Here is a 72089-nt window from a genome sequence, read left to right as displayed (position 1 = left end):
CTAGATCAATCGGAACACAAATCCATCCTTTGTACTTCAACAAACCCATCTCAGAAATAGAGAAGTCCTTAGCTGCTCCAGTTAGGACATTCTCTCTACGTTCAACTAACTGGGGGTCCCTTCCCTGTGCTTCCTTAATCCTCTCGAGGAGCGTTGACTGAAGAGTAATGTTGGCTAACCTACCAACCACTAGCTCTATACCTGCTCTGGTCATCTCTCCAGCTAATCTGTCAGATATCTGCCTCGAACCATACAGCTGTCCTGGGCCCCTCCGGCTCAATGCATCAGCCACTACATTAGCCTTCCCAGGATGGTACAGGATATCACAATCGTAATCCTTTACCAGTTCTAGCCACCGTCTCTGGCGCATGTTCAAGTCTTTCTGGGTAAAGAAATACTTTAAACTTTTGTGATCAGTGTATATCTCGCACCTTTCTCCATACAAATAGTGTCTCCAAACCTTAAGTGCGAATACCACCGCAGCTAACTCCAGGTCATGCGTGGGATATCTCTGCTCGTACTCCTTTAATTGCCTTGATGCGTACGCTATCACTTTCCCAGCCTGCATCAACACGCATCCCAGACCCTGTCTAGAAGCGTCACAGTAGACCACAAACTTCTCATTATCTGTTGGCAGGCTCAGCACTGGTGCAGTAATCAACTGCCGCTTCAACTCTTTAAAGTTGTTCTCACATCGATCTGTCCACACATACATGGTCTTCTTCCTTGTCAATTCCGTCAATGGAGTAGCAATCCTGGAGAACCCCTCTACAAATCGCCTGTAGTAACCTGCTAGTCCAAGGAAACTTCTAACTTCAGGAACATTGCTGGGTCTAGGCCAATCTCTTACTGCTTCCGTCTTGCTTGGGTCGACCAGTAACCCATCCTTACTGATAATATGGCCTAGAAATGAAACTTGCGATAACCAGAACTCGCATTTGCTAAACTTAGCATATAACTTATGCTCTCTTAACCGCTGCAACACCAGGCGCAGATGATGCTCATGCTCTGACTCTGACTGGGAGTATACTAGGATATCATCAATAAACACAATCACGAACTTATCCAGGTAATCCTTAAAAATTCTGTTCATCAAATCCATAAATGCCGCCGGGGCATTGGTTAACCCAAAGGACATAACCAAAAATTCATAATGCCCATACCGTGTCCGAAATGCAGTCTTTGGTATGTCCTCATCTCTGATCCTCAACTGATAGTAGCCTGATCGGAGATCAATCTTTGAAAACACTGTACTCCCTTGAAGCTGATCAAATAAATCGTCGATCCTAGGCAATGGATACTTGTTCTTGATGGTCAACTTATTCAACTCTCTGTAATCGATGCACATCCTGAGCGATCCATCCTTTTTCTTAACAAATAAAACTGGAGCACCCCATGGCGAGAAACTCGGTCTGACAAACCCCAAATCAAGTAGTTCCTGCAGCTGAATCTTCAATTCCTTTAATTCTACTGGAGCCATTCTGTAAGGTGCCTTGGATACTGGCTCTGCTCCCGGAGCCAATTCTATGACGAACTCAATCTCCCGCTGCGGCGGCAACCCCGGTAGATCTGCTGGAAACAAGTCTGGAAACTCACAGACCACTCTGGTTTCATTCGGTCCCGCTGCCGCCACCTTGGAGGAATCTACTATACTCGCTAGGAATCCTATGCAACCCTCCTGCATTAGGTCTCTAGCCTTTAGTACCGAGATCAGAGGTACCCGCGGTCCATCCACCGTTCCCACGAACACAAAGGGTGCCTCGCCCTCCCGTTCAAAGGTCACCATTCGTCGCCTACAATCAATGGTTACTCCATACCGCGTCAACCAATCCATCCCTAGTATTATATCAAAATCATCCATCTCTAGTTCAATCAGGTCAACAAACAATTCTCTACCGTCTACTACTACTGGTAAGGCTCTAACCCACCTCCTAGAGACTACCAGCTCTCCTGTAGGCAATATAGTCTGAAAACCCCTAGCATACAAAATACTAGGTCTACAAAGCTGATCAATCACCCTAGCAACAACAAATGAGTGCGTAGCACCAGAATCAATCAATGCAGTAAATAAGGATCCAGCGCTAAAAATCTGACCTGTGACCACTGATGGACTGGCCTCAGCCTCAGTCTGAGTCAAGGTGAAAACCCTAGTAGGGGCGAGGCTGTCACCCTGCCTTGGTTCCTCCTTCCTGGCCTGCGGGCAATCTTTCTTCAAGTGACTGGTGCTTCCACAAACAAAACATGCCCTGATGTCGGCACTCGCTCCAGAGACGGACCGGCACTCGCCCTGATGTCGTCGCCTGCATCGAGGACACAATGGATAACCCCTCCAGTTGCCATTACCGCCCTGGCGGCCACCCACAGAACCGTGAACCCTCCTGTCAGAACCATAGGGAGTAAATGAGTCTGGTACTCTCCTCTTCTGCTCACTGGGGCCGCTGCCCCGACTAGGCCCAGAAGAATAAGGCACTACCCTCCTGGTATCACGCCTAGCAGCGTTATCCTTCCAGATCTGATCCTCAGCCCTCTCAGCAGTGAGGGCCTTGTCTACCACTTGCGCATAGGTAGTCTCTGGAGCCATTGTAATACTCACGTCACGGGCGATCATTACACCTAATCCCCGTACAAACCTGTCCCTTCTGGCCGTATCAGTCGGCACTAGCTCTGGCGCGAACTTCGCCAATCTATCAAATACCAGGGCGTACTCGGTGACAGATAACCTGCCCTGAGTTAGGCTGTTGAACTCATCCGCCTTCGCCGCTCGAACGGCTACGCTGTAGTATTTCTCGTTGAAAATGCTCTTGAATTCTTCCCAAGTCATAGTTGCAGTATCCCTTCGCTGCCCTACTACTTCCCACCATATTCGTGCATCATGTCTAAGCATATAACTGGCACAATCAACCCTATCCCTTCCTTCAACCCTCATGAAGTCCAGGATTACTGACATTGTACTCATCCACTGCTTAGCCTGCAGTGGGTCTGCTCCGCCCTCAAAGGTAGGAGGTTGTTGTTTTCTGAATCTTTCATATAGAGGTTCCAACCTGTTCCCAGTCATAGGTTGAACCGGAGCTGGTACCACACTAGGCGGTGGTGGTATCACAGTGGCTGGTGAAGGAGCTGGTTGCCTCAACTGACTAAGCTCTTCCTCTGTTTTCTTCAACCTAGCCTCCATCTCTGCTAAAATCTGTTGCCAGTTCTGAGGAGCAGGTGGAGGGTCCTGCCCCTGGTTATCATCCTCGGCCTGAATGCCGCGGAGTCTCGATGATTGGCGAGACATTGCAGCTAAATGCCTGCAATCAGTGACACCGCTCATTAGGCATGATAACAAGGTCCAATTTCCACCTCTCAATCTCAACAACAACCAAGATCAATCGACCAAAATGACATACAAATATCATGCAGCATACAACGGGCCTTGCCCTGGCATCATGCATATGTTATTTCAATCATCATGCTCATAATAATTTAGGCAGGCACACAAAGCATTAAACACACATTCATGAATATATCAATCGACCATACCAAACCACCCTGAGTCGAGCTTTTCAATGGCAGCGTGCGTACATGTTCGGTCAATCTCCAGAACCAATAAACCTTGGCTCGCTCTGATACCAAGTTGTAACGCCCTACTACCTTAGAGCCGTTACTTAGTGAGTTTAAAATAGAATTCGTGCTTTTCAATGACTCTAAGTGGTTTCTGTACGCCCTGGTTTTCCCACGGGCTGTTTAGCAGGGCGAGCCTCGGACTAAATCAGGTTTAGTCCGAGGCTCCCACAGGCCGGAGGCTCTATTTCCAGGACGGGCCCTTGTCAGCTCGAGGGGGTCCTGTTTCCAGCTCGCATTTGTTGCCCCAGGAGTTGAGAATGACATCCGAAGGCCACGGACGGAGCAGCTCGGGTTATGAACTGCTCCGGTCGCGAGCTTCTCAGGAAGCTCCGACCCTATGGGAAGTCAACACGCAAGATAAATGTGCATATTCCTGCCATCACGTGTTCGATATCCCCCTGACTTCTCGGACACGCAGCAGGAACGTGCGTATTCAGACACCCGCGGACGGGTTGGGCCGTGCGGCCCATTATCTCCTTCCATACTGATTAGACCACACTTGTGTGTCAGGTTTAGGAATTAATCATGAATGTCACAGATTTGATATGACAAATGGTAAGGTCACGGGATGACCTCCCTACCAACTTCCAGGTGCCCTCTCCTATAAATAAGGAGACCCTGGGAGTTGATAGGGGTTGGAAAAAATAGTCTTTGAAGAACTATATACTTTGTAAACCAAATACCCAGAGAATATCAATAATATTGACTAGTGGAGTAGAGGGATTTTAACCTTCGAACCACTTAAAAACGTGTCTTGAGTCACCTAGTTCTTTCCCAAAGATTTCATATCTGTGACGGTTCTACTTTTAGTACTAATCTCTTTCTCTTCTTCTCTTAATTATCTGTTGCCGAAGAACCGCGTCAACAGTTTGGTGCTTTCATTGAGAGCAAGTCCGATTAGTACTACCACAAACATACAACTATGTTGACCACTCGATCCAAACATGGCAACGAGACAGAACAGCATGATGGGCAGGAGGCCCACCATGTTGCCCTCCCTGATGAGCAAATTCCTGAAGTCCAGCAGAGGCCAGGGAAGCAGCCGGCGGGCCAAGACGACACTGGTAGTTCAGCGCCCCAGCCGCCTAATCCGAATCCATGTTATTACACTGCGGTGGAGATGGAGAATGCTCAGCTGAGGAGCCAGTTAGCAGCAGCTGGTCAGCAAATCCAGGATATTATGAGCCGACTACCCCCTCTCACAACCAACGGTAACGTTGGAGAGAGGCAAGGCGAGGCTCCTAAGTCTCGCCGGAGTAATCGATCCAGGCATAGCCGTTCGGGTAGACTTCCTGCAGCCAACTCCACCCCTTCATCACACCATCAAGAGGCGAACTTCAGGGAAATGCCTCGGACCGAACAGCAGCAGTACAGCCGTTCGGTTAGGACGTCAACCCCTAGCTCTCAGCCTTCCTCTAGGACGCCCAGAAGAGATCGAGGAAATTCCCAAAGAAGGGCCGAGGAGATCCGGAGACGTCAGCCCGTCCCCGAAAAACGTCCAGTTCCTCGTCCAGCTCGCCCAGCGCGAAACCAGCAAGCTGGCAGGGCCGAGAGGCCCCCACCAAATTTAGTCCGACCAGACGGTACCAGGATCGCCTCTCCGGTCAGGCATCCTCCTTCTCCCATCAGATATCCGTCTCCTCAGCCCGTCCGAGACATCCCGACCTACGGGAATAGCAGGAGGGGCCCGCCGTCAGCCGGACCCTCCTGGCGCGGCAGGGTGCCGAAGGAAGGATCAGGTCATGGCCGCCAAAGACGCACTCCGAGTCTGTCCAGCAGGAGTCACTAGACCGGAAGTGCACGGAGTGATCTTTCGGGAGGAGACCTGCGCCAGCGACTAAGTTCAGCACAAAGTCACCATACTACCCAGGGAGGCGACCTTCGAGATCGCCTCAACTCTCACAGAGAGGATCGAGTTAGGGATGGTAGCCAGGCCCGCTCAGTTGGGGTCCGATCCGAAGTACGTAACGGCGGGAATGCCCCAAATGACCTATCTCAAGATAGGAGGGGCAACAACCCGCCTAATATGTACAACGGGTCCGGAGCTGTTGAACAACCTCGGAATAACCCAGGATCTCAGGACAAAACCCTAGAGCGCTTAACTCAGATGGAGGAGCTGATGAAGAAACTCCTATCGGAAAAGGAAAAAGACGAATATGATTCAGGGGATGTGATGGAACTCTTCGCCCCCAATATAGCAGCAACGGCATACCCTTCTGGCTTTCGTATGCCCCACTTGTCAAAGTTCAACGGGGATGGAGACCCGTCTGACCACTTAGGGATGTTCAACACCCTAATGATGGCCCATAACATCGGACCGGAGCTTCGTTGCTTGATCTTTCCTTCCACCCTAACTGGGCCCGCCAGGCAGTGGTTCAAGCAGAGTAAAAGGCAGTCAATCAGCTCCTGGAAGACATTTTCGGCTGACTTCAAAAGGGCATTCCGAGCCTCCCAGGCCGCCCGAGTCCAGGCCGACTCCCTAGCTAATGTGAGACAGCAACCTGGTGAGACACTGAAAGCCTACTTGAGCAGATTTGCAAATGTCGCTGCTCGAGCTAGGGACGCTAACGACAGCTCCAAACTCATGGCCATGAGGACCGGGATCCTAGTCGGCGGAGACCTGTGGAAGGATATTCAAAGGAGGGGGGTCAGCTCGGTTAGTGAATTCCTTAACAGAGCCCAAGAGTGGATAAACTTGGAAGAAGCTGAAGCTTCAGCCGCGGGGACCAGCCAGGTCCTCGAGAAGCCCGCTGGGACGGGAACAGAGATCATAGCTGCGATTCCCGACGTTGCGCAAAATAACCAGCCCGGTGGTAGCAAAAGAAAAGGAAATGGTGAAAACAGCCAGCACGGTCAAAAGAAGAATAAGTCTGTGGATAAATTCAAGCCCGTGTTCACAACGTATACCGAGCTCACTCAGACCAGAGAGAATATTTTCCTGGCCAACGCTACGCGAGTCCCCTGGAAGAGGCCGGAGCCATTAAAACACCCTAAGGGAAAGAGAGACGCTTCCAAATTCTGCCGTTTTCATAACGACGTCGGGCACAATACCGACGACTGCAGGCACCTCAAAGATGAAATCGAAACTCTAATCCGAGCAGGTCCATTGGCGCAATACTCGCGAAACAGGGTCCCGAAAAGTCGACCCGCTCCGGAGGTCCCAACCAATCAGCCCGGACCTCGGGTAGATCAGGATGTCCTTCCCCCCGCGGTCGAGGGGGAGATCTCCACCATCTCTGGAGGACCACACATGGCTGGCACGAGTAGAGGCGCCCAGAAGAGGTATGTGAATGAGTTGAAGGCCCACAATGGAGCGGAGTTCGTCCCGAAACAGCGTCAATCAAAACAACAAAGATTAGAGAAACAACCGATTATCTTCGCGGAGGAAGACGCAAGCCATGTCCAATTCCCTCATAACGATCCCTTGGTCGTAGCAGTCCAGCTCGCCAATTGGAGAGTAAGGAGAGTGTTAGTGGACAATGGGAGCTCGGTGAACCTCCTATTCCGGTCCACCTTAGAAAAAATGGGTCTGACCGTCTCCGAGCTGAAGGCAACCTTGATGATGCTGTATGGTTTTTCAGGAGAAGGATCAGCAGCGATAGGGACGATTGAGCTGGTGATCACCCTAGGAGACGAGTCCCGAATGGTGTCCAAACTACTCGAATTCGTAGTCATTGACTGCTCCGCTGCTTACAACGCCATTTTGGGCCGACCTACGCTCATTGCTTTCGAGGCTATCACTTCCGTCCGGCACCTCGCCATGAAATTTCCTACTTCGACAGTTATCTGCACTATCAAGGGCGATCAGCTCGCTGCCAGGGAATGCTACAGCATTTCCATGAAGGGAAAATCTAAACCTGGGCAGGTGACGATGGCCGTTCAGGACGAAGAGGAATCTCGAGGACCCAAGGCGGCTCCCGAGATTGAAAAACCTCAGATTTCCGAAGGCGAAAAGCTCACCCTAAGCGAGGACATTGACCCCCGAGTAGGCGAGGACAGGTCCGAGCTCCAAGCTATTGAAGAGCTCGAGGAGGTAAGCATCGATGAGCAAAACCCGTCACAGACGGTTAAGCTCGGAAAGAACCTCTGCGGTAGAAGAAAGGCGGAGCTAACTACGTTTCTGAAGAAGAATCTGGACGTATTCGCATGGTCGCACGAGAACATGATAGGGATCAGTCCGAGCGTAATCATGCACACGCTCCACCTAGACAAAAGCGTCCCTGCCAAGTCTCAAAAGCAGAGGCGTTTAGGGACAACCCGAGCCGAAGCCCTTGAAGAAGAAGTGGCCCGGCTCAAAAGATGTGGCTTTATCCGCGAAGCCAAATTTCCCATTTTGGTTGCCAATCCCGTGTTAGTTCCAAAGCTCAATGGGAAGTGGCGGACCTGTATCGACTTTTCCGACCTGAATAAAGCCTGCCCCAAGGATTGCTTTCCATTACCGAGGATCGATCAACTGGTGGATGCCACGGCGGGGCACGAGCTCATGTCCTTCATGGACGCGTACTCAGGCTACAATCAGATCGCGATGAATCCAGCAGACCAGGAACATACCAGCTTCATGACCCCGACTAATGTCTATTGCTATAAGGTCATGCCGTTCGGTCTTAAGAATGCCGGGGCTACCTACCAAAGGCTGGTAAATAGAATGTTCGCGGACCAGATCGGGAAAAACATGGAAGTATACGTTGATGATATGCTTGTCAAGTCAAAGATTGCCAGCAACCACGTCGCCGATCTGGAAGAATGCTTTAACATACTGCGAGAATATGGCATGAGGCTCAATCCTCAGAAGTGCACTTTCGGTGTCGCATCGGGGAGATTCTTGGGTTTCATAGTCAATACCCGAGGAATCGAGGCAAACCCCGACAAGATCAAGTCCCTGCTCGAGCTTCCTTCCCCCCGGTCGCGGAAAGATGTCCAAGGCCTCACAGGAAGAGTGGCAGCACTGAACCGGTTCATTTCCAAATCGACTGATAAGTGCTTGCCCTTCTACAACCTGCTCCGGGGAAACAAGAAGTTCGAATGGACAGTAGAATGCGAAAGCGCATTCCTCGACCTAAAAGCGCACCTGGCTGAACCACCTGTGCTATCAAAGCCCAAGGTAGGAGAACCTCTTTTCCTCTACATGGCCGTAACTGAGGACGCAGCTAGTGCCGTTCTGGTGCGAGAAGAGGACCAGGCTCAGAAACCGGTTTATTACATCAGCAAGAGACTCCTCGGAGCTGAGTCAAGGTACCCATTGATGGAAAAACTGGCGTTCTGCCTAATCACGGCCTCGCGAAAACTCAGGCCATACTTCCAGTCCCACTCTGTACACGTCATGACCGATCAGCCTCTAAGGCAGGTTTTGCAAAAGCCTGAAGCCTCGGGACGCTTGCTAAAGTGGGCGGTCGAACTCAGTCAGTTCGAGATTTTCTATACTCCCCGAACTACCATAAAAAGTCAAGCCTTGGCCGACTTCGTGGCAGAATGCGCGGGATTTCATGAGATCCCATCAGAAGACTCACCTCAGGTCGCCTCCTCAAGTTCATCGTGGAAGATCTTCGTTGATGGCTCATCTAACGAGAACGGCTCCGGGGCCGGAATCATTCTGATATCCCCATAGGGGCATAGATTCCACTCGGCGCTAAGGTTTGGGTTCAAGGCATCTAACAACGAGGCAGAGTACGAGGCCTTGTTAGCTGGACTTAGGATAGCTAGCGAGCTAAAGGCGAGCTCTGTCCAATGCTTCAGCGACTCCCAGCTCGTGGTGAATCAGGTTCTAGGCGAGTATCAGGCGCGGGGTCCCAAGATGGCCGCCTATTTGGCAAAGGTAAAGTCCGAATTGTCTGCGTTTGGGCGAGGGATGATCGAACAGATACCTCGGGAGCAGAACGCCAACGCAGATGCTCTCGCCAAGCTCGCCACCTCGGGAGAGACAGAAACCCTGGGGTTGGTGCCAGTTGAGTTCTTGAAGAAACCTAGCATAGACGGAGGTCAGGCAGATATTGAAATGATTGACATCAGGCCGACCTGGATGACTCCCATTATTGAGTACCTCGTCGAGGGCAAGTTACCCGAAGGACGCAACGACGCACGGCGAGTCCTTTATCAAGCTCCGAGGTATACGCTAGTCGAGGGGGTGCTGTACCGACGTGGGCATTCATTACCTCTCCTCCGGTGCGTTCTTCCAAGCGAAGCGAAGGCCATCCTGCAAGAAGTTCATGACGGATTCTGCGGAGATCACACTGGGGGGCAAAGCCTGGCCTTGAAGATCCTCCGGCAAGGTTATTACTGGCCGACTCTGTCCAAAGACTCGATCTCATATGTAAAAAAGTGCGACAAGTGTCAGCGGTTTGCTGCGGTTGCCCGAGCTCCTCCGACCGAGCTAAAAATGATTTCATCTCCCTGGCCATTTGCCGTTTGGGGGATAGATCTAATAGGCGCTCTGCCCACCGGAAAGGGCGGGGTCCGTTACGCCGTGGTAGCCATTGACTACTTCACCAAGTGGGCCGAAGCAGAACCGTTGGCGACAATAACATCGAAAAAGGTGCTAGACTTCGTGGTTAAAAGCATCATATGTCGATTTGGCCTACCTAAAAAGATCGTCTCCGACAATGGTACTCAATTTGACAGCGATCTGTTCACCGAATTTTGCGAAAGGCACGGAATTGTGAAAAGCTTCTCGTCCGTGGCCTATCCCCAGGCGAACGGCCAGGTCGAGGCTGTCAATAAAACTCTGAAGGCGAGCCTCAAGAAGAGGCTAGATGAGGCAAAGGGGATCTGGCCAGAACAGCTCCCCCAAGTTCTGTGGGCCTATAGGACCTCACATCGGACTCCCACGGGTCACACTCCTTTCTCCCTAACCTTTGGAAGTGAAGCAGTCCTCCCCGTGGAGGTGAAGGTCCTGTCACACAGGGTCCAGTCCTACGACCAAGACGGGAACCACGAGCTCCTATGCCATTCCTTAGACTTAGTGGATGAAAGGCGAGAGGATTCACAACTCAAGCTCGCCCATTATCAACAGAAGATCACTCGCTACTTCAACACTAGGGTCAAAAGACGTGCCTTTGGCGTCGGTGATTTGGTCTTGAGGAGAGTTTTCCTGGCCGGGAAGGATCCCAAAGATGGGGTTTTGGGACCAAGCTGGGAAGGACCATACCAGGTCATCGAAGTCATCAAAGAGGGAACTTATAAGTTAGCTCGACTTGGTGGAGGGGCGGTCTCGCGGACTTGGAATGCTATCCACCTAAAGAAATACTATCAATGATCCATTTGTAAGGCCTAGAAGGTCACCTTCCGTGTATAAATAAAAATCAAATGTTTCTCTTTATTTGCAAGTGTAATTTTAAAGTAACCACGAAAGACCCTTTCCCAATCACTTGGGGGGCATATGGTACCTGGATATAACCAGGTCTCCTTAACGACTTAGGTGTTAATTTTTATCTATGGATAAGAGTTATCACAAACTAAGTCCTATCCTGGTCTTAACCAGGTCAGAAAACTTAGAAGTTAACTAAAATTTGTTGACCGTGGTTCTTCTTTAAAGAGCCCGGGATATGGATAAAAGTTGACGCGAACTAAGTTTTTTAAAAATAAGTTCCTGGTTTTAACCAGGTCAGAAAACTTAGAAGTTAACTAAAATTTGTTGACCGTGGTTCTTCTTTAAAGAGCCCGGGATATGGATAAAAGTTGACGCGAACTAAGTTTTTTAAAAATAAGTTCCTGGTTTTAACCAGGTCAGAAAACTTAGAAGTTAACTAAAATTTGTTGACCGTGGTTCTTCTTTAAAGAGCCCGGGATATGGATAAAAGTTGACGCGAACTAAGTTTTTTAAAAAATAAGTTTCTGGTTTTAACCAGGTCAGAAAACTTAGAAGTTAACTAAAATTTGTTGACCGTGGTTCTTCTTTAAAGAGCCCGGGATATGGATAAAAGTTGACGCGAACTAAGTTTTTTAAAAATAAGTTCCTGGTTTTAACCAGGTCAGAAAACTTAGAAGTTAACTAAAATTTGTTGACCGTGGTTCTTCGTTAAAGAGCCCGGGATATGGATAAAAGTTGACGCGAACTAAGTTTTTTAAAAATAAGTTCCTAGTTTTAACCAGGTCAGAAAACTTAGAAGTTAACTAAAATTTGTTGACCGTGGTTCTTCGTTAAAGAGCCCGGGATATGGATAAAAGTTGACGCGAACTAAGTTTTTTAAAAATAAGTTCCTGGTTTTAACCAGGTCAGAAAACTTAGAAGTTAACTAAAATTTATAGATCGTGGCCTTTCTCTAAAAAGCCCGGGATATAGATAACGGTTAACCCGAACTAAGTTCATAAAAATAAAGAGATGAATTGTAACCAAATGCATAAAAATATATATATGTTAAACTGGTTGAACAAATTGTCTCGAGGTGGAAGCACCTCATAAAAAATCTTATTACAATGTAAAGTAAGAGTTCAAAATGCCCAAAGAGAAGTATCCTAAGCCCCCTCAGTTGGCCTTTTGGAGGTCGCGGTATCGTCCTGCCCCGCCGCGGCAAAGGCCTCTCCAGTCTCCGAGGGAGGAGCCTCCTTATTTAGGCGGGCTTGGAGCTTCGGCAACAAAAACGCCCAGAGGTCCGGGGGCATGAAAGAAAAGTCCGCGTCCGGATTATGGGACCAGCAGTGATAGAACAGGTCTTGTAAGGACTGCTCCGAAATGACCCGCTCGGCTTCCAGGGCGGCCTGTGCGGCCTGGGCCTCGGTCTTCGCTGCCTCGAGATCCGTCCGCGACGCAGTCAGGGAGTTTTTAAGCTCTTGGTTCTCGGAACGAATCTTCTTCAGTTCGGCTTTGGAGGCCGCCAGCGCGTCTTTTGCCTCCTGGGCCTCCTGAAGCGCGGTCTGGCGCTCAGCCTCCATACCCTCGAGCTGGGCCTTGGTCCTGGCAATGCCCTTGTACGCGGCAGCAATGCCCTGCAAGAAGGGAAGGACAAATTAACTAACTATAAAAAAAAAAAGGGCGGCGTGTGAATGTTAAAAGCTTTAAAGGAATGGAACAGTTTACCATTAGGGTCATGTCCATCGAAGATTCCATAACTCGGATCGGGCTCGTTGATTCAATTGCCCAGAGTTCCTTCTCCTTTAGCTTGTAGAAATGGCTGACGGCATAGCTCGCCGACTCATATACCGTTCCCCGGAATGCTTCTGGCATCCTCTCCAGGTCCTGGTGATCGACCGGGATGCGCACATCCGGGACTGTCGTGGCCAAATTCTCGATCTCCATTACCCCGTCCTGGACGGCTAGTGGAGATCGTTGGGGTGGCGGGAGCATGGGTCCTGTCCTCGCGACAGGAAGGATCGCCCCCGCGCCCTGGGATGGAGGGGCTTTCTCCTTCTCCTTAGCCGGGGATTTGGTGGAGGCCCCAGCCGAGCTCTTGGACTCTCGGAGCCTTTTTAGCCTCGGCCCCGCGGGGTGGTTCCCTCCGAACACCACGCCCCGTAGACTACCTCCGGGCTGAGACATCTCTTCTGCTAAGAACAAAAAAAACATGGTTATTACAAGGTAGCAATCATGCAGAAGGAGACAAAAGGTTTAAAGGCAACAAGTAAGCGAATACTAAGGGAGCCCTACCCCCCGAGCTGGAGGAGCCTAAGACGATTATCTCGCGAACTGTCGCAGGTTCTAGGTCCGGCTCTGACTCGGGGCTGGACTCTCCTACGTACTGCCTAATCCCCGGAGCATAGATGCCCCCCTGGAGCGCTGGCCACGTGCGTAAGTTGGTCCCGTACTCCTCAAAGAGGACCGACCTAAAAGCTAGGGTGTTATCTACTACTACGGTACCCTTAGGCCGGCTCTCTTGGTTGTCCAGCACGAGCTGTTCAACGCAATGGAGTAAGAGCGTATCCAGGTCCGGATTCCTCTGATGACGATGGAAGATCTGCCTAGGATTGAACCTAACCAGCCGGGGGTCTGCAGTGGCCCTATCTACGTTCTTAAATAAGTAAGGGTTACCTTGGCCGGAAGGACCCGCGGCTGCTCCGGATTGGACCCTCTCCTCGCCCATACCCTGGGCGACCTCCAAGGTCCTCTTCTTGTTCATCACGAGAGGAACTTCTTCACCTTCCTCCTCGCCTTCGTCGTCTGCGACCTCCTCCGCGACGATCGGTCTGTTGTCGCGAGCTGGGGGAGGCCCCCGGGGCCTTTTCAAATTCAAAGTCTGATTTGGGAAAATCAGCTTGCAGAATACCATCGTCTCGTCCGTCACGAGCACGCGGTAGTCTTTCTCACTGGGGGGCAAGTTCGCCAATGTATCGTATTGACCCCCGAGGGTCACAGACTTTTCGGTCCTCGCGTAGATGGCTGCAAGGTTGGTTGAAGTCAGAAGTGGAATAAGGGAGGAGCTAAAACAAGATAACCTTTAAAAGGTGAACTAAATCAAGGATCACTTACGAGGACGGTTGAAGTAGTGATGGTCGCAATTACGGAACCCAGTTGACATGAAAAACTGGTCTTTGAAGTCGTTTGGATGGCTCGGCAGCTCGATGACTGCTGCTGTGTTAGGGAAGCGGGTTAAATAATAGAACCCGTCGCCTCGCCCCCGCTGGTCCGGGCTGGCTTTGAGGCAAAAGAAGTATAGAATATCAGCAGGAGTGGGGACCTCCCACTCATGCTTTTGAAACAAATACCTCAATCCCGCCAGCAGACGGTATGAGTTGGGGGGGAGCTGAAATGGGGCCAACCCCACATAGTTCAAGAAATCAGCAAAATATTGATCCAGGGGGAGGAAGGCCCCTGCCTTGAAGTGTTCACCGCTCCAGGCCGCGAACAACTCGTCGAGCGGCGTGCAGCCCCGCTCCCCATCTGCAGCAGGTCGGGCGATCACGGAGGCCATCCCCAGGGGAATGTTGTGGTTGAGGAAGATTTTGGTGACCTTTGCCTGGTCGGTTATCTTCGAGACGATTCACTCCGCCTCGAAAAACGCGTCAGGGGACACCTCGGCCTGCTTCTCCACCGCCGGCCCAAAGTGAGGAATTGGCGAGCTGGCAACCACCGCCTTTCCTTTATCCTGCTGGGAAGACGAACTTCCCACGTTCTTCTGTGGCAGATTTCTCTTTGGAGCCATCTGGTCGCCTATCGAACAAAAGAAAACACTTTAGAAGAGGCGACCCAAGCAGGAGAGTGAAGCAAGTATTAAGTACACGAGCTGGGGTAAGCCCAGCCCGTGGAGAGTGGTGCCACGCGTTCCGAGGAACACGCGCCTATGCCCTCAACAGATCCCAGATTACTTGGAATTCGTGTGTCAGAGGGCTCAGAGTAAAAATTTGCCTTGGGGGGAAAGTTTCAACAGGCAAAGTGTGGCAAAACTGCTTTTGAGGCGTATTCCCTAAGCTACCCGGTTTTTGCACCCAAAATTCCTAAAGGTCCTACCCAGAAATTGTTCCTGAAGAAACACCATGAAGCCCATACTCTAAAACGGTGTCCCATGGCAGGCGTGCCCTAACCTAAGAAGGGTTGTCACCCTCTGTATTCACGCAACTCAGAAAACCCCTACATGTGGCTACAGTAATATTTTTTTTACCTAAGCTACAGTGGCATGCTTTCAAAGTGAACAGGATCAGAAGAACTTACAGTGTGTGGCTGGATGGTGAGTGAAGTTGCTGCGCTGGTAAGAACTTCGTTGGTACAGTAACCTCCCAGGGCTTTGAAGAAACTCGCACGCTTAAGCTTCGTGAACGGAGAAGATGGGAACAGCAGAGATGAGGGTTTCGTTCTTTGGGAGGTCAAAGAAAGAAGAAGGAAATTTGGGAATTTTTTTTGAATGATAAGGTGGCCCGTGCGTGGGATGACCACCCCCTTTTATACAAGGGAAGGATCACGTGTAAAAGGCTCTTGGGAGACCCTCCACTTGAAATGTGAAACGACGGCTGGACAGTAGGCTAGGCCATTTAATGCGGTTCTCGTAGAGTGTACCGTCGCCACCCACGGCGTTCCACGTATCAGACGCCTGCGAAAAGAATGGAATGCGAAAGGTTGTGGGGGAAGTCTAGAAGCCCCTACTGTGGTCTCCTGTATCTGACGTCATAGACCACGAGCAGGAGCTTGGGGGCAGATGTACGCCCTGGTTTTCCCACGGGCTGTTTAGCAGGGCGAGCCTCGGACTAAATCAGGTTTAGTCCGAGGCTCCCACAAGCTGGAGGCTCTATTTCCAGGACGGGCCCTTGTCAGCTCGAGGGGGTCCTGTTTCCAGCTCGCATTTGTTGCCCCAGGAGTTGAGAATGACATCCGAAGGCCACGAACGGGGCAGCTCGGGTTATGAACTGCTCCGGTCGCGAGCTTCTCAGGAAGCTCCGACCCTATGGGAAGTCAACACGCAAGATAAACGTGCATATTCCTGCCATCACGTGTTCGATATCCCCCTGACTTCTCGGACACGCAGCAGGAACGTGCGTATTCAGACACCCGCGGACGGGTTGGGCCATGCGGCCCATTATCTCCTTCCATACTGATTAGACCACACTTGTGTGTCAAGTTTAGGAATTAATCATGAATGTCACAGATTTGATATGACAAATGGTAAGGTCACGAGATGACCTCCCTACCAACTTCCAGGTGCCCTCTCCTATAAATAAGGAGACCCTGGGAGTTGATAGGGGTTGGAAAAAATAGTCTTTGAAGAACTATATACTTTGTAAACCAAATACCCAGAGAATATCAATAATATTGACTAGTGGAGTAGAGGGATTTTAACCTTCGAACCACTTAAAAACGTGTCTTGAGTCACCTAGTTCTTTCCCAAAGATTTCATATCTGTGACGGTTCTACTTTTAGTACTAATCTCTTTCTCTTCTTCTCTTAATTATCTGTTGCCGAAGAACCGCGTCAACAGTTTCTAAAACCAAAAGTGTGGATAAATTAGAATTTGAGGCTGTACTCTTTTAAAATGTTTAACTTCATTGAAAACGTTAAGTATAAACATCTGGGATCCCAAAATAAGGTTTACAAAATATTTACAACTCAAAAATAGATTTACACTTGATCAGTTATCAAAAGAATGATCTAATACAGCCATATACAAAATGCCCCCAACCAAAGCAGTCGGGCAGGCTGAACATGTATGCGCCGCCCCCACGCTCTCCATACTCATGGCCGGTTGACTGACTCCTTGCTTTTACCTGCCACACGGAGCACCCGTGAGCCGAAGCCCAGCAAGAAAACCCAAATAGTACATAACATATGCAAATCATAAAGCTGGCATAATTCACTGATAATAGGAAAACTATCATAATAAACAAGTACGGCCATGCCGCCCCAGAGGCCTTACCAAAGCCCGGGGTTTCGGTTCTCACCGCGAGGATAACTCATGTATCCCTTGGGTCCCACCCTGACTATAAGCATCCCATGTGCTGAGTGTTACTTTCGACCCCACGGCCGTACCCGGCCTATGCCGCTCTCGGCCCATGCCGTTCATTACATTGTAATCACACATATAGCACATTCGAAATAATCATTCACACACATCATGATTCATTTAAGATTTAACATTTGCACATAATACAATCTCGGGCCATGCCCTGCAATCACACAGTGGGGGCCATGCCCTATTCTCGAGTGTTATGGTTTTCTTACCTGTATCCCGAGCTTTCCGATGCACCACGGTCACGAGCACGGTCCACTAGCACGAGCCTCTCCCAAATCCTAGTCACAACACACACATCAAACACTTTAAATACTAACCAAGCCAAAACCACTTCCCGGGCCCAATCCCGCACTCCCGGGACCTCTAAAACCTTAAAACAACACCCCGGAGACATCCCCCGAACCCCCGGAGCTAAGAACTAAAATTGCCAAAAATGCTGTCCTGAAAATTGGCCTTGTGCCGCGGCACAACTTTCTTGTGCCGCGGCACCCAGCAGTCAGAAGCTCCCCGCCGCGGCACGCAAAATCTGTGCCGGGGCACGCCTTCGCAACCCAGAAATTCTGGGTTTTTCCTTCATGTTTTCCCGAGCTTCAACCTCTCCAAACCGCCCCAAACCAGTACCTAAGCCCCAAAACTCAAATCCAAACCTCATATGAACAATCTAACACCCTACAAACACTATGATCAAGGTCAAAACATCAACACACCCAAGACCCACACCTTTGATCTCAAATTCAGCAACTCAAACCAAAACCCATGAAAATCTTAACTCAAGCATTAAATTCCTCAATCAACACAGAAAACAAACTTAAATAAGCATAAGATCCATACCTCAAGAGTAGAATCCACCCTAAAAGTTCCTTGATCTCCTCCTAAGCTTCCCACTTCAGCCCCCTTCTTCTTTCTTCTTCTTGCCCTAGCCTTTCTCTCCTCTTCTTTTCCTTCTCTTCTAATTTTGTCAAAACCACAAGTGAACCCAAATGCCCAAACCGTATCCCCCTAAATCCCAGCTGCAAAATGTCTATTACCCTAGCCAAAAGACCATTTTACCCCTTCTTCATAACCCTTCCTAACTAAACCTTCAAGGGCACCTAAGTCCTTTCACTTTTATTTCATTTCTACCATTTTCTATCTAAAACTTGTTACTCACAGCAGTTACAATTGGTTACCCCGGTTACCCAATTACCAATAACTAACCACTCATTCTCAACTCACTTATAAGATTCTCGAAGTACCCCTAGGCTCCTCCCGAGCCGGGTACAACATCCCGTTGTGACTTTTGGACTAAATGGCTCACTAGGACCGTCTCGATGCGTGCATCCTGATAAAAACACCACCTCACATGGCACCATTCACATAGTACAATTATCACAGTTATGCCCTATCATGGCCAGATTACAATCATGCTCATTCTAAGACAATCAGGTCTACATGCATACTAATTCACATAGTCATGCATCTCAAATAATCAATTAGTCATATAACGTGCATTAAATGATAATCATGCATAAAACTCAATAAAAACACACACCAAATCCCATCATGCCCTCCAGGCACACTACTCCAGGCCCTTAAGCCTTAACACTGAATTTGGGTCGTTACAGTGCCTGGATGAAGAACTTCTTCAATCTGGTAAGGTCCTTCCCAGTTTGGTCCGAGTACTCCAGCAGCTGGGTCGCGAGTATTTAAGAAAACTCGTCGAAGCACTAAGTCTCCAACGTTGAACTTTCTTTCTTTTACTCTAGAGTTAAAATATCGAGCGACTTTTTGCTGGTATGCAGCTACTCGGAGTTGGGCCTTTTCTCGTTTCTCTTTGATCAGGTCTAGGGACTCCATCAACAGTTGGCTATTTTGGCTTTGGTCGTATGTGATTCTTCGATGCGAGGGAGGATCTAACTCGACAGGCAACATAGCTTCATACCCATATGCCAAGAAAAATGGGGTATGACCTGTTGCTGTTCGGTGAGAAGTTCTATACGACCAGAGTACTTCAGGCAGCTGTTCTGGCCATGCTCCTTTAGCTTCTTCGAGCCTTTTCTTCAGAGTATCCTTTAATGTCTTATTTACTACTTCGACTTGCCCATTTTCTTACGGATGAGAAACTGAAGAAAAGCTCTTGATTATGCCATGCCTTTCGTAGAAGTCTGTGAACATGTCACTATCAAACTGGGTGCCATTGTCCGAGACAATCTTTCTTGGCAATCCATATTGACAAACAATGTTCTTGATGACAAAATCAAGTACTTTCTTTGTCATTATGGTTGCAAGTGGTTCAACCTCAGCCCATTTGGTGAAGTAGTCGACCGCCACAACTGCGTATTTCACCCCACCTTTTCTTATCGGCAAGGACCCGATTAAATCGATACCCCATACTGCGAAGGGCCATTGACTTTGCATTTGCTTTAACTCATTAGGAGGTTCCCACGGGATCTTGGAAAATCTCTGACACTTATCACATTTTCGCACAAACTCCATCGAGTCTTCGTTCATTGTTGCCCAGAAATAACCTTGCCTTAGAATCTTCTTTGATAAGCTCTGCCCCCAGCGTGGTCTCCACAGAAAGCCTTCATGTACTTCCTTCATCAGCTCTTTAGCCTTTTCTGGTGTAACACACCTGAGCAGTGGCATTGAGTATCCTCTTCGGTAAAGAACACCATCGACCAGTATATACCTAGCAGCCTGCCTTTGAAGGGTCCTGGCTTTGTTTCTATCTGCTGGTAGTATACCGCTCGTGAGATACTCCAAGTAGGGTGCCATCCACGTATCTGCTAACTGAACCTCCATATTGGTTTCTTCTGCTCGTATGCTTGGCTCGTGCAACCGTTCAACTGGCACTATATTTAAAGTGTCAGCATCTTTTGTGCTCGCAAGTTTGGCTAAGGCGTCTACGTTTGAATTCTGATCTCGAGGTATGTGCTGGAGGGTATACTTTTCAAATTGCGCCAACAGATCTTTAGTTTTGTTCAGATAGGCCACCATTTTTCAGACCTCGTGCTTGATACTCCCCTAAGACCTGATTCACTACCAGCTGTGAATCACTGTAAATATCCAACATTTTTATGCTCATGTCTTTGGCTAACCTTAACCCAGCGAGTAGGGCTTCATACTCGGCTTCGTTGTTTGAAGCGGTGAAATCAAACCTAATTGTGCAGTGAAATTGATGCCCTTCCGGCGTTATCAATATCACTCCTGCTCCTGCATGAGATTCGTTGGACGATCCGTCTATGAATAGCTTCCACGAAGGAGCTTCAACTTGAGGCTCAGGTGCACTAGGCTTTTCACCCTGCTCGACTTCTGGGAGTTCAGTGAATTCAACAATGAAATCAGCCAAGACTTGTCCTTTTATTGCTGCTCGCGGTGAGTATGTGATATCGAACTGCCCGAGTTCGACTACCCATTTCAACAAATGACCAGCAGCCTCTGGGTTTTGCAAAACTTGCCGAAGGGGCTGATCAGTCAAGACTGTGATTGGATGGGCTTGGAAGTAAGGATGTAACTTCCTTGAGGCCAAAATTAGGCAATAGGCTAATCTTTCGATGGGAGGATATCTCAACTCGGCTCCGATTAACCTCTTGCTCACATAATACACCGCCTTTTGTACGCCTTCTTCTTCTCTCACTAGCATCGCACTAGCAGCATATTCGGTGATCGCCAAGTATATGAACAAAGTTTCCCCATCTATAGGCTTTGATAAGACGGGAGGCTGCACCATGTGGGCTTTTAAGGCTTAGAAAGCCTGTTCGCAGTCTTCAGTCCACTCGAACTTCTTGTTGCCCCTAAGTAGATTAAAGAAAGGGACGCACTTATCCATCGATTTTGAAATAAATCTACTGAGCGCGACAATTCTTCCAGTCAAGCTTTGCACATCTTTGATCTTTACTGGCGATTTCATATCAATCAGGGCTCTGATCCTTTCGGGATTAGCTTCGATTCCTCTCGAATTAACGATGAACCCCAAGAACTTCCCTGATCCAACTCCAAAGGAACACTTGAGAGGATTTAGCTTCATCTGATATTTGTTCAGAACATTGAAACATTATTATAAATCCTTCACATGTCCTTCTTCCTTTTTTGACTTTACCAGCATGTCATCAAGGTACACCTCCATGTTTACTCCAATTAACTCCTTAAACATGTGGTTAACTAGTCGTTGGTAAGTCGCACCAGCATTTTTTAGTCCGAAGGGCATTACTTTGTAACAATACAGCCCTGTATCGGTCCGAAAGCTAGTGTGATCCTCTTCAGGGGGATGCATACAATTCTGATTGTATCCTGAGTATGCATCCATGAAAGAGAGGATCTCATGGCCTGCAGTTGCATCGACCAGCTGGTCGATCCTTGGGAGTGGGAAGCAATCTTTAGGGCAGGCTTTATTAAGGTCTGTGAAATCCACACAGGTTCGCCATTTTCCATTCGGCTTGGGAACTAGTACTGGATTAGAGACCCACGATGGATAAAACGCCACCGTGATGAACCCATTCTCCTTTAGTTTTTCAAATTCTTCTTTCAAGGCTTTCGATTTGTCTTTATTGAGCAGCCTTCTTTTCTGTTGCACGGGTGGAAAGCTTTTGTGGACGTTCAGGACATGGCTGATTACTGCAGGATCTATCCCAGCCATGTCTTTATGTGACTAGGCGAAAACTTCCTGGTTCTTCCTCAAAAATTCCACCAGTGCATGTTTGGTTGTTGCTTCTAAATTTTTGCCGACCTTTACAACTCTGGTCGGAAACTCTTTGTCAAGTTGGACCTCCTCAAGGTCCTCGACAGGTCCTACATCTTCTTTAAAATCCCCAAAGCGAGGATCTAAGTTTCTAACCTCACTTTGGGCAACACCCTATTTGGCGACTTCATCACCTAATTGGGCTTGTACATCAATGGCCATCTGCAAATTTTCTGGGGGAGCACTCCTCGACAGACCTTTCTTGGCCTTGGTGATTGAGGCATTGTAGCACTCCTTGGCTTCCCTCTGGTTTCCCAATACGCGTCCTACCCCTGCGTTTGTTGGGTATTTCATGGCCAGGTGCCATATATAGGTGACGGCCCGAAGGTCAACCAGTATGGGTCTTCCAATTACAGCATTATAGGCCGAAGGACAATCGACTACTATGAAAGTAGTGAGTAATGTCCTGGTAGCGAGCATTGTACCTGCTGTTACTGGAAGCCTAATTAACCCTGTTGGAGCGATTCCCTCGCCAGAGAAACCATAAATTGTTTGGTTGCAGGGCTCCAAGTCCTTGACGGACAACTTCATTCGTTCTAGCGAATATTTATACAGGATGTTAACTGAACTTCCTGTATCGACCAGCACTCTCTTCACCATCATGTTGGAAATTTGAACATCCACGACCAGTGGATCGGAATGTGGGAACCAGACATGCTGGGCGTCGCAATCAGAGAAGGTTATTTCACCATCCTCTGACTGAGCCTTCTTTGATGCCCGGTCCTCCACAGTCATCATCTCAATGTCCTAGTCGTGGTGTAGGGTCCAAGCATATCGTTCCCTTGCCTTTCCGCTGTTTCCCGCAAGGTGCGAACCTCCGCAGATGGTGAGTAAAGTGCCAGCCACGGGGTCAGGCTGTAAAGGTGGCGAGCATTGGCGTGCAGGTGCCTGCTCGTTGCCACCTGGAGCCTCTAGTTGGGAAGCCCCCGCGGCCCGCACGTATCTTCTCAAGTGTCCTTGTCTAATAAGGAACTCAATTTCATCCTTCAGCTGGTTACACTCGTTCGTATCGTGTCCGTAGTCATTGTGAAAACGACAGAACTTGGTGGTATCCCTTTTCGAAGTATCTTTCGAATGACAGCGGGTCTTTTGTAAGGCACATTGGAACTTGTGGTCTGATACACCTCTGCTCGAGACTCGACAAGGGCTATGTATTTGGTGAACCTTGGCTCATAACGGTTGCCCTTGGCGCGCTTGCTCTCGGAAGTAGAGGGTTCATTATGGGGCCTCTTCCCCCCATTCTTTCCGTTTCCATTCCCATTGCTTTTGTCATTACCGTTGCCATTGGGCTTTGACCCATTGGCGGCTTTGGCGGGGTCTTTAGTCCCCTTATCCTTATTTGGGGTCTTTCCCTCACTGGCAATCACATCCTCGAGCTTGTTGTATCGATCAGCTCGATCCAAAAATTCTTGGGTAGTTTTAACCCCATGCTTCCTGAGGCTACTCCAAAGAGGCGTACGGCGCCTAACTCCTGCAGTTAGGCCCATCATTTTGCCTTTGTCTCCCACTATTTTGGCTCTAGCCACAGCTCGCATGAAACGCTGGACGTAGTCTTTCAGTGGTTCTCCTTCTTGCTGGTGTATCTCGACCAGCTGGTTTGCCTCAGTTGGGTGCACACAATCCGCATAGAATTGTTCGTAAAACTCCTTTACGAACCCCTCCCAAGATTTAATACTTGCAGGAGAGAATTTAAAGAACCACTCCTGTGCAGCATCAGAAAGTGTTGCAGGAAAGATCCTGCACCGAGCGTCTTCGGACACTTTCTGAATGCCCATTTGTATCTCAAATTTGTTGACATGAGATATCGGGTCACCATACCCGTCAAAGTTTGGAAGTGTGGGCATCTTAAACTTGCTGGGAGTTTCTGCCACAACAATCCTTTGGACAAAAGGAGTGCCCCTTCTCCTGTTGTACTCGATGTGGGATGTTCTTCCTCCGACCAGTTGTTGCACTGCTTGGTTCAGGGTATCTATTTGGGCCTGAACGGCTTTAAGAATTGCCGGGGCCTCTGGTGCTGGGGGAATGTACTCGTCGTGCCGTTCTCGGCGGTCGTTGAGTACATCCCTTAAGTCGTCGTCTCTTCGCCGTTGCTCGCTGGCTCCGAGCCGGTTAAAGACGTTGTTTTGTCTGGGCTGCCCCCTAGCGTTACGTCTCGCTTATTGGTATTTTCTAGGTGGTGGGCTTCTACCTCCACCTCTCTCCTCATTCCTTCGACCGGCATTCCCCCTGCCTGAGTCGGCCTCATTGTAGCCATGGCCATCTCTGAACCTCGATTGGCTATGGTGAGACCGACTGTCTCCTCGGTTGCCTCCTCGGGCTGGAACTTCCCGAACGTTAGGGGGAGGCCTGCGCTGGTCAGTAGGTCCCCATGCATTATCATGTCATGGGGGGCCCCTGACCACAGAGCCTGTCTCTGAGTTCCTTCTGTTGCCAGAAGGACGTTGTCCCCTGCTTGGTGGGTGCGGCTCTTCATCCCCTTAGCGTCTAGGGCTGCGGGGCTGCTGCCCAGCCCTATTCTGCCTTGGATGTGGGGGATTGCCACGACCAGCCTGGGATGGAGGCTGCATCTCAGGGTCCCTAGGTGGGACATCATCCTGAGGCATTGGTGGGTGCTCCGACCTTTGAGGGCTTGTTGGCTGGATTTGAGGGCTAGGATTGGGCCCTTTGAGGTGGCCCATTCAAGGGTTGATCAGGCTGTGAGGCAGGTGCAGCCTAATTCCTAGCCAATTGCAGGGCTGCTTCGAGGGCTGCCATGGCCTTCCTTTGACAACGATCCATCTCCGCCTGTGTTTCACTCAGTTCTTGGCGCTGACGCTCTATTTCTTGCTGTTGTCGCGCCATGGTCTCCGCAGCACTCTCCTGATTGGCCCTTAGATTGGCCAATTCATCTTGCAATACTCCCAGATTATTTCTCAGCATTTCGGAGTCCAGTTCCTCCTCATCAAACTCGAAGTGTGGCTCATCCTCAGCCACGTTCGGAGGAGGAGGTTGAGATGGTGCAGCGTCAGCCACCTGCCCAGTCTTCCTTATTGTCTTTGCCCTTAGTGCTTCAACAACCTCGTTTCAAGCTCTCAATGAAAGCACCAGAATGTTGACCCTTGTTTTGGTCAACTGACACGGAGTCAAATGCTTGATGTGATAGAAGGTATTGAAATAGATCTAATGGAAAGAATAGTAAACGACACAACAGATTATAGTGGTTCGGCCCCACGAATTGGTAATGACCTACGTTCACTTAAGCTATTATTGATATTGATTCTCAAAGGAGTGATCAAAGAACTAGGGTTCTTCGAGTTTCACAAGCCTTAGAGGGATAAACAATACAATCAGAAGATAATAGCTACAATTCTCTTGTAAAACATAAACTCAGAATTAGCAAGAAGATCAAAAGTCCCTCCCTTGAGCTATTTCTTCTCTATTTATAGGCTCAAGGAGGATTACATAAATTTGTTACAGATATTCTTTCCTAAATGATCGGATACTCAGGAATTATGGGAGATAATCTCAGATATGATTACAATCGCATAAGATCTTCTCAAAATATACGAAGTATACGACCAAGCTGGTCGTATATAAAATCCAAATGTTATGCCAGGGAAACCTCCCTGGTCGATAGTCGAACAGAACCTTTGCCAGGTGTCAGCCACGTGTTAAAAATGTCTGCCACGTCATCCACGCCTATTTTTTGGATAACAGGTACCATTTGTTGGTTTTTATAGATCAAATCAGAGATTATATGCAGCGGAACAACAATCAAAATTGTTAATTTAATCCCACAAGATTTCTAGATCTACTTCTTCACATGCATATATATATTGAATCAAAGATATGAATAGAAAGTTACCTCAAGTCATTCCTTACTGCTATCTTTTTGTATGGCAAAAATCCTTGAGATCTCACACCAAGATCTTCCAAAATGTTCTCAGCACACAAAGAACGAGTGTGGGCTCGCTATACAAAATAATAGGCAAAATCTATTTATCAGATGTTCTCAAGACATGAGATCTGATAAAGTTTTGACCTAAGTTTGTGAAGAACAGTGACCTATGCTTGTATCACTGTTCTTTTTCTCTCAGAGAGATTTCACGATATCTTTTCTATCCCTGAAAAGTATCGTTCTGAAAAACTGACATCCTATATTTAATATATCCAATATATTAAAAATAAAATATTAGTTATTTTAAATAATTTGAAAATAACTAATAAATTATCAGATTATGTTTAAATAATAATATTTTAATCATATTACAATATCTCATTATTTATTTAATATTTAAATAACTAAAATTGTGGAACCAAGAAACTACCAAGAGCCTCTTATGTGTGTAGCACAATGAATGTGCACTGTGCTACACGTGTACCACATGCCAAGAAAGGCATGTGATTTTTCCCAATTTTTTTCTTATTATTTAAATACCAAAAATCCCAAAAATTAATTATATTTTTTGTTAAATCAAATAATTAATTAATTACACATAATTATACAATAATTATATTTGGTGCATAGAAAAATATTTTACTTATCAAATAAGTCATTTTGCCCATTTTCGTATTTACCTTTATCAGTGTATGTTTAAGCCATTTCGGGGACCATGGACCTATAACATTAAGCTCCAATAAATTGTAACTAAATAATTAAACTCTTTAATTATAATAGTTAATTTATTAATTCTGATATTTCTCCACTATAAATTCAGAATTGCACTCTTTATGTTATAGATATACTTTTTCAGAAATCTTATTCTAAGTTGTCCATTGATATAATCATCTTACAATAGTTCAACCCTCTAATTAATTAGTTCATAAATTAGAATGAAAGAATTACCATTTTACCTTTCTAATTTACTTCTTATTCCTTAAGTACCATTAATTCACTAGTGAATAATTAATCTATAATCTAATTATAGATTTGAGCTCAAAATCATTCAGTTCCAGAATTAACCCTTAAGGGAACTAATATACGATCCGTTAGGAAAGATTAGATTCCGTATTGTTGATACATGTTCCAAGTCATCCATGATATTAAATGTCCAAAACAAAAGTCATTAGCCTCATTCTATGAAGAGACCTTAACGAATGAATCAAAAGATTTAATAAACATGAACATGAGTTCATGAACACTTAGGATTTAGGTTGATCTATAAATGATCATCAGTTATGATATGAATTACAAGTCTTTATTGTTAAATGGTTTTTGGATAAAGACTTTTATTCATATTGGTCCATGTCATATATAATCATATTATATAAAGCACCTTTACCGAGATGTCTTACCACATCAATAATCTGAATCTAGATTATTTGTATCAACATGATACTCAGCAAACCGTACTTACAACTCCAATTAAAGAATTCCATAACTTTAATTTGTTGTTGTTGACTATTTTTATTCATTCATGTAATCTTAATTCTCTCGTATTAATACAATATTACATCATCAATAATGAATATGGAATTATTCTGATATTTACAAAATTATTCAAACAATAATTTAATAATTTAAATATAACAATAATAGACCGTTGTATTTATTTATTCATAGAAATAACAATGTATTTTACATGCTTTTAGGACACACTCCTAATAGATTTTAGGTATGGAAATCAAGAGAAATAGGGAACAACATACCATCTTCATCACTCAGAAGTCTTATGTAGAAAATGTTCTAAAATGATTTTCTATGAAGGGTGCTAAAGCTATCAAACAACCATTGACAAGTCAATATATATAAACTTACAAATGCTCATTGTCCTAAAACTGAGTTTGTATTATTTTCAATAAAATAATATAGTTACCCACTTACCTTCATATTCAACATTTCTTTTATATTTATGTATTATTCTCAATATTGGATAGATACAATTTAATACAACATATTAATATGAAGAAATGAAATATCAAAATTCAATTTATATATATATGTATAGAATTCACAAAATAGAGACATATGTGTAGGAAGTGGGAGAGAACATACCAATGGTGGAGAAGGATATACAACCTGCATAGAAGTGAACACACCAACAATTCTAGTATCGAGAGTTGATAGAGAAAGAACGACAAATACGGAAGCACAGTTAAGGGTTAGATTTTAGAAAGAAAAACAAACAAAAAGATTATCATAATAATTTCAAAAATTTCCATCTAATATACCTATGTAATCATCACATGCCACTCACATGTGCATTTAACAACAAAAATAAACAACTCAAACAAAAATACTAGGAGTGAACATGTTATCCAAAAAAATTAGCATTGATGACGTGGCAAGTGATCCCTGGACACGTGGCTGACACCTGGAAAGGCTCTGCTAGAGTATCGACCAGAAGACGCATTAGAAGCAGTAAGCAGCCCAGTCTTACCTGCGACCAATCTGGTCGATAGTTCCGCATTCAAAGCAACATTACTGTGAAGATCTTTGTAAATCCCGAATTTTACTCACACAATCTCCTGAGTATCCGATTATCCAGGAAAGAATATATGTAACAATCTTTTGTAATCCCCCTTGAGCCTATAAATAGCAAAAGATAGCTCAAGGAAGGGACTTTTGGCTTTTGAATCATTTGAGACTAAAGTAATTCTCCTAGTGATATTGTATTGTTCTTGAGAGGTTAGTGAAACTCATTGAACCCTTGTTCTTTGATCACTCCTTTGGTTCTTAGATCAATAACAGTCTAAGTGGATGTTGGTTATTACCAAATCCTGGGGCCGAACCACTATAAAAATATCGTGTTGTTATTACTTTTTGTCATTACGTTCTTCTCTACACATTCATTCATATCAAGCATATTCTGACTCCGTGTCAGTTGGCCAAATCCTGGGTCAACATTCTGGTGCTTTCATTGAGAGCTTGATTTATCATTGCTGAGAAAACTAATGGCAAAAACTGGAAGGAAAGCTGGACAGGCGACCTCTGCTGCGCCATCAAATCCACCTCCTCCTCCCCCTGCAAGCGTGGCAGAGGATGAGCCACATCTGGACTTTGAGGAGGAAGAAATGGATGATGCAACGCTGAAGAGTACCCTGGGGGCGTTGCAGGAAGAGCTGGCCAGTCTGAAAGCTAGCCAAGAGACTGCTGCCGGAGTTGTGGCGCGGCAGCAGCAGGAGATTGAACGGCAGCGCACGGAACTAAGCGAAAGGCAGGCGGAGATGGACCGCCGCCAGAGCGAAGCCATGGCAGCCCTCGAGGCGGCCTTGCAGCTGGCAAGGAATCAGGCCACACCTGTTTCGCAACCTAACCAACCTGGCAATGGGCCACCCCAGAGGGGTCCTAATCCAAGCCCACCGATCCAGCCTTCAAGTCCATAAAGGCCCAAGTAGCCTCAAGCGCCCCATGACGACGTCCCGCTGGACCCTGAGGCGTAGCCACCATCCCAGGCTGGTCGCGGCAATCCCCCGCAACAAAGGCAGAATAAGGTCGAGCATCAGCCTCGTAGTCCTAGACGTCGTAGGGGTGATGAGCCAAACCTACCGAATAGAGGTCAGTATCCCCCTAGTAACAGGAGGGACTCAGAGTTAGGCTCTGCGGTCCGGGGTCCCCCACGGCACGATGATGCACGGGGACACCACGACCAGCGCAGGCCACCCTCTAACGCTCGGGACGTTTCAGCCAGGAATGGAAACCGAGGGAACAGCCGATCCCACCATAGCTAGTCGAGGTTCAGAGATGGCCACGGATATAATGAGGCTGACTCAGGCAAGGGGAACCTGGCCGAAGGAATGAAGAAAGAGGTAAAGGCAGGAGCCAGGTACCTCAAGATGACCAACCCAATAGATGGGATGCTGGGGGGCAGCCCAAACAGAATAATGTCTTCAACCGGCTCGGGGGTAGAGAACAACGGAGAAGAGACGAGGATTTCCATGACGTACTTAACGATCGCCGCGAGTGGCATGGTGAGAACGTCCCCCCGGCAACAGAGGCCACAGCGATTCCTGCCGCTGTACAGGCCCAGATAGACGCCCTCAACCAGGTCGTGCAACAGCTGGTCGGGGGAAGAACATCTTACATCGACCACGATAGGAAGAAAGGCACTCCTTTCGTACAGAGGATAGCTAACGCCGAAACCCCAAGCAAGTTCAAAATGCCTACACTCCCAAACTTTGACGGGTATGGAGACCCAGTGTCTCATGTCAACAAGTTTGAAATTCAAATGGACATTCAGAAAGTGTCCGAAGACGCTCGGTGCAGGATCTTCCCTGCAACACTTTATGAAGCTGCGCAGGAATGGTTTTTTAAGTTCCCTCTCGCAAGCATAGTTTCCTGGGAAATGTTCGTAAGGGAGTTTTACGGACAGTTCTATGCAGGTCGTGTGCATCCAACCGAAGCAAACCAGCTGGTTGAAATTCGCCAGCAAGATGGGGAGTCAGAAAAGGACTAAATCCAGCGCTTTATGCGAGCAGCGACTGGAGCAAAAATGGTGGGGGACGAAGGAAAAATGATGGCCATTACCGCAGGGGTTAAACGTCGTTCTCCCCTCTGGAAAAGTCTCCGAAAGGAAGGAGTGAGAACTACCCAAGAATTTTTAGACCGAGCTGATTGCTACATCAAGCTCGAAGAAGCCATTGTTGATGATGGAAAGCCCTCAGGCAAGGATAAGAAGGCTTCAGAACCCGCCAAAGCCGCCAATGGTTCCAAACCTAATGGCAACGGCAAAGGCAGCGGGAACGGCAACGGCAATGGCAAGAATGGTGGAAAACGGCCGTATAACGAACCTTCCACCTCCGACAACAAACGAGCCAAGGGTAATCGTTATGAACCTCGGTTCACTAACTACACTGCCCTCGTTGAGTCTTGGGGAGAGGTTTATCAGGCCACAAGTTCTAGTGTTCCTTACAAAAAACTTGGCCCCATTCAGAAGGATATTTTGAAGAGAGACACTACCAAGTTCTGTCGTTATCATAACAACTACGGACATGACACCAATGAATGCAACCAGTTGAAAGACGAAATCGAGTTCCTTATTAGACAAGGACACTTGAGAAGATACGTACGGGCCTCGGGAAATTCCCAACGAGAAGCTCCGGGTGGCAACGAGCAAGCGCCCACGCGCCAACACTCGCCACCCTTACAGCCTGCCCCCGTGACCGGAACACTCTTAACCATTTGTGGAGGCCCGCACCTCGCGGGAAATAGCGAAAAGGCCAGGGAACGATATGCTCGGACTCTGCGCCACGACCAGGACATCGAGATGATGACTGTGGAGGACCGTGCACCAAAAAAGGCTCGGTCAGAGGAAAGTGAGATAACCTTCTCTGATGGTGATGCCCAACACGTTAGGTTCCCACATTCCGATTCGCTGGTCGTGGACATCCAGATGGCCAACATGATGGTGAAGAGAGTACTGGTCGATACAGGAAGTTAAGTGAATATCCTGTATAAATCAACACTGGAACGCATGAAATTGTCCGTTAAGGACTTGGAGCCCTGCAACCAAACGATATACGACTTCTCTGGAGAAGGACTTGCCCCCGCCGGATTGATCAAACTCCCAGTAACGACGGGTACAACGCCTGCAACAAGGACATTACTCGCCACTTTTGTAGTGGTCGATTGTCCCTCGGTGTACAATGTCGTTATTGGAAGGCCCATAATGGTTGATCTGCAGGCCGTCATCTCTATGTGGCACTTGGCCATGAAGTTCCCAACAGACGCGGGGGTAGGACGCGTGTTAGGAAACCAGAGGGAGGCCAGGAAGTGCTACAACGCCTCAATCACAAAGGTGAAGAACGGAACGCTGAAGAGCACTACCCCAGATAGGTTGCAGATGGCGGTTGATACACAAGCCCAATCCGGTGATGGAGTCACCAAATAGGGTGTTGCCCAAAGTGGGGATAGAGATCTAGATTCTCGCTTTGGGGATTTTGAAGAAAATGTTGGACCCGTCAAGGACCTGGAGGAGGTCCAACTCGACAAAGAAGACCCGACCAGAGTCGTAAAGGTTGGGAAAAACTTAGAGCCTACCACGAAGAACGCACTGGTGGAATTTTTGCGAAAGAACCAGGAGGTTTTCGCCTGGTCGCATAAAGACATGGCTGGGATAGATCCCGCAGTTATCAGCCATGTCCTGAATATAGACAAGACCTTTCCACCCGTGCAACAAAAGAGAAGGCTGCTCGATAAAGATAGATCAAGAGCCTTAAAAGAAGAAGTCGAAAGACTAAAGGAGAATGGGTTCATCAGGGTGGCATTTTATCCATCGTGGGTCTCAAATCCAGTGTTGGTTCCCAAGCCTAACGGCAAATGGCGGACCTGCGTGGATTTTACGGACCTCAATAAGGCCTGCCCAAAAGACTGCTTCCCACTCCCAAGAATCGACCAGCTGGTCGATGCAACTGCAGGGCACGAGATCCTCTCGTTCATGGATGCATATTCAGGCTACAACCAGATTAGCATGCACCCCCCTGACGAGGATCACACCAGCTTTCGGACCAATACGGGCTTATACTGTTACAAAGTAATGCCCTTCGGACTGAAAAACACAGGTGCGACTTACCAACGGCTAGTCAACCACATGTTTAAGGAGCTAATCGGAGTAAACATGGAGGTATACGTGGACGACATGCTGGTAAAGTCTAAGAAGGCAGAAGGACATGTGAGGGATTTACAAGAGTGCTTTAGTGTATTGAACAAATACCAGATGAAGTTAAATCCCCTCAAATGTTCCTTCGGAGTTGGATCATGGAAGTTTTTGGGGTTCATTGTAAATTCAAGAGGAATCGAGGCCAACCCCGACAAGATAAAAGCCCTGATCGACATGAAGTCGCCAGAAAGAATCAAAGATGTACAAAGTTTAACCGGGAGAATCGCAGCCCTAAGTAGATTCATTTCGAAATCAACAGACAAGTGTGCCCCTTTTTTCAATCTACTTAGAGGGAATAAGAAGTTTGAATGGAAAGGAGACTGCGAGCAAGCATTCCAGGCCTTGAAAGCTCATATGGCACAGCCTCCCATCTTATCAAAACCTATCGAAGGAGAAACTTTGTTTATTTACCTGGCGATTACTGAAGTTGCTGCTAGCGCGGTACTAGTGCGAGAGGAGGGAGGCGTACAAAAGGCAGTCTACTATGTCAGCAAGAGGCTGATCGGGGCAGAATTGAGATATCCACCAATCGAAAGGTTAACATATTGCTTAATCCTGGCCTCTAGGAAGTTACGCCCCTACTTTCAAGCCCATCCAATTACAGTTCTAACTGGCCAGCCCCTTCGACAAGTCCTCCAAAAACCAGAGGCGGCTGGGCGATTACTAAAATGGGCAGTCGAATTAGGGCAGTTCGACATAACTTATTCACCGCGAGCAGCAGTCAAGGGACAAGTCCTGGCCGACCTTATTGCAGAGTTCACCGAACTCCCAAACAGCGAACAGTGTGAACAGCCTAAAGCGCCTGAGCCTCGAGACAAAGCTCCTTCGTGGAAGTTATTCACGGATGGTTCATCCAACGAATCCCACGCTAGAGCGGGGGTGATATTGATAACGCCGGAGGGGCATCGATTTCACTGCGCCATCAGGTTCGACTTCACCGCGTCAAATAATGAAGCGGAATACGAAGCACTCCTCGCTGGGTTGAGGATGGCAAAGGATATGAGCATAAAAACGCTTGATATCTACAGTGATTCACAGCTGGTGGTGAATCAAGTCCTAGGAGAATATCAAGCGCGAGGCTTGAAAATGGTGGCCTACTTAAATAAAACGAAAGACCTGCTGGCCCAGTTCACGAAGTACACCCTCCAGCAAATCCCGTGAGATCAGAATTCAAATGCAGATGCCTTAGCCAAACTCGCGAGCGCGAAGGATGCTGACACTTTGAACATCGTGCCAGTAGAGAGACTGAGTAAACCAAGCATACAAGCGATCGGGTCCAGTATGGAGATTCGGATGGAAGATACATGTATGGCACCTTATTTGGATTATCTGACAAATGGTACGCTGCCAACAGATAGAAACAAAGCCAGAACTCTACAAAGGCGAGCCGCTACGTACATACTGGTCTATGGTGTTATGTACCGAAGAGGATATTCCTTGCCACTACTCAGATGCGTTACACCAGAAAAAGCTAAGGAACTCATGAAAGAGGTGCATGAAGGCTTCTGTGGGAATCACACTGGGGGGCAAAGTTTGGCAAAGAAGATTCTAAGGCAAGGCTACTTCTGGCCAACTATGAACGAGGATTCGATGGAGTTTGTACGAAGATGCGATAAATGTCAAAGATTCTCCAAGATTCCACGAGCAGCTCCAAACGAATTGAAACAGATGCAAAGTCCGTGGCCTTTTGCAGTATGGGGGATAGATTTGATTGGATCCCTACCTACAGGGAAAGGCGGAGTAAAGTACGCAGTTGTGGCAGTCGATTACTTCACCAAATGGGCCGAAGCTGAACCGCTCGCTACCATCACGACCAAGAAAGTCCTTGACTTTGTTATCAAAAACATTGTCTGTCGATATGGTTTGCCTAGAAAGATAGTTTTAGACAACGGAACCCAGTTTGACAGCGATTTATTCACCGATTTCTGCGAAAGACATGGAGTCATTAAAAGCTTTTCTTCAGTTGCACACCCCCAGGCGAATGGGCAGGTCGAAGCCGTGAATAAAACTCTTAAAGACACCCTGAAGAAGGGGCTCGAAGAAGCTAAGGGAGCGTGGCTAGAGCAATTGCCTGAAGTCCTTTGGTCATATAGAACGTCTCACCGAACAGCGATAGGACATACCCCATTTTCCTTGGCCTACGGATATGAGGTGATGTTGCCTATCGAATTAGATCCCCCCTCACATCGACGTCTAACATACGACCAGGACCAGAACAGCCAACTGATGATGGAATCCCTAGACTCGATTGACGAAATACGGGAGAAGGCCCAACTCCGAGTTGCTGCATACCAACAAAAAGTCGCCCAGTACTTTAACTCCAAAGTTAAAGAAAGAAAATTCAACGTCGAAGACTTGGTGCTACGATGAGTTTTCTTAAATACCCGCGACCCCACTGCTGGAGTGCTCGGACCTAATTGGGAAGGACCTTACCAGATTGAAGAAGTCCTTCATCCAGGCATCTACAAACTTGCACGCTTAAACGGAGATCTCGTTCCACGTTATTGGAATGGAGAACACCTGCGAAAGTATTATCAGTGAACAGTCCTTTCTAAAGAACTGGCTTGTATTAATTTTTCTTTTTACAAGTTTAGCAAAGAGGGTTAGCCACGCTGTATGGCTAATCACTCGTATATGTAAGATTCTATTTCAGAATCACTCATAAAGACATGTTTAGTCCATTTTTAATACGAGATTATAAGGGACTGTGCGCAGCCAGTCATTCTTGCCAACCTTTGTGAATTTATATTTACAAATATTTGTTCATTACGTGTGTTGTTTTGCTGTATTACAAGTATTATTCTTGCACACGAACAGGAATGTTCGAACAGGTCATGGTCAAGGCAAGTGACCAAGGACCTAAAGCTCCTCGATCACTTGGGGGGCATATAAGGCACATCGATAGCAAAGCATACCATGAGGTATGTAAACACATGAACAAAATGAGTGAAAGCATGCTAAGGTACTTAGAGTATTTTTCAAAATTTATATTTTGTTAAATCATGCCAAAGTACTATGCTAAGTTCGGTCATACGAACAATGGTTATAATAAATGAAAATATTATAGCATCATGCAATCTTTTACACCGCAAGCATCACTGCTTGGATGTAATTGTTCAAGTAAAAGAGAAAATATTTACTGCCCGAGCAGCAAAGTTTAAAACGAAAATATAGTCTTTACATCACAACCCGTGGGTCGTGTAATAAAAAAGAAAGAAAAAATAATGGAAAGGCTCAAGAGGCATTTGGGGCCGGAGGGTCATTAGCAGCATTCTGGGTGACAGCATCCTCAACAACCCCTTCTTCTTCTTCAGCACCAGCCAAGCTTGGGGAAGCAGGGATCCTCGCTCTTGCCTCCTCTTCAGCCAGTTGGGCAGTGCAGCGAGCCAGCTCGGCAGCCCTGATATCCTCTGAAAGATAGCTGAAGTCGGCTCCCTGATTGTGTTTCCAGAAGTTGTAGAAACATCGGAGCGTCGTCCTCTTATACCTTTCCAGATTTTTGGAGTTGTCAAGCTCCAGCTGCTTTACTTTGTCCTCAAGAGTGGCGATGGCCTCGTCCTTAGGCTTAAGCACCTCTTCCAATCTTCTGATTTCGCGAAGGTGGGTGCGGCTGGCATCCTGATAATCCTGCCTCGACTTTATCGCAGCTTCCTTTACAGCTTCAGCCTCCGACAACTTTGTCACCGCAGCGTCCCTCTGTTGAACCATCGCCTCCAACTCCTTGGCGTGCCTGGCCTCTGCAGCCGAAGGCTCCTCGGCTGCCTTCACTTGGTACCCCTCAATGGCCTTTGCCCTAGCCTGCTCGATGGTGGCTTGGGTGCGGGTGCGAGCAGTGGTGGTGGACAGCAAAGCCTGAAGACAGAGGATAAGAGTTAGAACTTGTGGCAAAGACTAAAAGACTAAGGCCAAAAGGATTAAAGAAGTACTTACGCTGGCTATTTCATTCAAGGTCCTGTTCAGGATCAGGTCGACCGTCATATTTTCTGCCTCAACCATTGCATCCTTGACGCGGTCATTTTTCCCGATGAACGCAATGCAGTCTTTTGCTACTCGTATGGCACGGCTCGAGAGTTTGGCCCCAAGGGTCTCTTCCCGCCTGTCTTGTTCCCTGCTGGGCGCAGCCGAAGGAGGGTTCTTTGGAGCCGGAGGAGGGATCTTTGGAACAGGAGGAGTCTCTTTCTTGGCAGGGGCCAGGGGATGAATAGAAGTTTGCCCAGTTGGCACGTCCCTGGGAGGGTCCTCTGTTCGACTTTTCTTGGCCGGTCTCTGGCTTGTCTCGCCAGTTTGTCTCCGCGACGACTTCCTTCAGAGCTGAGGAACTTCTTCTTCCTTCTCAGCATTGTATAGATCAAAGACATTGGGAGTGTCCATATCTGCACACAAGAAAAAAACATGCAATGGGTAAAGATAAAAGCAGATGAAAATTCTTTACACAACAGAAAAGAGGTCACAAAGTGAATACCCGAGCTACAACTACTGGTCGTTATACTATTGACTCTATTAATCATACACTCACTATCTGGCACGAAGAAGTCTGGCCCTAGATTTGGAGTATATGTAAAGTTGCCATCCCCGTCAAACAGATGACAAGGAATTGGCAAACTATTTAAAAGTAAAATAATTTTACCGTTCTCATTAGAGGATTCCCCCAGGTCCACAACTGGCTCTTTGGCCTTTTGTTTCCCCTTGCCTTGGGGAGCAGAAGGCCTCTCTGCGGAAGGATTGCCCGTGGGCTCCCTGATTGTAACCCCCGTTGGCCTCCTTTGAGGAGGGGACGCGGGAGGTTGCTGCTCGGGAACCCCCTCGACAGTGGCATCGTCTACCACGGACCCTCTTGTTTCATGGCGAGGAGCCAGGAGGCCAGACAACCTCAAGTTTTCATCGGTAACCAGGGACTTGACGCTTTTTTCTGCGTCTATCATCTTGGCCAGTCTATTGGACCTCAACACCATGTCTGGTGTTGGGGTCGGACGTAACCATGGGCCTGAAAGACAAAGTACAGTTTGAGAAAAATGAAAGGAGACTCTTTGGTTAAAAGTATCGACCAGTCAAAAACAAGCACTTACCTCCTCGAGCGAAGGCCAGGTTGTTGCTGGTTATGTCCGGTGTAAGGAAGTACTCCTTACTGTATTGCCCCACGTTCGATATATGCGTGGTGTCACTCAAGAACGTCCGGGTGGTCTCCTGGTGACAGAAGTGGAAGAAACCCGTTCCATATTGTTGCGGGTTGGATTTGAGGTCAAAAAGATAATTGACCTCATGAGGGGTAGGTTTTGGCCATTTCTTGAGTTTGTACAGGATATAGAGTGCGGCCAGCATTCTATATCCATTTGGAGTAATTTGAAAAGGGGCGACACCGAAATAATTGGCCACCCCCTCATAAAAAGGATGTAGAGGGAGGTAAACACCCGCCTCTAAGTGATATCGAGACCAGGCACTGTATATACCTCCGGGGAGGTTAGCCCTTTGGTCTGCGGCAGGGATTGTAATGGAAACCCCTGTAAGAGGGTATTTCCTGAAGTAGTTAGCAACCATCCGAATGGTCACTGAGCTGGTCAGGGAAGTATACCACTTGACATCAGGCAGATTCTGATGGCGAGGGCGGGCCCTGGTTTGGATATTAGGGTCAGGAGCAGGATTTTCTCGACCACTGGTTGAGGGAGCCCTAGCCTGCAAATCAGGCTGGGCAGGAAGGTTTGGACTATTCTCGGACTTCGGCCTTTTCTTGCCTACGGATTTGGAACGGGCCATTTGAGGAGGAGAAGGAAGAGGTCTAGTAGAGGATCGTGAGAAGGGAATCTCGTGAACTCGGTCGGCCGGTTGTTCTTCGCCCTCGAGCAGCTGGGCGAGAAGATCGTCGTCGATGGGCCGTTCACCTCCCCACAAATCTGGCATCAATGTCTGCAAACAGAAGAATGGGGAGGTGAGGATAAAGAATTTGCAAAGGCTTTTTAGAATAACGCTGGTCGAGTATAAAAGCCAAGCTTTTATACAACAACATTCTAACAAAAAGCTAAGTGTTCCATACGAACAGTTTGAAAGACGGATCAGAGGGTGAAAGTAAAAAGTTTTTCAAAAAAAGCTTTTTCAACTCCCCTTAGGGCTGGAAAAACCTATTTTCCAACTAGCCTAAAGGTCGAACTTTTACTTTGATTTTACGTCCTAAAAGTATGATCCTGACTATTAAACTAACTCGTAACCTTTTTTTTTTGCCTACAAAACATTCTATTCACAAGCATCTAAAACCAGAAATAGATAAACTCAAACAGTCAACATACAGAAGCATGCACCACGAAAATTTGAAGCATAAGAATTCGAAAACTTACCAAGAAAATGATCGCGGAGATGGAAAAAGGGCCTTCGGAGATCAAGAAACTCTCGATCTGAGTCTTGAAAATACAGAGGAAACGGTCTCCGGGGACGATTAAAGCTCTGGTTTTTAGGGTTTCTTGAGAAGGCAAGGGCGTGCGTAAAAAGAAAAGGAAGATTTAGAAGGTAATATATAAGTTTGTCTATGGCATTAAAAAGGTGTAATCATCAGTTTCCCTTTTTCGAAGTATGGGGAAGCGGAATGGCCGTCGAATTATTTATGGGGAACCGAAAAGACGTGATTAGACAGAAGTAGGTTACTTTTTCCAAGAACACACGAAGGGTTCTGACACGTAAGGCGAGGTTACCGAAGAGTCGTTCGCTCAAAAGTTTATTTATTGCTCGTGATAAATAAACTTGGGGGGCAAATGTTATCCAAAAAAATTAGCATTGATGACGTGGCAAGTGATCCCTGGACACGTGGCTGACACCTGGAAAGGCTCTGTTAGAGTATCGACCAGAAGACGCATTAGAAGCAGTAAGCAGCCCAGTCTTACCTGCGACCAGTCTGGTCGATAGTTCCGCATTCAAAGCAACATTACTGTGAAGATCTTTGCAAATCCCGAATTTAACTCACACAATCTCCTGAGTATCCGATTATCCAGGAAAGAATATCTGTAACAATCTTTTGTAATCCCCCTTGAGCCTATAAATAGCAAAATATAGCTCAAGGAAGGGACTTTTGGCTTTTGAATCATTTGAGACTAAAGTAATTCTCCTAGTGATATTGTATTGTTCTTGAGAGGTTAGTGAAACTCATTGAACCTTTGTTCTTTGATCACTCCTTTGGTTCTTAGATCAATAACAGTCTAAGTGGACGTAGGTTATTACCAGATCCTGTGGCCGAACCACTATAAAAATATCGTGTTGTTATTACTTTTTGTCATTACGTTCTTCTCTACACATTCATTCATATCAAGCATATTCTAACTCCGTGTCAGTTGGCTAAATCCTGGGTCAACAGAACATTTGACCTGAAAAACCTGCAAACCCGACCAAGCCCGACCCAACCAACCTGAATTTTTGCAAAACCCATTAAATTTGGGTGAAATCCGATCCGAACCCGACATGGTTCAGGTCGAGTTCGAATTTTGAAATTAAGGGCACACGGGTTTGAGTGTAACCCAAACCCAAACATAATTAAAAAAAAAATTACCAAGACCCAATTTGTAAAAAATCAACATTACTAAACTAACAACAAAGTTAAAAAATGTGAAAAGTAAAAAAAAAATTAAAAAGTGTAAACAAAATGGTATTTTTGAATTGTTTTTACCAAGACTCATTTTTGGACCAATCCACCAAAAACCTGACCAAACTCAACTCAAAAGCCAAAACTCGAAATCACCACAAAATCCGAAAATTTTGAACTGATTCGGTACACTTTTTTCCTCCAAAACCCGCAAAATCTGAACCAGATGCACCCGGCCCATGTGCACCCCTAAAAAATACTAGACTTTGGGGATCTAGTTACAAACACATAAAGATTGGGACTTAAGAGCAGGTTGAGGTTTTTATGGTCCGTGGGCTGGTCGTACTGATTTCCAGAGTATGAGTATGGAGGAAGGACCATCCTCCCCAGGAACATCAGCGGTAGAGCTAAGAGACTGCATGGAAGAACTCCTCAAGTTCACACTGGAGTCCCCCATCGATTTGGGCTTTTCTCCCAGCCTTCTTCTCCGTTCCCACCCCCAAATCACTCGTAATCAAATCAAAAACACCCAACTCTTTGATCACTCTTTTGCTCTGCCATGCTTCTTTGTCATATTTATTTTTTAAGAATGAGAAAGAATATTATTTATTTTGTACTCAGCAGAAACCCCAGATCCTTTTTACAAGCGCTTAGCATCAGTTTTGTGTGAGTGCATCGATTCCGGAGGATTGGGGGACCTGAAGAATAAGGAAGAGTGGAATGAGTTGGTGCAGGAAAAGGGTTTCGAACTTCTTAATGTAATGTGTGCTGTTATTTGAGTATGACTGCATTCTTTGGTGGCTTTTCTTTTGCTCTGAATTTTTTTGTTTTGTTAAATCACTTTATGGGTTTTCTCAGATTTTGAAGACTGTTGATTTTGAACTTCATGTTCAAGAGCCTTTCTTTACACAACTAAGAGGTATTGTTGATTTCTTGTGGGTCTGTGAATGATGACTAGAAATGCTGCTTAGTTATGCTGTAGAATAAAATAAAAGGAATTATTGCACTTTTTATCTTTGTGGAAATCATGTTTTTCTAATATATGACTCTCTAATGTCATATGATGTTCTTCTATAGTTGGCTTAAAGACAGTTGAAGGAAGGTGTGCTGTTGGTGACTACAATCGGTATGCGCTATCCCTATCTTTGTAAATTTGTTTGAATTGGGTGTTCTATTTTTTGTAATTTCTAATTCTTTTTCTATTCAAATATTCTGAAGAAAATCATAAACATTAATGTAATGCTAGGCTAAGATCTAAAATGCAGTTTGATTTGCTTCAACTGTCAAGTTCTGGCAGCATTTTACATGAGAGCAGGACCATAAACGGTGAGTCCATAAGGAACATACTCAAACAGGTTTTCAAACTGAGATGAGTTGTGAGTAAATACTAGTAGAAATATAGAAAAAAACTTGATACAATCTTTTTGCTGTACCTGGTACTACCTGAGCTCATTTGGATGTCATGATCATTTTGCATTTCGTCATGCAGTGCTTTCTTTGACTTAACCTTTACATTCTGACTTTAGAAATGGATTTTTCTTCTTGTCTTTCCTGTAGTCAAACATATATACGGCTGATATAGTCGTCACACGACTAATTTTATATTGTTTGAGTTTAATTTGTTCAGCCTTGTTTTCCAGATTTTTGAGCCATAAAATCGTATTAAAAGTTTTACGTTCTTTCCTTTATTGTTGGTTTTTGTTCTCTTCTAATTTTTTTTCTTCTTTTTGGGTGTCAGAGTTGAATCAACATCTTTAATTCTCTTCAATAAATGTTTGTTGCTTGAGGTTCAGGTAATGTCTTATGTTGTGTACCACAGTCTTATTCATTTGTCAAATCTGATCTAACTTTTTGATGACAGGAAGTTCGTAGATATGCTTCATTCTATGAAATGTTAGAAGCAGAGAGTCTTGCAAAAGTCCTCCCCGGAGTGAAAACCATTCAAGAAGGTATTATCTTATATTCGAAGGTGGTAGCTAACTGGTTAAGCTGCTTTTATGATTATATATGCCTCTAAACAATAGTTAAAAGACATGTTTGATTGCTGAAAGTAAGGTGTGGATATAGCTTTGTAGGCTATCATCTTTACCTTGTTTTATGTTCGCCAGACTGGTACCTGGCATAGCATAGTCACAAATAGCGTGATGTGTTGCTTGTGTTTTACACTGTTATACCACAATAAAAAAGAATTTTGAATGAAATATGTGGATCTCATATTAATTTAAAATTGATAAATGAGATTCATATAGCGTTGGATCTCATTTTCATTGTTTCTCAAATTATAAACTATCAAGGTTACCTTCATTTTAAAAACTTAAAATCAAACAAAGTTGGGTCAATGAAAAGCTTCATTGAAAAAAATATAATGTCATACAACCTAAAAATGCTAAATTAATAACGTCTAACTAACAAGTTGTTTATCCATCCTAAGAGCCTGCACAGCCAATCCATGAGCAAGATCATGAGATTTCCGTAGGCGTCTTGAACGCCTTAGCATTTTTTCTTGTCGGGATTGATGAAAGAACAACGGCTTGATACTTGTTCTTCCCACAGACGGCGCCAAACTGTTGACAGTAAGAACTCGTCAACCAACTTATGAGCTTAAGAGTAAAATGAAGAGCTATATAGAAGCTTAGAAGAACTTAAGATAGCTATATGAACTTAGAATCAAATTACAGAGTAAAAATAGGGAGAATATTTGTATACTCAAGAATCTATGGTTATAATGCAAAATTTTCCGACCTTCTTCCCAGGTGAAAGAAAGTCTTATTTATATGTAAGCACTATTGACTCTAAATACATGGTGGTCCCGAAGGGACAGGAGGACTCCTCTGCAGGCTGCAGGTAATTGTGTAATAGGTGGTAGTGGTACTGGAGGAGTGGAGGTCAGATCCAGTACATGTTAGGGGTCTGCAAAAATACCTTTGACCTGGTATCGTGCTGTACCCCTACTACTTGTCAAGCACGAACCTCGTAGGTGTATTGGGGCAGTCCTTGCTACGTACCAGTCTTGTACTGCCGCTACTGACAAGGTACGAAACTTACACGCGTATCTTCCGTAATGGTATGAGAGCCTTATCGACTATACCACTTTTCAGGGTCGCATCCGCCTCTTGAGCTCCTCAATACTTGGCTAAGTGAGAGCATTTGGAAAGAGAAATTTGAGTTTTTATGTTTAATGAGGTGTCCTAAATAAAAAAATGCTAGGCTTTCTAATTATTTCAAAAAAATGCCAAATCTTTTGACAATACCAAAAATACTCCTCCCATAATTTTTCCCATCCACTTCCTGTTCTCTCTCTCTCCCTCAACCCATTCCTCTCAACTCTCTCTAGAAAAAAAATCTACGGGTAAAGTAAAATATAAGAGAACTCAATGTAATAACAAGTATTCCTTACTTAGGATACTAAAATACTGCATTTCGAACATCTGGGCATGATTTTTGGGTTTTTTTTGTGATTTTTTTCAGATCTGACACTTTGAAATCTACAGAAAATCGATGTGGTTCGTTGGTGCTCGATGTTAGCTCGATGGAGCCTTCAAAATCAAGATTTTCATGAAAAAATCGATGTTGCTTGATGGTGGTTCGATGCGATTCTTGCAAGATACGTAATTTTTCACTCGGGTGTTTGTTTGGGGCAATTTTTTTTTATTTTGGGTATTTTTTTTTAAGATCTACACATTTGAGATGTGTATATACACATTTGGGAAATGTAAATTTTGAAAAAAATGACAAATGCAAAATATACCTCATGTTCAAAATATGTTTTGGTATGTTTTCAAGTTCTAAACTTTGAAAATGTGTATGTGAACATCTAAAACGTGTAGATCTCAAAATAATACCCAAAATAAAAAAAATCATCCCAAATGGACACCCGAATGAAAAATTATGTCTCTTACAAGAATTGCATTGAACCACCATCGAACAACGTCGATTTTTTCATGAAAATCTTGATTTTGAAGGCCCCATCGAGTTGGTATCGAGCACCATCGAGCAATAATCGAAGTTTTCTACATATTTCAGATATGAAAAATAACTAAAAAATTATGCCAAACTCAATGGTTGCTCGATGGTGTTTGATGCTGTAACGCCCTGGTTACTCCAAGACCGTTACTGTGAGTTTTGAATCGTGCTTAACTCACTAATCGAGTTCTTTGGTTATAAACGTGCATCTAGGTGTTGCTAATAGGTTAAGGTGGAAAACTAATCAAAAGGAAATGAAATATTTTATTTAAAACATAAAACTGTTCATCTGCCCATAAAAATGTTTACAAGTTATTTACAATCTCAAATAGTCATTACAGTGTCAAATTTACAACCCGCCGACCTAAGCGGCAAAAATAGAGTTAACCCCCTAGTTCCTCCAAGAATTCCTTGACCGTGGTGGTCAAGTGGCCGCATATGTACACATCGCCATGTAAGCTCTCCACTCAAGGCTGTGTGAGCTTTTCTTTCCCTTTACCTGCACCACATAGCTCCCATGAGCCAAAGCCCAGCAAAAAAACTTATTACTGTATGAATGTAATATCAAATGATGATCATGATAATCATCCAGGATTTATAGCCCTGAACAAGTGAGTGACAGATGTGTAAGTTACTAATGTGGGTTCCGCATCCTTTACAAATGAGTGACTGAGTCACTAGCTTAAACCAGATGAGTAACCGATGAGCGTGTCACTAATGTAAACCAAATGAGTGACCATGGAATCACTAGCATGGGTTTTGTACCCTTAGCCATGTGACGATGGAGTCACCTGGGCCTTTTGGCCCTGGCTCTGAATGACTAGTCATGGAACTAGGTAACGCTTTTAGTTTTTATCGAACATAGGGTCGGTCCGACATTAATGCTCATGATGAGTCATTCAATGCTGATGTCGATTAGATCTAATCTTTTCGGTTTGCGTTAAATACGCTAAAATCATTCTTGACTCTTAAGCCAATAACATACGACCAGTGCTCAATACTTCTGCCGAATTTGACTAGTAAGTCACAGTTTCACAGTTAATACCGACACCATTGTCGATTTTGACTAATAAGTCAGTGCCATTCACAAGTAAGCAAGATTTGCTAAGCATTTGATATGTAATTAATGTCCACACTTAAACACTCAACATGTCTCGTGAATAACTATGCATGTCACATATGGGGTGCAGTTCTCTTACCTCAAGTTCGAGTGAGAAATAGAAAAAGAACGACCTTTGAGAACGATCAACCTTTTGATTCCTTAGTGGTTACCTAGTCATAACCAATTATAACTTCCATTAATGAAAATCAACAATAAAAGGGTCTTGACCTAAACCTCACTCACGGGACTCTGAATTGAACCCAAACGGTGAGTAGATTCGATCCCGAGCCTTAGGAATTGAAACACCGAGCCAGAAACCCTTAAAAATGCCTAAAACAGGATTCTGGAAAAGCAGTGTAGTGCTACCCCCCTAGTGCCCCGACGCCCTAAGTAGAGAAGGATGCCCCCTAAGTAGTACTGTAGCGCCCAATGATGGGCGCTGTAGCGCTACAACCGGTCATATTTGCCTTGAATCTTTCCCCCTTCGACACCACCATTTCCAACCTGAACCAAGAGCTTCCAAACTTCATTTTAAGTCCCAAATGAATCCAAAAACCATCCACATATATTCTATGCATCATAACTCAAGTAACTAGTAAAAAACTCTCATCAATTCCCTTTAACCAACCTAGAAATCCAACCTAGAAATTCAAGCTGAATTCCAAAACAAAAATAGAGCAAAGCTAGAGTTTTAATAGCTAGAACATTACCTCAAGCTCAGTTTAGGATCCTCTTCAATGGTAGAACACAATCCTAAGCCTTCAAGATCCACTTTCCTAGTTTGAATCCTTAAAAGAAGCTCAAAAATCCAAAAGAGAAAGGAAGAGAAATGATGTACGGGAGAGATGCTCTTGATACTCTGTTTTGGCTAACTTCTACAGCCTTCAATAGATTTTTTATAACTTAAGGTGAAAAGACTTTTTTACCCCTAGGTCAAATCAAGTCTCTTAAAGGCTCCCAAGGGTAAAACTGTCATTTTCCGCCTAATTCGTTAATCATAATTAACACTCTCCAATTCCCGTTATTCTCGATGTTCTCAAATACCAATAATTCATATCCCGTTACCCTTTAATTTCCGGCAACGCTCTAATCACCAAATTACCCTGAGACTCACCTCGAGCTCCGAACTTAATCCCGTTATGACTAAACCGCTAACTTGCACTCAAAGATCGTCTCATGCTGAATGACTCGAACAAATCCACATTACAATGTGGCCTCAACAATGATTCACCAACATGCATAAAATATACAATTACGCCCTTAATGGTCAAATTACCAAAATGCCCCTATGATGAAATGTGGACCTGCATGCATGCATTTAACATCATATTATAATATAATTCATATAAACATGCATAAAATAATTTAATGGTATAATAAATCAATTATGACCCTCCAATCATTAAACTGCATTAGGGATTTTGGGGCATTATAGATGCTACCTCAATGGGGCCTTCAAAATCAAAATTTTTATTAAAAAATCGACGTTACTTAATGGCGGTTCGATGGTTGCTTGATGGTAGTTACTCGATGTTGGTTTGATGGAATTTTTGTAAGAGATATAATTTTTCACTCGAGTGTCTATTTGAGATTTTTTTTTATTTTGGGTATTTTTTTTTTTTGAGATTTACACATTTTAGATGTTCACATACACATTTTCAAAGTTTATAACTTGAAAACATACCAAAACATATCTTGAACATGAGGTATGTTTTGCATTTTGCATTTATTTCAAGATTTACATTTCCCAAATGTGTATATACATATCTCAAACGTGTAGATCTTGAAAAAATCCCTAAATAAAAAAAATCACCCTAAACGGACAACCGAATGAAAAATTACATATCTTGCAAGAATTATATCGAACACCATCGAACCACCATCAAACTACCATCGAACATCGATTTTTTCATCAAATTCTTGATTTTGAAGGCCCCATTACAGATGCTACCATCAAACCACGTCGATTTTCTGCAGATTTTAAAGTTTCAAATCTGAAAAATCGCAAAAAAAACCCAAAAATCATGCTTAGATTTGATCGAAATGTAGTATGTTAGTATCCTAAATGATGAATACTTGCCGTTACATTGATTTTTATTATCTTTTACCTTACTCATAAATTTTTTTAAAGAGAGAGAATTGAGAAGAATAGGTTGAGGGTGAGAGAGGGAAGAGAGAAGAAGTGGATAAGAAAAATTATGAGAGGGGTATTTTGGGTATTGTGAAAAGAATCGACATTTTTTTGAAATGATTTAAATGCCTAGATTTTTTTTAGTTAGGACCCATCATTAAGCATAAAATCTCAAATTTCCCTTTGGAAATTCCTTCAGAATCTTTGTGTGGGGTGTATTCTTGCTGGTGGCTCCTACCCCAAGATGGGATAGGGCCCCTTCAGCAAGCCTCATGCCTCGAGATTCCTGGGTGCTTAACAAGACCCTTGGCGCATGTGATGTTGATGGCTGCGTGCGAGAAAGGTGCATCTCGCATGGCACGAAGGCGCACCGCTTTGAGACCGTGCGCGCAAGGCAGGCACATCCCGCAGAAGCCTTGCGGCTCGGAGGCGTGCGGCCCGAGACCAGTGCCCCTCGCAAGGGCCTTGCATGTTTCATTCCTTCCATATACAAGCACCTACATAACTCACATGCACTCATCGTCAAAGTCGATGTTGAGAAGAAAATGATCTAAGTGCTTAGTGGAATGAATCCCACCAACCACTTGGGGGGCAAGATAGGAGGGCACTCCAAAAAAAAAAAATTGGCAAACAATCTCTTGGTTTCATAAGGATTAACTACCCTTATGAATATCAAAGGAGTCAAGTAGTTCTAAATAATAATAATAAAAAATTATTATTACCTCCTAGCAAAGGGGTAAGGCTTCAAGGAAAACACCCACCAATAAGTTTAGAGTGGCCATCAAGTCGTCTAGCCAAAAAGAATCTTTGCAAAAATAGTATGCATGATGATGAGAAGGACGTTTCTCACAAAAAACAAGAAGCATGCGCAAAGAATGTAAAAGGATGCCAAAAGCCTAAAGGGTTAACATGTCCTTACAAATATAGTTAATGTGCACCAAAAAGACTCATCATCAGTCCAGGGAAGACATAAGTAATTCATTAAAAAAGAGGGACTTAGCAAAACCATTTACACATAATAGCCAAAAGAAGATGATAAAGGCTCAAAAGGCCAATACATCCTTGTAGTCGGTACAAAGATAAGCAAAAGTCCTATATAAAGGTTTCGTACACAAAAGCGAGCTTAAAAGGACCTCAAATATAAAGAAGAATCCCACGTGCATAAAATGACATAATAATGTTCCATCACAAAATAAGCACAAGACATAGCAGGACTTGTTAAAGTTTCTCATGAAAAAAACAAGTGACCTGGACCTTTTAGGCAAAATAAGTCAAGTAGCATTACAACCAAATTGATGTAAGAAGAAAGAAGTTGCCCACACATGGGAGCAAAAGACAGTGCAAGAGAAAATTTCATGGTCTCCCTCCACAAGCATTCCATTCAGCAGCCTTAGCAACAATATGATCGCCAAAAGAGGAAAAGTCGAAACTAGGATTCTGCTTCCACACCCCGTACAGGGTGCGCTCCACTGACTTGTATTCGGCCGTTGCTAATTCTGAATCGAGAGAAATAATCTTCTATTGCAGTACCAGGGTCTTCGCCTTCGCCGCCTTCTTACCCTTGGATGAAGAGGACGCCTTCGCTAGGGCCGCCTCCTTCTTGAGTGTGACCTCGACAAGCTGGCTCTAATGCTCCGTAATCCTAGCGGCAAGTCGGTCATTCTCTGCCCCGGTCAAGGATAATTCTTTTGCCAAAGATACTTAGACGCTGTGCCACTACAGAAGTCTGCCAAAAAAAAACTGAAGGCACAAAAGGATAAGAGGTCAAAATGTAAGAAATCATATATGTAAGGACTCACCCACGAAACTTACCTAGGTAGCCGAGTGTAAGAGCGTGTCTCCAAGCTTCGTCATGTCAAAGCTCTGAAGAGCCCTCCATTCTCCCTCTGGAATGTCCTCGGCAGATCGAGCATACCTCTCCACAAAGGAGATGTCGTATTAGTTACCCATGGCACTTCTTTTGCTCCTGGGACGTCCGTATATGTGGGGATGTACGAACCACTGGCCGAATGGGGCAGACGCATTGAGGTGCAAGGTGGAGGACCTCCAGAAGTGCTATGACCAAGGAGGTTGCTAGGAGCAACATCAAACTCATCATAAGAGAGCAAGACAAAACGCCTTGGGTTGGAAGGCGGAGCTCGTGAATGAGAGGCCATATCAGGGTCCGCAGAAGCGGAAGGCCCCCGCCCCTAGAAGTAGGAGTCACGGGTCGATCGCTTTGACTCAGGAGAGGTGCTCATCTTGAACCCAGTCATCATCTCCATCAGAGGAGTTCGGGCCTATCGGAAGGACCTTATTCTTTCGATCTGTAATATGCCACAACAAATCGGGATCGAAGACGTCAGAAAGACCATTGGCATTGAGATTTGCCGTAGTAAAAAGGTATGCAGTCTTCTTCTCCATAACGTCTACCTTAGCCAAGGTCTCAACTCAATGAAGCTGTTGAACATATATTTTGGGAGGAGCGAGGTCTCCTGAACCCCCAGCTCAATTGTTAGGCCAACAACAACAATAATAATAACAAAAAAAATGGTATGATTCTTATTTGGAGAAGTGCGAAAATGTTCACGAACCGAGAGATAGCCCTTGACGAAGAAAGAAGATATCCTGTTTCCATGAGTCAGGATTGGAGACGCTACCCTCGATCAACGAAACTTGAGTATTGGCCTTTTGCAGAAAATAAAAGTCTTTCGACTTGAGAGTTGGCATGAGATTGTACATGAATTACATCTCATTCGCCGTAGGAGCACGACCCACACATTTCATATACGTCGTGTACAGGCAACTGAGAGTCAACCAACTATTTGGCGCCAACTGAAGTGGAGCAAGCTCGAAGTAATTGAGTACTTCGTCAAAAAATGGATGGGAGGAATCGTGCCTCTCGCCTTCAGTATATGCTCACTGAACGCTGTAGTACCAGGAGATGGCTCATGAGCCCGACACTTAGAAGTGGGCACGTAGCATTGGAACTCACCGCTAATATGATAGTTCTCCATCAGTTCCATCAACTTATTCTCCGACATATGGGAGACAAGGGTAGCCGCTAGTGGAGAACCGGAGTTCGGCTTCTCGGGCGCCACGTTTGGACGACCTCTCTTTGACGTATCTGCAAGACCAAAAGAAGATGGTGACGTCAGTACAGGCTATCTTACCTTCCATTTACATCCCCGTTGCTTTCTGTCCGCGATAGTTTTCCACCTAGGTGTTGGAGCTGGAGGCGTTAGAAATGGATACACTATAGACGATGGCTGAGGGGATTCAAAGTTGGCTTCGAAATCACTATAGGAAGCCTCCTCATTAAGAGGAGAGCTAGGAGGTGGAGGTTCAGGCAAAAGGTTCCCTTCCGCAAATGCCAGCTCCATTTGTAAGTCAAGAAGGCTCGCTCTAAGACTAGCAATGTAGTCGTCGGGGTCCCAAGAAGAAGCAACCCCTTCACCCTTGAAAGACGAAGTCTATCTCACTTTCAAAAACCCAATTTTTTTGCCTAAGGTCAGCTAATCGCTCCAAGTGACGCATACAGGCCTTCCTTAAGATCTCGTACACATGGTGTGAGTTATCTATAGATGGCTCCGATTCTGACGAAGATAGTTCTATGGGTTCAACGCCCGGAGTTATGCCAGACGAGCCGTCAAATGCCATGAAGCAGCACCTGATGAAGGACACATGTGCCAATGTGTGTGGAAAATGTGGGGGGTGCTATAGGACACAAGGAAATAGGCTTAAAACCCCTAAACACGAGTGCATGAATGAAGGACCAGTTATGAGGTGCAGTAGGTGGGTGCGGGGCACGTATATGCCAATAGGGGCCAATGCATAACTTCTCTCGTGAAGCCCCTAGGATAAAGCAACCATTTCCAAATGCTAACTTAGACCCACCAAGCACAAGGGCGTTAAAGAAGAGGGTGATGAGGGAATACCTTGGATCAAGAGGAAAAATTAATGCATGAAGGACTAAACTCCCAACCTATTAGAGTTCTAAGGAACAAGGCTCCACTAGGCTAAAAGGAGTAAGAGTATAGAAAACGCCTTCGACTAAAAGGCTTGGAATCCGCGAGGCGAAATCATAGGCTCATATTCACTCTCAAGAACTCATGAGGAGCACCAACTCCAAAGTGTGTTTCTTAACACCACCAAAATAAAGAGGTCCAATAACACCTCACGTGCTTTGTAGGCACCGCTTCGTGAAGTCTACCAGAGCGCCTAAAGACCCTCTCATAGACTGGTGGCAAGTGTGGATGCCAAAAACTTTCTGCTCTTGAGAGATGGTCACTTTATTTTGCCTAAGGCACCAAATAAGTGTTGGAAGCAGAAAAATGCTGTGCCGCTAAAAGGTTACACACCCGCGAAGCCCCAGTACCTCGCGAGGTCATTTCGCCTAGCACATAGCCACCGTGCCATACCTCTAGGCCGCGAGGCCCTCGCGAGACGCACCCGCCTTGTGCTACATGTCCAAGCCATGAGTCCCTCGCGAGACGCACCTGCCTCGCGCCACACATCAAGGCCTTGCGAGGCGCACCTTCTTCGCGCCACACCACCAGGCCGCGAGGCCCTTGTGAGGCGCACCTGCTTCACGCCACACCACCAGGTCGTGGGCCCTTATGAGGCACATCCGTCTTGCGACGCACGCCTCCTGGCCGAGAGGCCCTTGCGAGACTCACTCGGCTTGTGCCACACGCCTCCGAGCCTAGAGGCTCCTGCGAGATGTGCCTGCCTCGCGTGTGCGGTCTCGAAGTGGCGCACCTTTGAACCATGCATGGTGCACCTTTCTTACACATGGCTGTGGGCATCTCATGCGCCAAGGGTCCTGTTAAGCACTCGTGAATCTCTTGAGGCACGTGGCTTGCTGAAGGGTCCCTATCCCATCTTGGGGTAGGAGCCACCAGCAAGAATACACCCCACACAAAGATTCCAGGAATTTTCAAATGCCCTCACTTAGCCAAGTATTGAGGAGCTCAAGACACGGATGCGACCTCGAAAAGTGGTATAGTGGATAAGACCCTCGTACCAGTACGGAAGATACACGTGCAAGTCCTGTACCTTTTCAGTAGTGGCAGTACAAGAGTGGTACGTAGTAAGGACTCCCCCAACACACCTATGAGATTCACACCCGACAAGTAGTGGGGGTACAACACGATACCAGGTCAGATGTACTTTTGCAGACCCCTGACATGTACTGGATCTGACCTCCACTCCTCCAGCACCACTACCACCTGCTCCACAACTGCCTGCAGCCTGCAGCCTGCAGATGAGTCCTCCTGTCCCTTTGGGACCACCATGTATTTGGAGCCAATAGTGCTCACCTATAAATTGGACCTTCCTTCACCTAGGAAGGGGGTCGGAAAATTTTGCATTGTAACCAGAGATTCTTGAGTAATACAAATATTCTCTCCATTTTCACTCTACAACTTGATTCTATGTTCATATAGCTATCCTAAGTTCTTATAAGCTTATCTACAGCTCTTCATTTACTCTTAAGCTCATGAGTTTTCCGTTCTAATTTGATTGTTGAGTTCTTGCCATCAACATAAGGTTATCTTAGGATAAATAAATATTGTAAACCTAAGTCCACCTACCGAAGAAATAGGGAAAGAGCAAGAGAGAGCAAAAAAAGAGTGTAAATGATTTGCAAGTTGAACATGTGATTAACCTGTTATGGGATTCACTAAATTTACATTGTAGACATAGCACACATTTCTTTTATAATTTGGTTGGAACTTGGTAAATAATTTTTCATTAATCCAATGGCTCAGTTCCTACCAATTTTTTATTTAGCTATAAAATTCCTACCAATCTAGTTGGTATTAGCATTGTTTTCTTTTAATAGTCTTTAGTTCTTGTTTCTGTCGAAGAAGGTGAAAGAATGCAATTCAGATGATTGGCAAACTCCTATTAGTGAAGTATTACTATAGCCATTCTGTTGTAAAACAACAACAAAAGAACTAACACAAAACAGAGAATAACACAACAGAATTGAGCCAAAGATCAACACAAAATTTTTACTTGGTTCGGATTACAAGTAATCCTACATCCAAGGGGTAGAACAGCCTTAAATGGCTGAGAACTTTATTCATAAAACTTGAGAACAGTACAAGAGATTACACCAGGAAGACTTGCTTCAAAATTACAAAGAGAGCTCACGCCAATGAGAGATCAAGATCAGAAACACTTGAACTCTTTTACAACCCTCCAAAAATCTCTTTTTCTTTTCCACTCGATGTATATTCAATAGACTAATGTTATCAAGTATATATAGCTAATTCCTCTTAACAGAATTAACTAACTAAACTAAACAAAATAAAGTTTCAGCCAATAACAGAGAACCTGAAAAACCACATCAGCATAACAGATAAAGTGGCTGAACTAACACCACACATTCATTAGCAATAGCAGGTGAAAACTGATAAGATGAATTATGCAAAAAAATTCAGGTGTCCAAGTTTACAGGAAGTTTTATAGTGAGGAGCAAGAACAACAAAACGGCGTCCTTGCAATACATGTTACAAAGCCGGCCTCACAGCTATATATTCCTTTGGCTCAGATACTCTCGGTGAGCATGTTTGTCTCTTTTGCTTTGTTTTGTTCTCTGGAGGGAAACCTATCTTATCTTTGCAATCTTTATACTAAAAAAAAACAAGAGAAAATGTTTTCCATGTTAACCTCTTGGATTTGACACTGACAGAATGACTTGTGATCCATTTACCTGCATATAAGAATAGCTTTATATGAATGCTATATTTCTGTTGAATATAGTCTGATTTTGCAGAGTTTTTTAAGTTGGGATTAGCTTATATCGATTTTCTTTATGCTAAGCAAACTTTATGCTATATTTAGTTCAAACTTCCAACTCTAACAATGTTGAAACAGGAAATGAGTTATGGAGGTATTGAAAGAGTTTTGGGAGGAGCACATACTAGTGGAAAAATTTGAAATGTACTTCCTCAAAGAAATCAGTTCTTCCTCATAAAAAGTCACTAAAATAATCTTCCTTGTCATGTAAACCAAAATTAGATAATGGATTAGAAATTTGTGATTCATGCCTTGCTTCTGGTCAATTGTTTTACAAGTATAGGTGTTACTAAGCTACACAGTTGGATATATGCGACCTAAATCTTAAAGTCACAGTAAGCCTTAGCAATAATATGCATGTATTTTTATATAAGGCATATAATATCAAAGTATTACTTGAAATAATACCCTCATTTACTTGAAATAATATCTAAGTATTACTTGAAATAATATGTATGTATTTTTATACAAGGCATATAATATCAAAGTATTACAGTTGGATAATACTTTGGTTCACTAATACCAAAGTATATGGTAAAGTAGTACAAAATATCCGCTCCTATATTTTTAATAAGAAAAAATTACCTTCATTTGTTTACTTGAAATTATTTTTATATTTTGAAATAATTTCAAATATTTAAAAAAAAATATATTAATTTACTTTGAAATAAATATTATAAAATGTTTTATAATTTAGGAAACTCCATGAATTATGCCTCATATAGCACATATTATTAATCCTATCCCTCCTCCAAGAGTAATGGAAATATCAATGGATTTCGAATTTCTGTCAAATCATCTCCTCACTCTCTCTTCTTTCAAATCATCACACTAAGATTTTAAATCATAAATATTTCCAAGCATAGAATCGAATCACTAAGATAAACCCGAGCTCAATAGTTTCAACATCATATTTTCCAAAGCTTGACTAAGTTGAAAGGGGAAGGAGTTATTTATAGGTTATGAGTGTTATACAAGAGTTTGTATTTTTTGAGATGTTTTGGGCTAAAATGCCAATAATACAAAATAATTTTATGTTGAGATGACAAACTTTCATGTAAAATATGTGATTTTATGGTATTTTTGTTCGAACCATTTCTAAACCTAATTTTAACCTGCTGCGAAAAATTAATAAGGAACGAAAATACCATATGATTTTACTGAGTGAGTCGCGAATTATGCCGTTCTTTTTAAAACGTTTCGTGGACTACCAAAATCGTGCAAGAGAACCTGTCAACCACATCGTCTCTAGGATAAAACAATAAGATCTTTGTTTCAATACTCCTTTGCATTCAAAATACTGATCTACACACCTTTTCATTACTCGAAAAACCTCATATTCAAAATTGTTTTAAGTAAAAAAAAAAGCAATGGAAAAAGAAAACGGCTCCTTCTCCCACAAAAATGGGTACCCCATAAGGCAAATGCTAAGAATAGAGTCACCACTTCATAAGTACCTTCACGGAAGTATTAAAAAACAATGTGGAACTCTTCACAATGGAGATTCAAAAAAATACTTTCTATTTTATTATTTTTAATAATTCATAAAGTACCAATATCACATTCTAACTTATTTCAATTCATATTCTAACCATTATCTAAAGTTCTAACCTGTTCAAATTTGATTAGAATGTGGTTAGAAAATGGTTATTTTGTACGGTTTGATTAATTACATTAGTATAACTGATGGACTCGGACAGAGAAGAAAACAAGTAAGGTTTGGAAACGATAAATCATAAATGGTATTTCAAAGAAAGGAATCGAAACTCTGTTACAACTCAAGGATATTTATATGAAAGATACTAAACGCATAACTTTACTAATGATACAAAAGTGCTTAAACGCATAGCTTTACATATATAATAATCTTAAGCGCATAGCTTTACATATATAACAACAAAATCTCCAAATAATTACATTAGTTTTCTTCCTCTGCAGAAAGAACTTGTCCTCGAGATGTGTTGGAAAGTTGGAATTCGTCTGGTGCGTGGTATTCAGAAATTTCGGAGATGTTGAATGTTGGAGAGATGCGAAGGTGAGATGGAATGCCTAGGAGGTAAGCATTATCATTGATTTTCTTTAGAATTTGACAGGGACCAAATTTCCTATCATGGAATTTGCTGCAGACTCCAGCAGGGGATCGACTCTTGCGCAAATAAACCATAACCAAATCTCCTTCTTGGAACTCTTTGAATCTCCTCTTAGTGTCTGCAGTTGTTTTGTACTTGTCGTTGGCTTGTTGCAAATGTTGAATCACCTCCAAATGAATACGGGTGATTTTATCTGCTGCTAGTTCAACCTCTTGCTGCAGTCCCGGTATTGGGAGTAGTTTTACCAAGTCGGGGTCATTTTAGGAGGACTTAGATACACAATCTCCAATGGTGACTAACCAGTAGAGTAGTTTTGCATATTGTTGAATGCAAATTCAGCTTGTGCTAAAGCAACATCCCATTGTTTTGGATGGGAACCACTGATGCATCGAACAAGGTTGCAAAGAATATGGTTGGTAACTTCAGTTTGGCCATCCGTTTGTGTGTGGCTGGTGGTGCTAAAGCAGAGCTCTGTAGTGACTTTCTTCCATAGTGTATGTAGCGTTCCAAAACTCCTAATAAGGATTAGTATGGTGATTGGTGAGCCTGAAGGGTATTTGATTTTAATCGAATATGTGTGATTATGTGTATTATATGAGTTATATTATGATATGAATGTTTATGTATGTTTACGTGTATTATATGTGCTTAAAGACCAACTTTTGTTATAAAATGACATTTTAGTAATTTTGACTTGTCAATGGTATAATTATAATTTTGTATGCTAGGTGTTTGAGAACACATTATTATGTGAATATATTTGAGATATTCGGCACGAGTCGATCCTTTTAGGCAAATTAGCGAAAAAGTCACAACGGGGATAAATACCCAGCTCGGGGTGAGCCTAGGAGTAATTTGGCAAAACTACCGGGATTTATTGGTAAATGGGATTAATTGGGAGAATAATTGGAATTAATGATTTAACTTGGAATTAGTGGTGAAATTTGAGGTTTAGGGTAATGTAGGTGAAATGACCAAAATGCCCTTAAAGTTTGGTTTGGAGGACAAATTAAGGGTAAGGGAAAAATGGTATTTTTGACCATTAGACTAAGTAAAGATTCAATAGGCTGAGTACTCTGGGACATTCACATGTATGCTCTCTCCCTCTCACCTAGTTCCTTCTTGAAAGGCGTTTTGAAGTTGGAGCATATCTAAGCTAAGTTAAGGGGATTTCTTTTGATGCATCTAGGGAGTTCTAGTGGAGAAATGAAGTTGATTGAAGGTAGGAGCTGCTAAGGGATCATCAAGAAGCTGGGGATTTTGAATTCATCACCGAGGTATGGATCACTGAAGCTTGTTTCATATGTTCTTCATAGTTCTTGAGGAAATTTGTGGGTCTTGAATGAAATTCTAAATTCTGGGCTTCTAGAGGGTTTGTGTAAGTCTAATGGTGTAAAAACTGCTTAAGCTATCGATTTTAAGATTGTATTAGGTCTGAATTTTGGGTTTGGCTGTTGAATTCTTGAATTGGAGAAAAGCTTGAGTTTCAAAAACTCAAAGTGATGATTTTGGGATTTTTGTGTCTTTGAACGTTCTGATATTGTTTTTGTGTTCTTTGGCACTTGGGTAACTTATATTTGGGTCAAGATTTCGTTAAAATCTGGTTGGAAACTTGAATTGATGAGTTTTGTTGGTCTTAGGTCGGTTAGGGGTGGTTTTGGGTGGGAGAAATCGCAGAAAAAGAAACCCAAAATTCTGGGTTTGTGTGGTGGCACCCCTGCGCTGAAGCAGGAGAATTTTCGGTGTCTCTGTTGCTTCTGGGTGTAGCAATGCTAGGGGGTGGTGCCCCTGTGCTAGTGCAACTTCAAGATATGTTTTTTTTTTTTAGTTTTGAGAAAATCTTGGGGGCTCGGGGGACGATTCCATCACACGAATTGATGGAATTGGAAGTCCCGAGAGCTTGAGAATAGTTGTGGAATCCGTATTCGAGATTAGTTCTTAATGAAGATATTGTTTATATTGTGACTAGGATTACTGCAAGGCTCGGGAAAGGTATTGTGCTTGGGGTCATATCACTACTTGCACAAGACTTGAGGTAAGAAAAATAACACTTGCATCGTGCTTAGGGCATTGGCCCCAACTTGTGAACGCGGTTATAACTGCTTCTTAAAGTTGACTAGATTATATTTGTGGTGTTGTATATGTTATTGTATATGTTTGCATTTTTCTGGAATGATCAACTTGGGAGCCGTAATTGGAGATAATCATGTGTAATGTAGGCCGTTATGCCAGGGCCACTGGGAGTGCGGTACGCGCTCATTCGACATAAGGGCCACATAAATGAGTTATATGCTTTCATGAATTATGATTTACAATCTATTGGTTATTTGTTTATGTTTATTTGGGGTTTTATTGCCAGGCCTTGGCTCACGAGTGCTATGCGATGCAGGTAAGGGCAAAGGTAAACTAGACCAGCCATGAGTTGGAGAGCTCTGGGGGCGACGTGTACATACTCAGTTTGCTCGACCACCACTGCCGTGATTATTTTGAAGGCTAGGGTTGAGTTCAGTTTTGCCTCTTAGGTCGGCCATTATTGTAACCCCAAACATGTTATATATTCTATATAAACTATTTTTGGGATCCTTTGTATATGTTTATATTCTTTAATGACAATTTTAAGTCTTTAGACCAAAAATTTAATACCTATACTGTTACTTAACTTTAACTACACGTTTAAAGTCCAAATGACTCATTTAACGAGTTCAACACAATTTTTAATACACAATGTAACGATCCTGAATTGGTAGGGTATTATAGTGTACACCAGAATTGCCTGAGAAATTTAGTGTCACGAGCTGAAGTTATTGTCTTGGGGATGACATAAAGGCGGACGATCTCCCTGAAGAATAAGTTGGCAATATTGACAGCATCGGAAGTCTTTTTGCATGCTAGGAAATGGCTCATGTTGATGAATTTATCAACCAAGACACATACAGAACCATAACCTCATTATGTCCTTGGAAGTCCTAGGACAAAGTCCATAGAAAGGTCTTCCCATATTGTAGTTGGAATGGGGAGTGGGGTGTACAACCCAATATTTTGTGATTGACTCTTAGCTACTTGACATATTGGGTACCTTTTGACATAATTGTTAACATCGCGCGAAATTTTTTGCCAAAAGGATCAACTTTCAACTTGCTATCTTGTTTTATCTTGCCCCAAATGGCCACTTAGTCTGCATCAATGTGTCTCATGAATGACGCACTCTCTTAGCGACATTTATGGAAGACACAACATGTGGTCTTTGAAAAGAAATCCTTCTGAGATAAGAAAGAGGCTACAACCAGTAGGTGTGCTGCATTTAGCCCAAATGGTAGCAAAGTCTTCATCATCTATGTAAGTGTCTCGAATGGAATCAAAAGCAACAATTTGAGTTGAAAGAGTGGTGAGAATAGTGGCTCTTCTGCTTAGCGCATCTTCTACTCAATTGGAGCTACCTGATTTATGTTTAATAGTGAAGTTAAAGTGCTGAATAAAAGAATACTAACGAGCAAGCATCCTATTGATGGTCTTTTGTGAATCTAGGTACTTGAGAGCTTGATGGTTTGTATAGAGGACAAATTCACGACTAAAAAGATAAAGTTCCCATTGTTTAAGAGCACGGACTAAGGCATAGAACTCTTGCTGGTAGGTTGACCATGTTTGTCAGTTGGGACATAATTTTTCTGAGAAATATTCAACGATATGTCCACTTTGGCTCAATACAGTTCCTATTTCAACACCCGAAGCATCAACCTCCACTTCGAATAGTTTGTGTAGCGTCTCAAAATTTTACGTAGCTAGATAATAGTAGTAGTAATAGTAATAGTAGTAGCTTGTAGTATTTTAGTTTTAGTGGATATTGGTTCAAGCCGGGATTTATTTGAAAACTCATAGAAATAGTTATGGATTTTATAAGTTTAACATATAGTTTAGAAATATTAATTTTAACATAAGGTTTGATTAATATTGCTGGTCCTAGAAATATTTTGTATTATAACCAAAGGTTTAGATAGAATAATTAAGAGCATGACACTTGTCACATGTATGTTTATTGATGATTTAAGCATTTTAGATGAATAAATTAATAAAAGATAGATCTAGAAGCTCTAGAACCTTCCAGCGGCTGTTAGGATTACGTTTTACTCAGTCAAAGTTGCTTTAAAAAACTTCAAATATGCTGAAAGTGTGCAAAAACGTGTTTAAAATATCAGCGTATGCCGATATATCGCAGCTATAGGGCCGATACATCATCTACGGATGATACGGAAAACACGTCGACTTCGCACGAATGAAACCACGGAGGCTCGGGGCATAGGTATAGGCGATATATCGCCTAGGGTAGGGCGATATATCGACCCTTGGGTTGATTTTTTGAAAACTTGGTAGAACCGAGCTAGAAACAGCCCTCAACCACTTGGACTTGCTCTTGATTGTTTTTGACCGAGTTCTGGGTATCTGTTGAAATGGAAAATTCAAATTTATTCAATTATTATTCATTTATTTATTCATTTTAAAAGGAGTTAGTTTCACTCCTTGAACTCTATGAATATGACCTAGTACTCTGCCATTTCATTCATCATTCAAGCATTCTTCAGAGCCTCCAAGCTGCTAAGTTATTCTAAAGAGAGAAAACACTAGGGTTTGGGATTTAAAAGCTTTTCAATGTAAGCTTTATAAACACTTGGGAAGTAAGATAGAGTGACATTTCGGTATTGAGGTGTAGATCGAAGTTCTAGTCTATCAAGGTATTCTTATCCTCAGATTTAGTTCCTCATAGTTCTTTTATTTTCTTTAAGATCCTCATTATTATGGCTTTTGGTTAGGTGTTTAAGTTTCTTGAAAACTTAAGGTTTTTCGGTAAGTTTCTATCTTGATGGTTTAGATCTCTTTTTCATCTCTATTTATTTAGAAACTCATGGTTCTTACTGTTGGTTTTAGGAGTTTTCTAATCTCGTTCTTGTCTCCAATATCCCAGTTTTTGGTAAAGAAAATAGGTTCGATTATATGTGTTATGATATGTTTATATGCTATGATATGTTATGTGCTATGTATATATGTATAAATATGTTTTGTACTCACTTGGGACTTATAGTTGCTTAGATAGCAAATCCCAAGATTTTTTTTTATCATTATCGTGGAGTAGATTTATGATTTACCCTACCTCGATTAGTAGATTGAGGACCTAGATGGGTTATCATATACTATTTTGTGATCTAACCTACCTCGATTAGTAGACTGAGGACTTAGATGGTTTTATCACATGCCACGGTAATGAGTTAATGGCCATTAATAATGTAGTCCTATATGATATACATTTTTACGTCATATGTTTGATAGTATATGTTTTATGATATAGTCTTATGATTTATGATATATGTTTTTAGTAGATTTTTTTTGCTGGGCATTAACTCATCCCTTTTATTTTAGATGGTGTAGGAAAATGAGCATGGAAGGCGGGTTGAATTCGTGGCAGCTTGGCATGTGTATTAGGGATGGACTGATTGAATGGACTGCTGGAAGATCGAGGATGAAGTTATTTTAAGTCTTTAATTTATGTATTTATTTTCCACATATAGTTTTGGACAATTAATTAAAGATTATGTTTTCTTTATGTTTTTATGTATTAACAATGGGATCCCATATCGTATTTTGGATTTTTGATAAAGTTCTAATATTTTATGTATATATGTATTCCAAATTAGTAGTTATATTTATTAGTTTTTAATAGTCCGAGGTCTAGAATTAGTCGGGGCATTACAATTTGTCAAAATTTGGTAGTGCGAGAACAAGAGCAATGCAAAGTTTATTTTTGATCATTTCAAAGTTGTCTTGTTGGTCTTATCCCCATTTGAAATTACCCTTCCTCATACTTTCAATCAAAAGGGCAGTGATAGTGCTGAGATCTTTGATGAATCTTCTGTAAAAAGTAGCAAGTCCATTGAAGCTTTGTAACTCATTTAATGTAGTCGATGGTGGCCAATCCAAGACAGCTTTTATCTTAGTGGAATCCACTTGCAATCCATCAGCTCCAACTACAAAACCAAGAAAAATAAGTTTAGTGACCATGAAAATACATTTTTTAAGATTAAGGAACAATTGATTATTACGTAAAACTTGAAAGATAGTTTCAAGGTGAAAGAGGTGGTTGTTGGTGTTTTTACTAAACACCAATATGTCATCAAAGTAAACAACCGCAAAATGACCAATATAAGGTTGTAACATCTGGGTCATCATTCTCATCAAGGTAGATGGAGCATTAGATAACCCAAATGGCATGACCAACCACTCATATCTTTCATTGGTTTTAAAAGCTGTCTTCCACTAATCTCCAGACCTAATTCTGATTTGGTGATATCCACTGCGGAGATCAAGCGTAGAAAATATGTTTGCTCCAGCTAGAGGGTCAATCAAGTCGCTCATTCTTGGGGGTTGGAAAGAAGTATTTGACAGTAATTTTATTGATGGAAAGCATTATTTGACAGTAATTTTATTGATGGCATGACTGTCAATACACATACACCAGCTGCCATCTTTTTTTGGAAATACACCAATGTGGATGTGGAAGAAGGGTTGCCGATTCCCAATTCCTATATATGTTGAAGGAAACTTGAGAAAACTTTTTCAAGGTTGGAGATGGACTCTTCCATGGCTGCCAAACGAGATTCGAGCGGAGTAAGCCGCTGTTCTATCGTGTGCACTACGGCTGGAGGCACTTCTCCATCAACGGAGGACTTCTTGCTGTCGTCGGAGCTCTTCTTACTGGAGTTCGACATCGTACCGGTGCTAGGAAAGAGGCTTCTGATACCAATCGATGGACTTGGAAAGAGAAAAAAACAAGCGAGGATTGGAACGATAAATCATAAATTGTATTTCAAAGAAAGGAACCGAAACTTTATTACATCTCAAGGATATTTATATGAAAGCTACTAAACGCATAGCTTTACTAATGATACAAAAGTGCTTAAACGTATAGCTCTACACATTTAACATTATTAAACACGTAGCTTTACATATATAACAGTAAAATATCTAAAGAATTACATCGGTAAGTGTAAGTGTGTAACTGACTATTTCAGAAAAAAGAAGTTAAAGATTTTATTCTTATCTATACATCATTTTCTTACAATCGTACCAAATTTTAATAGCTAGACTTTCCCGCTAATGAAGACAAAACAAATTGTAGAAGACAGAAGCAGTCCATTTTCTGTTCCAGAGAAATGTCTGCAGTTGACCTGAGAAATTGCATCGAAGAGCTTCTCAAGTTTCAATAGGAAATTTCAACTCATATTCATTTGGGTTTATAATGCTTTGAAATTTAACTAGATTTTTTTTTACTCCAGCATAATCTTCTTATTATAGAATAAAATTGTTCTATTTTCATTTGTGTAAAGTATAGAGAGAGAGAGAGAGAGAGCAGAGAGAAGTGAGAGAAATTGATATTGTATTGATATTTAGCTCAATTAGCAAATGAACAATTACATGTGGGTTTATACCCAAGAATGAAAGAATAACCGTATGCCACCTGTACAATAGGTGATGAGCATATTTACAAAATAGCAATATTTATATCAACTAATAATACTACTTATCATCCCCCCGCAAACTCATGGGGCGAGAGAGCACAGTGAGTTTGGATCTTAACAGCAGGAACCGGGCTGAAGGAAGAGCTTTTGTCAAAAAGTCAGCAAGTTGGTCTTCAGAGGGAATAAAACGAACAATCAACTGCTGGTTGGCAACACGCTCGCGAATAAAATGAAAATCAATATCAACATGCTTCGTTCGTGTGTGAAGAACTGGATTGGCTGTGAGATAGGTAGTGCTAATATTGTCGCACAGTAAGAGAGGAGCCATGCGCTGCTGCATACGAAGATCACGAAGGAGAAATTGTATCCAAGATATCTCGGCAACACCATCAGCAAGAGCACGAAATTCAGATTCCGTGCTGGAACGCGACACAACTTTCTGTTTGGAGGAATGCCAGGAAATAAGATTATGACCCAAGAAAATGCAGTAAGCACCAGTACTGCGGCGATCATCGGGGCACGAAGCCCAGTCGGCATCTGTATAGCATGTTAAACTGTAATCCGAACAAGGCTGAAGGAAAAGACCATGATGAGCCGAGCCCTTCAAGTAACGAAGAATCCGCTTGACTGCTTGCCAATGGGCGTCGGTAGGGGAGTGCATATATTGACTAACACGATTGACAGCAAAGGAGACATCAGGGCGAGTGATAGTACAGTATTGGAGGGCGCCAACTATACGACGGTATTGTGTACCATCAGGAAGCAAAGTACCAGTAGAAGCCGAAAGAACAGAGGCGGTAGACATAGGGGTGTTGTAGATTTTCGAATCAAGCATTGCAGCGCGGTGGAGAATGTCTTGAATGTATTTATGTTGACTAAGATGAAGGCCTGCAGAGGTTCGAGCAACCTGAATACCCAAGAAGAAATGAAGATCACCCAAATCCTTGATAGCAAACTGACTGTGCAAGGCAGCAAACAGAGATAACAGAGCAGAATTGTTGCTGCCAGTAAGTATGATGTCATCGACATAAACCAAAAGAACCAGAAACACAGAATTAGCGTGAAAAAGAAACATGGATGAATCTGCGGTTGAGTTGACAAACCCCCAAGAGAGCAAGAAGGAGCTTAGTTTATTGAACCAAGCACGTGGAGACTGCTTTAAGCCGTATAGTGATTTGTCAAGACAGCAAACATAATTTGGAAACTGATTGTCTTTGAAGCCTTCAGGTTGCACCATAAAAACTGTTTCAGATAGATCGCCATGAAGGAAAGCATTCTGCACATCCAATTGTTTTAAAGGCCACCCCTCGGACAGAGCAAGTGTTAACACAATGCGTATGGTTGTAGGCTTAACAACGGGACTGAATGTCTCAAAATAATCAATGCCCTCTGTTTGATGATAACCCTTGGCAACTAAGCGTGTCTTATACCGTTCAATGTGCCCATCAGCAGTAAGTTTAACGCGATAGACCCATTTGCACCCGATCACTTTGGCAAGAGGAGGAGCTGGAACTAAATGCCAAGTATTGTTTGCTTTTAAAGCAGAAATTTCAGCCAACATAGCATCATGCCAATGAGAAAACCGAGCAGCCTGCTTATAAGTAGAAGGTTCATAATAATCATCAGACAATGTATGGATTAGAACCTTTGGTTTATAGATACCTACCTTCGCACGTGTTATCATAGGATGAACATTACAAGTTGGTGCAGTGGCATTCTCACATTGAGCAGGAGACTCAACCGGCTCAGAAATAGGGAGAGAAGGGGAAGGAACCGAAGAGGAAGATGAGGAGACAGGAGAGGTAAAAGAAATGGGTGGAGAGGACGGAGTGGGAGAACAACGATTTTGTGAGGAAATGGGAGCACACGGTGATGGTTGAGAGGCAACAGTAGGAGATAACAGAGAAGACAATGGTGGAGAATAAGGCAGAGAGGATGAAGGTAAAGGAGAGGAAGGGAGAAAAGGAAAGGACTGCTCATTAAATGTGACATGACGAGAAATGTAGACTCGTCTAGAAGAAGGGGAGAGGCAGAGATAGCCTTTGTGGTGAGAACTATAACCCAAGAAAACACACTCGTGGGAACGAAATTGTAACTTGTGATTATTATAGGGTCGAAGATACGGAAAACAGGAGCAGCCAAAAACACGGAGAAGATCATATTGAGGGAGTTTGTGATAGAGAGTAAAGTGAGGACTATGAAAACCGAGAACAGAAGAGGGAAGCCGATTGATAAGGTATACGGCAGTGGAAAACGCATAAGGCCAATAGGCCAAGGGAACATGAGATTGGGCTAGGAGAGATAGGCCTACTTCGACCACATGTCGATTTTTTCTTTCGACCCGACCGTTTTGTTCAGCAGTATAGGGGCAGGAGAGTTGATGAAGGATGCCGAGGGCTCAAAATGGTGTTTGAAAGAACGAAATTCACCCCCCCCCCCCCCAATCACTTTGGAATTGTTTAGTTTTGGTATCAAATTGGCGTTCAATCATAAGTTGAAATTTCAGAAAAGTAGAAAACACTTCAGATTTAGATTGTAAATGATAGATCCATGTAAATCGACTAAAGTCATCAATGAACAATACAAAGAAACAAGCGCCTGGAATAGAAGTTTCAGGGGCAGGACCCCATACATCACTGTGAATCAGTTCAAAAGGAGCCGTAGCTCTAGAAACAGACAAAGAAAATGGCAGTCGATGAGACTTAACCATTTGACAGGCATTACAAAACTCAGAAACAGAAATAACATCAGTAGACAAATTACAAGCAGCGAAAACTTTGGAAAGAACTCGAGGAGACGGATGGCCAAGACGATTATGCCAAATAGATGAATCACGAACACGGGTGAGATGAGCAAAGCAGGAAGAGGAGGAACGAAACGAACGTGGAGAGGAGGACGAACTGACACGGTAGAGACCCTTATCAAGCACCCCCGTGAGAAGAGTTTTCTTGGTGACCTGATCCTTGACAAAACATTTTGTGGAATGAAACTCAATGAGAACGTTATTATCACGGTAGAATTTGGAAACACTAATTAGATTATTCATAAGACCAGGAGTATGATAGACATGAGAGAGGGAGAGAGGTACCAACTGAGCCGGTAAAGTAACATGACCAATGTGAGAAATAGCAAGGGACTTACCATCACCAACCTGAACTTGCTCAGACCCATGATAGGGAGTTAGGCGATCCATCAGCTTAGAATCTGGGGTAAAATGATGGGTTGCTCCAGAATCCATGAACCAGGGAGATGGAGAGGTAACAGAGGAACCATCTGGGCCAGCGAAGCCAGAAAACGAATGAGTGGGCATGGGAGAGGATGAGGCAACCATTGTGTTAAACGTATGGGGAGGCTGGGGAGAGTAAGCTAGATTAGTACGATGGTAACCAATATTTGCTGTGTGACCAAGCTTGCCACAGATCTGACAAGAAGACCGAGAATGAGGCGATTTCTGGGTATTTTGGTGAGGCGAAGGAGAGGGACGATTGGGGCGAGGACCCAGGACACCAGGAAAATATTGGTTAGGCAAAGTGGGTAAATGTGAGGAAGAAGAGTAGGGTCTCGGGTTATTGTGGTTAGGATGTGGGTATTGGTGTTTGGCAAACTTTTTCCCAGTGTTGAGCTGAGAGAAATTAGCTTGAAGGGAGCTCGAAATATCTTCAGTAGCATTTCTTTCCATTTGGTAGTCAAAACTGAGTAATAAACTGTACACAGTTTCCATGGATGATTTTTCTGCTCTGTTGAGTATACTAGTGACAAAAGCATCGTACGCTGGCCCCAATCCGTCGAGAAAGTACACGAGCTGGTCTTTGGGTGAAACCGTCTCTCCGATTGCTGCCAAACGATTGCAATAGCTCTTGAGACGCTGAATATACTGAGCTGCCGTGAGTCTTGCTTTCCTGATTGTTTGAATTTTGCCACGAATTTCAGTGATACGAGCCATAGAGGAGGACGAGTAAATTTCTTCCAATGCTGCCCAGATTTCATGGGCAGTTTTGTAGTTCACGATTTCACCAAGCATTGGTTCAGTAAGAGATGAATAGAGCCAGGACATGAGCAATCGGTTATACCGATTCCAAGAGGTATATTCGGGGTTTAAATTTGTGGGTTCATCTGGAAGAAATTTTGGAGGACATGGATGGGTACCATCAATAAATGCATCAAGACCGTAAGCCATTATCACATTCAGCAGTTGATTCTTCCATATGAGGTAGTTGTTTTCATCAAGTTTTACTGTAAAAGTCTGGTTCATTGAAGAAATGGTAAGATTGGTTTGGGTATTTTGAGATGGAGCTGAATCGACATTCATGGTTTGTGGGAGAGGTTCATTTCGGCCAGTAGAGATTCGGGAAGATTCTTGAGTATGAGCCATAGCTCTGATACCATGTAAAGTATAGAGAGAGAGAGAGCAGAGAGAAGTGAGAGAAATTGATATTGTATTGATATTTAGCTCAATTAGCAAATGAACAATTACATGTGGGTTTATACCCAAGAATGAAAGAATAACCGTATGCCACCTGTACAATAGGTGATGAGCATATTTACAAAATAGCAATATTTATATCAACTAATAATACTACTTATCAATTTGCATAGATTATTATGTGATAAATTTAAGCTTCGTAAATCTTTATTATATGATAAATTCCTTAAAAGGGGTACCTCCATACCCTTTATACAAGCGTTTGACATTTGTTTTGCAACACTCTATGATATCTGGAACCTTCTATAGGACATATAATAAAATGCCAATGATTGGTGTAGAATGATCCTTGAGCCAGAAAGAGCAAGCATGGCAGCAGCTGATTTCAGAAAAGGGATATGAAATAATTAATGTGAGTTATCAGTTGGTAGTTTCATTCCACTATACCTTTTTTGTCAAGCAGACATTTCACTATGCGCCAGCAAATGTTGTAATTCATCAGGTGCTGAAGACTATTGACTTTGAACTTCATGTACATGAGCCTTTCTTTTCACAACTAATAGGTATAAATTGCTTGCACTGTATATTTTTTATGTTTCTCATATAAATGGATATTGATTGATCCTATTGAATCTTATTAGTACCTTTAAATTGTTCACAGATGGAGTTAAAATAATTGAAGGCAGGTGTGTTTCTGATAAATACAGCAGGTTTGACCATTCCATTTTTATTTTTATAATAGGTTGACATGAATGTTTATAGTTGTTTGAAATAGTTTTCCTTTGGGATTTTGCTATTTTTTTTACTTCATTCTTGTATTATTTTTATGATCTCTGAGTCTATCCTTTGATATAAGGAGCCCATTTGTGATCTCGGTGGAAATGAATAATGCTAGTTGTATGATATTTCTTATACGCATTGCTTTGTTTTAATATTTATCTTTTGGAGTGCTTGTTGATATTGCCTAAAATTTTATGCATATGGTTCACTTCTGAATTTATATATATATATATATAAAAGTTTGGAGATTCTTATTTTCATTCATAAACCGTGCCAAGGCATTTATAGAATACATAGTTGTACTATGTCTAAAAAACTAGGAGAATCCAAAACTAGGAGAATCCAAACTATACAAGGAAAAATAAATCTGTACAATCTATTCCTAGAAAGTTTCCTGAAAAATAGGAAGGAAATATTCTCCTAATTAATTTACATTTTTCTACACTCCCTCTCAAGTTGGTTTGAATATATGGATTAATCCAACTTGCTAATACAAGATTCAAAACTCAATTTGAACAATCCCTTTGTAAAAATATCAGCGGTTTGTAAAGACATTGTGTTAGAATTTCTAATACACTCAAATAACATGAACAAACAATAATCTCCAACACATAATCTAAAAAAACATGTCATTATAAATGCATATATAAGAAATCCTATATCATAATTCTATAGATCCTTTGCTAAATTAAAGAAGAAGATTAACACAAGAGCGGAAGCACTAACCTGATGCCATTGTTGGAGATTGCACAGAGGGTTTAGATCTTCCTATATAATATGTATCTCTATGAGAGAAGAGTCTCTCTTTTCTTTTCTGTTAATGGGAATCACAGACAGAATAGAATAATACATATATATAGGGGACCACAACCCTAATTTATAATTAGTGATTTCAAATTTTTCCCATTATAAAATTAAAAATTCACTTTCCTGTTTCTACACATTAAATCCATGACACTTTAATACCCTATGATATTTATAATATAATTGGTCACTTAATTTTATATCACACTTTATAATAGCATTATACATTATACATATGTGCCCATAAAATAGGATTTTAATCCAACAATCTCCCACTTGGGCAACATATGTTTCCTTATAAATGTACAACCTTATGAGCTCAAAATTTGCTATCATATAAATGTATTCTTTAACAATCTCGTCCATCAACCATATCCATATAAGATCAAAGTGGTCTTTGTCATATTAATCATGACTAAACCCATCAATGGTCACATATACAAATATAGTTAAATAACATAGATCAATCATGGATGCGTAGCATGGAAATTACATGCAATGTGAACCAAACATGTCTATTTCCAACTGGTCCTCCTTAAACTTTAGTGAGGTCAGAATAACAAAAGCATAGTGAATGAATTGAAAAACTTCATTTCTGATCAAAAAATAACCAAATACATAAATGTCTGAAATAAACATAAAGCAAATAAAATACAAACTCCCACTAAATCATGATATCCTCAAATAATACTACACCCATATGAGCAATGTGCTCATGAAAGACCTTGGGTGGTAATCCCTTTGTGAGCGGATCCGCTATCATGGAGTGTGTCCCAATGTGCTCTATGGATATTTGTCCACTCTGCACTCTTTCTTTCACAACTAGGAGCTTTATGTCAATATGCTTTGACTTGGATGAGCTCCTGTTGTTGTTGGAATACAATACTGCTGAATTATTGTCACAAAATAACTTGAGTGGTCTTTCTACATTCTCCAAAATGCGCAGCCCAGTGACAAATTTTCGCAGCCATATTCCATGATTCGATGCCTCATAACATGCTACAAATTCTGCTGCCATAGTGGAAGAAGCTACAAGTGTCTGTTTGGCACTTTTCCAAGAAATAGCTCCTCCAGCTAACATGCAAATATAGCCTGATGTAGACTTTCTGCTATCTTGGCACCCAGCGAAATCAGAATCAGAATACCCTACGACCTCCAAACGATCTGATTTCTTATATGTGAGCATGTAACACTTTGTTCTCTGAAGATACCTCATAACCCTCTTGGCTGCTATCCAATGGTCCATACTAGGGTTGCTTAAATATCTGCCTAACATTCCAACAATGTACGCAATATCCGGACGCGTACAAACTTGAGCATACATCAGACTCCCAACAGCTGATGCATAGGGAATCTTTTGCATTTCTTGAATTTCAAGGTTACTTTTAGGGCACTGACTGAGACTGAATTTGTCTCCTTTAGCAACAGAGGTATCACCTGGTCTACAATCTTGCATGCCAAATCTTTTGAGTACTTTATCGATATAGCTCTTTTGTGATAATCCAAGAATACCTTGAGAATGATCTCGATGTATCTGAATTCCTAATACAAAAGAGGCATCCCCAAGATCTTTCATCTCAAAATGCTTAGATAGAAATCTCTTGGTTTCGTGCAATAAGCCTATATCATTAGTGGCAAGCAATATGTCATCGACATATAGAACTAGGAATATATACTTACTCCCACTGAACTTGTGATATACACAATCATCAACAACATTCATCTCAAAACCGAATGAGATAATTACTTGGTGAAATTTGTGATACCATTGACGAGAAGCTTGCTTGAGTCCATAGATGGATTTTGTCAATTTGCAAACCATATTCTTTGGGTCTCCCGACACAAAGTTTTCTGGTTGCACCATATAAATTGTCTCGTCAATGTCTCCATTGAGAAACGCAGTTTTAACATCCATCTGATGTAGCTCAAGATCAAGGTGAGCAACAAGTGCCATTATTATTCTAAAAGAGTCTTTCGATGAAACTGGAAAGAAAGTCTCTGTATAATCAATGCCTTCTTTCTGAGTATTGCCTTTAGCTACAAGACGCGCTTTATACCTCTCCACATTACCATTTGCATCCCTCTTGGTTTTAAATATCCATTTACAACCAATTGGTTTTGCACCATCTGGTAATGGGACAAGTTCCCAAACTTTATTGTCTTGCATAGACTTATACTCTTCTTTCATGGCATCAATCCACTTTTGAGAGTTAGAACTTTTATTGGCCTGATGAAAATTGATTGGATCATCTTCCATCATTCCATTGTCATCCTCATGTTCTTGAAGAAATACAACATAATCATTGGAAATGGCATTTCTTCTTTCTCTTGTGGACCTTCTTAATGGCTCTGGTTCTTGAGGTTATTGAGTTTGTTCTTCTGGAACAATTACCTCATCTTGATTTGGGGGTTGTTCAACATTGTCTTGTTGAGGTTCTGGAGTCATTTCTTGAACAATGACAGGTGTAGAAGCCTGAACATTGTCAAAAATGATAGTAGGAACTGAGTTTGAACTCAATTCCTCCTCAAAAGCAATGTTTCTAACCTTATTTCTCCCCCCAAACTCAACATCCTCAAAAAATGTTGCAGTTCCCGTCTCAAAAATATTTTTAATTGTGGGATCATAAAACTTATAACCCCTAGATCGCTCAGAATAACCAATAAAGTAGCTGCTCACTGT

The 72089-nt window shown here is 43.2% G+C and overlaps 1 protein-coding gene across 9 annotated transcripts; it reads left to right on the top strand.

The window, feature by feature from the left end:
• Positions 1–39989: 39989 nt before the first annotated feature.
• LOC133818826 (uncharacterized) lies at positions 39990–61606 on the top strand. Of its 9 annotated transcripts, XR_009886117.1 has the most exons (10): positions 39990–40335; positions 40447–40583; positions 40684–40744; positions 40903–40951; positions 41072–41151; positions 41691–41774; positions 53450–53568; positions 55746–57932; positions 58287–58419; positions 61307–61606. XR_009886117.1 is itself a non-coding variant. In XM_062251900.1 (9 exons), the coding sequence occupies exons 1-8, from the start codon at positions 40185–40187 to the stop codon at positions 55821–55823; spliced, it is 759 nt and encodes a 252-aa protein (XP_062107884.1). In that variant the 5' UTR covers positions 39990–40184; the 3' UTR covers positions 55824–55842; positions 61307–61606. The 9 variants fall into 9 exon arrangements, 7 of the variants coding, with proteins under 7 accessions (XP_062107884.1, XP_062107885.1, XP_062107886.1 ...); XR_009886118.1 differs by lacking the exon at positions 61307–61606 and having other exon boundaries at positions 58287–58541; XM_062251900.1 differs by lacking the exon at positions 58287–58419 and having other exon boundaries at positions 55746–55842.
• The last annotated feature ends 10483 nt before the right edge of the window (positions 61607–72089 follow it).

Source organism: Humulus lupulus, chromosome 2, assembly GCF_963169125.1.
Source record: "Humulus lupulus chromosome 2, drHumLupu1.1, whole genome shotgun sequence".
Taxonomy (NCBI): domain Eukaryota; kingdom Viridiplantae; phylum Streptophyta; class Magnoliopsida; order Rosales; family Cannabaceae; genus Humulus; species Humulus lupulus.
This window is presented reverse-complemented; position numbering and strand designations above follow the sequence as displayed.

Excerpts from the sequence above, each read along its gene's own strand:
- LOC133818826 (XM_062251900.1), top strand. The coding sequence starts at position 40,185 with ATGAGTATGGAGGAAGGACCATCCTCCCCAGGAACATCAGCGGTAGAG. Across the intron at positions 40,745-40,902 it reads TTTCTTTACACAACTAAGAG|TTGGCTTAAAGACAGTTGAA; the intron begins GTATTGTTGATT and ends GTTCTTCTATAG. Across the intron at positions 53,569-55,745 it reads CTTTGGCTCAGATACTCTCG|AAAGAACTTGTCCTCGAGAT; the intron begins GTGAGCATGTTT and ends CTTCCTCTGCAG.